Consider the following 72,089-nt stretch of genomic DNA (forward strand, 5'->3'; position numbering starts at 1 on the left):
TGATGATCCTCTAAATTTGTGACACGCCATTTCCTCTCCAGCTTACGAGTTATCTGCTTTAGGCTACGTGTTTGAGAATTATACCACGGAGTCAGGTACTTCTGATTTGAGACCTTAGTTTTCACAGGAGCTACAGTATCCAGAGTCGTACGTAGTGAGGAGGTAAAATTATTAACAAGATAATCGACCTCTGTTGGAGTAGCGTTCAGATAGCTGCTCTGCTCTATGTTGGTACAGGGCATTGAAGATGATAACAGTGGGTGGATTATATTCTTAAACTTAGTTACAGCACTTTCAGAAAGACATCTACTTTGATAAAGTCTACTCTCCACTGCTGTGTAATCAATTATTGTAAATGTAAATGTTATCAGGAAATGATCAGACAGCAGAGGGTTTTCAGGAAACACTGTTAAATGTTCAGTTTCTATGCCATATGTTAAAACAAGATCTAGAGTGTGATTAAAGTGGTGGGTGGGTTCTTTTACATTTTGAGAGAAGCCAATTGAGTCTAATAACAGATTAAATGCCATGTTGAGGCTGTCATTTTTAGCATCTACATGGATGTTAAAATCACTCACAATAATTATTTTATCTGAGCTGAGCACTAAATCAGATAAAAAGTCTGAGAAATCAGACAGAAACTCTGTGTAAGGCCCAGGTGGACGATAGATGGTAACAAGTAAGACTGGTTTCTGAGTTTTACAGCTGGGGTGGACGAGGCTAAGCATCAGGCTTTCAAATGAATTAAAAGTCTGTCTTGGTCTTTCGTTGATTAATAGGCTGGTGTGAAAAATTGCTGCCACACCGCCCCCTCGGCCTGTGCTTCGAGGTTTCTGGTAGTTAGAATGACTCGGGGGTGTTGATTCATTTAAACTAACATAATCATCCTGCTGCAACCAGGTTTCTGTAAGGCAGAGTAAATCGATTTGTTGATCAATTATTAAGTCATGTACTAACAGAGACTTGGAGGAGAGAGATGTCCATCCATCCATCCATCCTCATCCGCTTTATCCGAAGTCGGGTCGCGGGGACAGCAGCCTAAGCAGAGAAGCCCAGACCTCCCTCTCCCCAGCCACCTCCTCCAGCTCATCCGGGTGAACACCAAGGCGTTCCCAGGCCAGCCGAGAGATATAATCTCTCCAGCGCGTCCTGGGTCTGCCCCAGGGCCTCCTCCCGGTGGGACATGCCCGGAACACCTCACCCAGGAGGCATCCTTGTCAGATGCCCGAACCACCTCAACTGGCTCCTTTCGATATGGAGGAGCAGCGGCTCTACTCTGAGCCCCTCCCGGATGGCCGAACTTCTCACCCTATCTCTAAGGGAGAGGCCAGCCACCCTTCGGAGGAAGCTCATTTCTGCCGCTTGTATCCGCGATCTCGTTCTTTCGGTCACTACCCACAGCTCGTGGCCATAGGTGAGGGTCGGGACGTAGATCGACCGGTAAATTGAGAGCTTCGCTTTTACACTCAGCTCCCTCTTCACCACGACGGACCGGTGCAGCGTCCGCATCACTGCAGCCGCAGCACCAATCCGTCTGTCGATCTCCGGCTCCCTTCTCCCATCACTCGCGAACAAGACCCCGAGATACTTAAACTCCTCCACTTGGGGCAGGAACTCATCCCCGACCCGGAGTGGGCATTCCACCCTTTTCCGGCTGAGAACCATGGCCTCAGATTTGGAGGTGCTGATCCTCATTCCCGCTGCTTCACACTCGGCTGCAAACCGTTCCAGTGCGAGCTGGAGGCCCCCACCCGATGAAGCCATCAGAACCACATCATCCGCAAAAAGCAGAGATGAGATTCTGAGGCCACCGAAGTGAAAGCCCTCCGCCACTTGGCTGCGCCTAGAAATCCTGTCCATAAAAATTATGAACAGAATCGGTGATAAAGGGCAGCCCTGGCGGAGCCCATCACCCACCGGAAACGAGTCCGAGAGAGATGTAATATTTAATAATCCACATTTCACTGTTTTACTCTTTGGTTCAGATGTGGATACTGTATTGTTCTTTCTTTGTGATTTTTTGTGTTTAAATTGTTTATTGCTGGTTTTTAGTTTGTTTTTTGTCTGTTTGGGAGCTGACACAGTCTCTATGGAGATGGGTTTTTGGGGGGTAGCAGGAGGAGAGAAGCTGCAGAGGCGTGTAAAACTGCAACTCTGCTTCCTGGTCCCAACTCTGGATAGTCATATTTTGGGGGGTTTAATAAATTGGTCCATATTTCTAGAAATGAGAGCTGCTCCATCCAAAGTGGGATGGATGCCGTCTCTCCTAACAAGACCAGGTTTCCTCCAGAAGGTTTGCCAATTATCTATGAAGCCCACATCGTTTCTGGGACACCACTCAGACAGCCAGCAATTTAAGGAGAACATGCGGCTAAACATGTCACTCCTGGTCTGACTGGGGAGGGGACCAGAGAAAACTACAGAGTCCCACATTGTTTTGGCAAAGTTACACACCGATTCAATATTGATTTTAGTGACCTCCGATTGGTGTAACCGGGTGTCATTACTGCCGACGTGAATTATGATCTTACAGTATTTACGTTTACCCTTAGCCAGCAGTTTTAAATTTCCTTCAATGTCGCCTGCTCTGGCCCCTGGAAGACAATTGACTATGGTTGCCGGTGTCTCTAGCTTCACATGTCTGAGAACAGAATCACCAATTACCAGAGTTTGACCCCCGGCGGGTGTGTCGCCGAGTGGGGAAAAAAGGTTAGACACATGAACAGGTTGGTGGTGTACCTGGGGCTTCTGTTTAAGACTATGCTTCCTCCTCACCGTCACCCAGCCGCCCTCTTTCCCCAGCTGCTTGGGGTCTGCCGGGGAACAGCTAGCGGGGCCTGCGCTATCTTCGGCTGCACCAGCTACAGGGGCCTGGCTAGCTACGGGTGGATGAAGGGTGCGAAGCCGAGTCTCCAATTCAGTAATCCTGGCCTCCAGAGCTGCAAATATGCTACATTTGTTACAGGTATCATTACTGCTAAAGGAGGCCGAGGAGTAACTAAACATCTGACACAATGAGCAGGAAAGTGCAGGAGGGACAGGTGAAGTAGCCATGGTGCTAACGAGTCGGCTACGAGCTAAGCTAAGCTAGCGAAACAGTACAGAGACAGTGAGTGAATACTTTGGCTATAAATTAGGTAGTGAGTACACAGAAAGGGTGATTCAGATGAAGCACGTGAAGATTATACTATGAAGAAGGAATGTATCTAAAAGTTTTTTAATTAAATTGCTAGGCAGAAAAGCTACTCAGAAACACCACTGTGTTTGAGCAGGAACAGGAAGTGATACTCTACCACAAAGCGAGCGAACACCAAGTGACAGCGCCACCAAGAGTCAGGAGGTGTAACAGATTTATATGATAGCATAAGGCAGGAATCACTTCCTGTGTTGTTCAGTGGTGCTTTTTGGTAATCTCAGTCTCTCACTGAGCGTGCTCCTGGGGCTGGCCAGCACGTCATGGAGTGGGTCGGAGGTATTATCCAGCATCTTCATTGTCTTGAAGAACATCTGCCTCTCTGACATGACCTTCAGAGAGTCCAGCTCCATTCCTATGATGTTACTGGCCTTGTGGATCAATCTGTTGAGTCTGTTGGCATCAACCTGCTTCCCCAGCATGCAGGCGCATAGAGTATGACACTGCCCACAACAGAGGCGCAGACAATCCTTAGCATCGTCCGACAGATGTTGAAAGACCTCAGCCGCCTCAGAAGATACATATAGTTCTGGCCCTTCCTGTACAGTGCAGTGGTGTTTTAACCCAGTCCAGTTTATTGTCTATGTGTACTCTGAGGTATTTATAGTCCTCCACTGTCTCCACATCAACTCCCTGGATTGGAACAGGGGTCACTGGATTTATTTCTCAGCATTTCCTTGTTTTTTTGTTGTTATGTATAGCTGTAGATGATTCTGCTCAAACCACATGACAAATGAGTCCAGCCTGGTGACCCATCTTATCACCCTCACTGATGCATCCACCCACAGGAGAGTCGTGCAGTGGCTGAAGTCTGTGGTGTAGAGGGTGAAGAGGAAGGGGGAGAAGACAGTCCTTTGTGGTGCGCCTGTGTTGCTGACCCCCTTGTCAGACACATAGCGTTGAAGATGCACATATTCTGGTCCTCCTGTCAGTTAATCTACAACCCAGGACACGAGAGACGCATCCAACTCCCTCGCTGTCAGCTCCTCACCTGGTAGGGTCGACTGGATGATATTTATTGCACTGGAAAAGTAAAAAAACACAACCCTCACCATGCTCTGGATGTGGTCTGACTATAGGTCGAAGCTCATAGGGGACTAGTCTTTCCAGGATCTTCATGATGTGAGAAGTCAGAGCCACAGGTCTGTAATACACTGGGGGCCACTGGGGCTTTTGTCATTGTCTCCAAACCTGTTTGTGAGTAAAAGTGACAAAATAATAACAAAGTAAACAGTAAATACAAGAGGGCATTTTTAAATGATGATTTCATTTAAAAAGGGGGGAAAGCTAACCTACCTGGCCCTACGTGAAAAAGTAATTGCCCCCCTTGTTAAATCATGAATTTACTGTGATTAATCACATTTCTCAGAATCATTGCCTAACTATTTGGGAGACCTGTCAAATAAAGAAACCACTTAAATTGAACCAGTCTGATAAAGTAAAGTAGGCTAAAAAATCTTTGAAAAATGACAGATGCGCAGTGAGATTTAAAGTACGCAGAGTGAAGGCTGATTGGCATGAAAAAGCCTGGCAGAAAGCTGACTGGACCGGACCACGATGTTACAATCAGCTGGATAGCGTGGGAAAAGGACCTGATGTGATTCTTAGATTAGCCACCAACACTTGGGAGGCAGACAGATGGATGACTACAGATCTTCCTTCTTCAGCTAAAGCATGAGCTTCATTTCTGCTCCTATCCAAACCTGCTCCTTTTCACACAGGAGCAGGTTTGGATAGCTTTTTTACCTTAATAAACTAATTGATCATTTAAGAACTGTATTTTTTAATTTCTTGGGTTGATTTTTGTCTAATATTAAAAATCTATGACTTGAAACATGTAAGTGTGATAAATATGCACCCAAAATAAGAAATGAGAAAGGGGGTGAATACTTTCTCAGAGCACTGTATGTTTGGCTCAGACTGAAGCCAGGTCTTAACACCTGGAGTCTTACACATCTCATGGTTGTCAGCTGGTGGTAATCTGGTTAACACTCCTGGTGTTGATGCTTTTGCAGCTTCAAAGCTCTTACTGGATTTGTCACATGATTTTCTGCTGGGAGCTTGAGGTATTTTAGACTGCTCATCAGGCAGCAGACTTTTGAAAGGAATAACCCCCATTACTCCCCTGAGAGGTCTGGGCCTGGTACAAAGTCAAAACTAAACATCCAAAACAGCAGCTGTAATGAGAGCACTTTAATAGATCATCTCCATCTTGTAGTTTAACCTGAGTTTCTGATTTAGTTTCTTTACCTTTACAAGTCTCCATTAACACAATAGAAAATGAACGGGTGGAGCAGGCCATCTATTAGACACATAAATGTGAAATCTTTCGTCTACTTCCTTTCCTGCCTGTGGCTGCAGGGCTGCTTAAATTGCCATGAAGTGATTGGTTGTGTTATCAGCTGAAGTGGGCTGACGGTGGACCCGAGGCGCTGCAGACCTCTTTGTTTTATTACCATCATTTGATTACCGGTGTCTGAGTGCAGAGTATCTTTGGCATCGTGCTCACAGCTGAAAGCGTCAGTCTGTGTGTGAGTGGAATGATAGTGGTAGGAATCTGACTTGGGAATATCTCAGGCACATAAAACATCACTCAGGTACCGGAGGGGAAGCTGCTATGCTCAAACGGGGAAAAAAATGTGGTTTTCACTTTATCTGGGCTACTCGAGTGCAATGCAGCTGTTCTGACATTTAGGTGGATAGATCCAGTTCTGAAAGGATTCACTTGAGGTGGTTTGGGTTTCTGATGAAACCTCCTTGAGAAAGCCTCCACCCCTTTTAACAGGCAGGTCCTTCAGATCAAGAACACCAGAGGGCTCACACCACCCATCTGGCATGCAAAACTTCAGAGGATCTTTCAAAAGTTGCCAGAGATGTGGATGAAAAGAAAAGTAAAGGTGTCCTCATTGATGTGATTGTTTGAACCACAGCAGAAACTGGCTCATCTTTGGCCCAGCTGCAATGCAACATCTACAAATGGCACTACACGGCCAGTCAAACAGTCAAAAGCATACAAGGGACTGACAAAGAGACAACATAAAAGCAAAAATCTATTGGCTTGGGGCACTTTGTAGCCACACAGGGTAAGCGCCACACCTCACCATTAGCTGCTTCACTTCAGTTGGCTTTGCAGTCACTACTTTAAATATATTCTACTTATTGTCCAATATTGTTTCTTTATTAAATTTATTTATTTTTTCATTTCACCTTCCAATGTTTATATGGCGTGCACACATATGAACACTGCAAGGTCAAAGTTCTGTTTTATGTTATATTAATACATCTTTCTTTGTTTGAGTTACCGGCGGTTCGGCTTCTCCTTCCTGGCTGGCAAAGGGCTGGGAGAGCTGAAGTACCGCTGACAGCCTAATTGGATGAAACCACAAGCTTCATTGCCTGGGGGGGTGTTTCAAGTCTGTTTAATTGTTTTGTATTAGTTGGTTATATGGCAGCAATTTTGTTTTCCACCTTGTCTGTCATTTGGTTTTGCAAAACTGCTATTTAAGTTCCCTCTGTGTCATTTCAGCAGGTCAGTTTGTCTTATGTTTGTTTGAGGTTTCGTTAGTTGTCATCTTGAGTTTACTTTATTGCGTTGACCTCTCAGACCAATGTCTGCCTGTTTAAGTTTTTTTGCTTTGTTAATTATCTTTTATATTTTGGAGTCAATAAAACCCCTTTTTGAATTACACACCTGTGTCGTTTATGCCTTACTGCTTGGTCCCTGACATAGTACTTTCAAAAATCATAAGTAAGACATTTATTTAAATTGTGAGGTTGTTTTATTGTGTTTTTTGTGATGCTGTTTGTTCATTTGGCCCATAAACCTAATGAAAGATGGCTTTCTGATACTGGACTTTGCAAATTGTAGTTGGAAAGACACTGTTACTGTTCCTGCACAATTGAGCATATTGTCACTGATTGCTCTGTATTTTGAGGTGTGCCTCTGATCTCCTTGACCTCCACTCCCATAATGAATTCTGAGGTGAGCACTGGGGGAAAAACAAACACTTGGGAAGTTGGTGAGGTTTTATCCCAACATCATGCTGGAGGTACCTGGCAGAGGTGGAGGAAGAGTGAAACTGTACAAACTATAGAATCGCACAGAGTTAACAATCCCTGACAGAATGTGTCAAGTTGATGCTTACTCTTGACCGCAGTTTCACCTTATTGAGAATATTTCTAATGAAATATTCTAAAAGTAGATTTGATCAGATCACCTCTGCATGCTTGTTTGGTGGGCCAATTTACCTTCAAGCGTCATTTGTGCAAAGAAATTCTAAATACATTCTGTCAGCTCTGACTTAACCTCTGACATAACAATATTCCACAGGGACGAGACCTTTTCAGTTGTGTTTCCATCTAGTTGGGACTGGTGGTATGAGGGCTCCCTTTACTAATCTAGGTTATTAATCATTTTAACAAAGGATTACAGTGGGGTTGATAAACACCTCAGTCTTCTGACTCAGAAAACTGAATGGACACGTTGGGGTAATGGCTCACAATATTCTGCACAAAATAAGCAAATGTAGCTTGTTTTCTCAGCCCAGAGCTAAGTTACTTAAACTTGATTTAAAAATAATAAATGGGATTGCAAAGGAGGGAGTGATGGACACCGAGCAGCATATCAGTCAACATGAAAACAGGCCAGGATTTTAAGGAAACAGGCTGGAATTTTTGATCTGACTTGCTGGTGCTAGCTTAACTGTCTGTCCTGGATATTTCTTTCAACATGTAGGTCATGTGCTTGTAGTGGTGTGCGATACTGCATATTTTGGTATCGATCCATACGGGCCAATATCGCCGATATTGATAACGATACTTTTCAATAAATAACGTGGCTGCTTGACTGAATTGCTAAATCTCAATTAATTTTCATGACCTTAAGTGTTTTTTGTGATGTTTTTTATTATTAAATAGTTAAAACCCAGGAAATGATTAGGACAAAGTGTTACGCCCCTGTCTAGGGGTACAGGAATGTAGCATAAGAGTTAAAAAAGGAAGTGACCCCGCCCTGGTCCCCAAAACCATACACAGAAAAACCAATTTCTTAGTGAACGGTGGTTTATTTGTCTACACTGAAAATGAAGCTCCAGGGTGAACAAAGGCCAAAATAACAAACAAAACAAGGTAAGTCAGGAGAGGAGGTGTTGTCTAAAACACTATGTGAAACAAAAACTAAACAAAAGACTCCCTAACTGAAATAAACAGGAGAAAACAGTACAAGGAAAAATACTAAGGCAGCTCACCCCTTCTGTTTCAGCGCTATTTACAATGTGCTATTTACAAGTGAAAACTAATGTACACACTATATACAAAGCTTAGTAAGCCGCAAGAGTCACAAACACAAATGTCACAGGTTTTGGAAGCCAGAGTCAGGTCTGCTGCTGCTGTCAGTGGCTGCCGCGGCACAGCTGCTGGTGAGGGATTTTGAAAAGAGCCACATGATCAGGGACCAATCAGCCGCCGCCAGCTCTCTAATCGGGAAGGACCTGTGGAGTCTTAAAGACAGAGCACAACAAAAGTACACAGCCAGCCCAGGGCCGTAACACCCCCCCTTCCCAAGACCAAACATCTCCCCTATAGATGTTTGGCACTTAGGAGTGGAGAAAACCACGGGACAGTGCATCTGCCATCACATTTTCAGTTCCTTTTTTGTGATGCATCTCCAAATTAAAATCCTGCACTAACAGTGACCATCTCATGAGCCTCTGGTTAGAATTTTGCATCCTAGTCAAAAACATGAGGGGGTTGTGGTCGGTGTAAACAATGACGGGTGATGAACCTGGGGCCCGTTCTTCGTACCTCGCTTACTACATCCAAGATCAAATGACACATCCAAGATCAAATCATCGCTCCAACTTTGAACTCGCTAATCCGGTTCTCCGAACACACCTGTTGTTGACGATTAGTATAGCTGGATGAAGTAATCTGAGATCACTGGGTGGCTTAAAAGGGGCTACGCATCGATAGTAGAAACATTGATCGGCAACCCTGTGATTGGTCGGCGAAGATGTCGAAGGAGCGCGCTCAGTATTTTTCGGCAGCAGAGCAAGAACTCTTGATTGAGGGATTCCAGGAGTTTCAGAGTTTAATTAAAACGCAAGGGAACACTGCAAAGGCTGCAAAAGCAAGGAGAGAGGGCTGGCAGAAAGTTGCTGACAAATTAAACTCGTAAGTAATTTATTATATTATATTACATTATATCCTCTTTCACATTAGAGCCACAACAGGACCCACTAGAACATGGGAACAAGTAAAAGTGAAATATAAGAATATTCTACAGAATGGTAATATTTATCACTTATATTGCTTTTAGTCTCTTGAAAAGAGACCCTGAAATAATCTGTTTGTTTGTTTATAACAGCAACCACGAAAAGGGCAGAGCAAATAAAGACAGGTGGTGGTCCTGCACCCCCTCGTCACACCCCGGCTTTTTGTACTGTGACATTTATTGACATTGTGGGGTTTTTTGTGTGTAGTTTTACATAACACTCCATCACTTTTACCTGTTCCCATGCAAGGGGTGACTGAAGCATGCACAGTAAGTTGGGATATATATATATATATATATACACATATATATATATATATATATACATATATATATATATATACACATATATATATATATGGAGAGAGAGAGTGTGTGAGAGAGAGAGAGAGTGTTAAGTAAAGTAAAGTAAATAATACCCTCACGGGAAAATCGATATCTCTCTATGAGCACACCGTCGCGCTGAGCTAAAGGATCCTGTCTATCCCGCAATATCCGCTGAATTCTGAAAAACTCTCCTTATCAATCTTGCACCTTCCGCAATGGGTTGCTCGCGTACAAACGGACAGGACATGGCTGCGACAGACTTCCCAAATCCACCTTCGCTTTTATAGCCGTGGTCTCTCATCTTGATTACACGAAGTAATTTACTATTACTACTCTAAAATATAAATTACATCTGAAATAATCAAATACATGAAATAGAATGATTAATAGTACATTTCACTTTTTTAGGAAATGACCTGTATGTATCTGTATGAAATCAATAAAAGAATCAAATACTGCATTATCTTTAGTTACATTGATAATATTTATTTAAGGAAAAACAGTGGAGAAATATCGCTGTTGCTTTCGTATAAATGAAGCGGACATACCTGAGTGGCTGCGATCTAATCCTGTATACATAAAGTGAGCCTGCTCCCGAGCAGGTTTACGCTTACGGATCTGTTGCTATGACAGCAAGTCCCGGATGAGCTTCGGAGAACCGAATGATCCAAGATCACGCGAAATCGTCAACAATCAAATCCAGCTAACTTACTTAGCGAGGTACGAAGAACGGACCCCAGAGCTGACATATACTTCAAAATGTTGTAGTGCAAACAACAGGGAAAGAGCTTCTTTTTCAATAGTACTGTATTTTTGCTGGTGAATGTTTAACTTCTTTGAAAAATAAAAATTTGGGTAAATTTGGGCAGGTGAGATGGACTCACCTGCAGTGGCATCTACAATCACGCCTTGCTGGCTTAAATCCTGTGCTCTGTTCTGTGTTGGTGTTGGTGGTGGTGTGTATGGCTGGCAGCAGGAGAGCTGCAGCTGTTGAATGTACTATTACAGCAATTGTGTGGTGCACGCAAACCAGTAAACAAATTAAAACAAACAAGTACTGTTGAGAAACTATAACACAAAAATTACAATAAAATTCTCAACAACAAAAACAACAACTGGTGAAAGTATAATTAATATGTAAACAACTTAACAACCCCCAAAGCGTCGAAGTGACGTTATGTGACAGCGCAACATCGAAACACAAGGGGGGGCAAAATGTGCCTGCTCTGCGTTGACACAGGAGCAGCGAGTCCAGCGACCTGGCTGTCGATCTCACCAGGGTAGTATCGATCCGATACCGATGCCGACTTTGTATCGATACAATCAATATTTGGATCGATCTGCCGACCACTATGTGCTTGCTATGTCTGCTCTTCCCAACTTCACATACAACTGAACTGTAAAACACAGTGCAGCTGCATAGCTGCAACAAGACCCTAACCTGTGGTGATCAGCCTGCATTAATTCAATTCAGTTCAATTCAATTCAGTTTTATTTACACAGCACCAAATCACAACAACAGTCGCCTCAAGGTGCTTTATACTGTAAGGTAGACCCTACAATAATACATACAGAGAAAATACCAACAATCATATGACCCCCTGTGAGCAAGCACTTTGGCGACAGTGGGAAGGAAAAACTCCCTTTTAACAGGAAGAAACCTCCGGCAGAACCAGGCTCAGGGAGGGGCGGGGCCATCTGCTGTGATTGGTTGGGGTGAGAGAAGGAAGACAGGATAAAGACATGCTGTGGAAGAGAGACAGAGATTAATAACAGATATGATTCAGTGCAGAGAGGTCTGTTAACACATAGTGAGTGAAGAAGAAACACCCAGTGCATCATGGGAATCCCCCAGCAGTCTACACCTACTGCAGCATAACTAAGGGAGGATTCAGGGTCACCTGGTCCAGCCCTAACTATATGCTTTAGCAAAAAGGAAAGTTTTAAGCCTAATCTTAAAAGTAGAGATAGTGTCTGTCTCCTGAATCCAAACTGGAAGCTGGTTCCACAGAAGAGGGGCCTGAAAACTGAAGGCTCTGCCTCCCATTCTACTTTTAAATACTCTAGGAACAGCAAGTAGGCCTGCAGTGTGAGAGCGAAGTGCTCTAATAGGGTGATATGGTACTACAAGGTCATTAAGATAAGATGGGGCCTGATTATTTAAGACCTTGTATGTGAGGAGCAGGATTTTGAATTTAATTCTGGATTTAGAGCAAGCATTTAATATTGGTGTCATCAGGACGCTACAACACAGAGCGAACACCATCCCCACAGACAGCAGCTAGGGAAGCAGAAAAACATCACATCAAGAAGGCCCTGAGTAAATGTGGTTATCCCAGCTGGACATTTATCAAAGCTGGGAAGACACCTAAAGAAAGCTCCAGCTGATCCAGGAGACAAGGACAACTGCTGCCTGTAGTGATCCCGTATGTATCAGGAGTATTGGAACAGCTGAGACGCATTTTTTCTAAACGCCGGGTGTCTGTGGCTTTTAAACCCCAAAACACGCTGCGCCAAAAATTGGTCCACCCCAAGGATCGGGTCCCGACACAAACAGAGTAACATAGTGTACGCTGTTAAGTGCCAGGAGGATTGCCAGGATTTATACATCGGGGAAACCAAACAAACTCTGGTGAAGCAGATGGCACAACAAAGAAGAGCAACCTCATCAGGCCAGGACTCTGCAGTCTATCAGAATCAGAATAACAATCAGAAAGACTTTATTCATCCCCTAGGGGCAATTAAGATACAACGGAGCAGCATGACAATGAAGATAAGGACAGGGCATAAACAGGCAATAAGAGTGAGATAATAAATACACAGAATATACAATACATACACAGTTTTAAAATTACAGTTTTAAAATTAAAGTGACTGAAAGGTGAATAAATAACTGTAAGTGAGTAAAAGTGAGTAAAGTGTCTGCAGTATAAAAAGAGTGTAGAATATGTTATGTTTGTTATTTACACCTACAGGCCAGTGGACACTGTTTCAACGATGAGGATGTACACATCCTAGACAGGGAGGAACACTGGTTTGAGCGTGGAGTCAAGGAGGCCATTTACGTGAAAAGGGAAAGACCATCTCTGAATCAAGGAGGGGGCCTAAGGGTACATCTGTCACCATCTTACAATGCTGTGATTGCAGCCATTCCCCAACTCTCTGTGAATGGGACTCATGGCCATTGATCAGTGGTTGTTGATCAATGGTCATGACAATTTGCATTATTAATGATCAGGGAACTGACCTCACTTGTTCCTTCAGTGGTGCTAGTTTCAGTCATTGTGCAAATGTGCTGTTTATAAGGTTGGAAACCTGCTGTCAGCTGAGACTGAAGAAATCACCTGGATGATGGTGATGTAACGTTTCTCCCACTGAAACGTTCAGATGAACAGAATCAACTTTTTGGGATTTACTTATCTGGATGATTGAGCATGCATCAAGATGTTGTGTTCATCAAGTCTTCTGTTTCCTTGCCTTTGCTGTGTTCATCTGTTTCCCAGTTGTGTCTCTCTCTCCCTCTGTTCCCCATGTTCAGTCAATGTCACAGTCCTGGGTCAGTGACCCAGTGTTTTGTGTATTGTTTTTGTAATTTGTTATTTCTAGTGTTTAATATAAGTTTAGTTCAGTGCCTTAGAGTTTTGGTCTATGGATTTCCTGTTTAATTTTGAAAGTCTGTGTCTTATGTCAGTATTTCCTCTGGTATTTGTTGTCTGTGTTTTCTTCATTTCAGCGTTGCGTCGTACCCTCATTCTGGCCTGTGTGTTTTTGTTTCCAGCCCTCCTAGTTTTTATTCTGTTTCTTGACTTATGCCTGCAATAAATCAGTGGACTTTGACTGTCTGTGAGTGCAGGCAGGAAAAATATGTCTGTGAAGGTTCTCAGTCATCCAGGTCATCGTAGTCAAAGGAGTTTGCAAAGAAAAGTGTCTGGACTTCTTTAAGTTGCTTGAAGACGTTTCACCTCTCATCCAAGAAGCTTCTTCAGTTCTAACATGGTTCATGTGATTAGAGGATCACCAGGGGGTCCTTTGTCCCTCTTTGGGGGGATACTCCCACTGGGTTTAAATCTGGGACTCTCGGCCATTTGACCTTAGAACTGAAGAAGCTTCTTGGATGAGAGGTGAAACGTCTTCAAGCAACTTAAAGAAGTCCAGACGCTTTTCTTTGCAAACTCCTTTGACCAGGAAAAAGGACCCAATGTGCAGACTCGTGGAGGCAAAATTTAAACTCAGTCCATGTCTTAGTGTTTCATGTTTCCTTTTTGTTTATTTATTGATAGTCCCTTGCCCTGTGTTCAGTGTATTCAGTTTTGCTTCCTCTCTGTCTCATTAAGACCCTTTCACATAGGAAGCAGCATGCTCTGTGCTGACCACTAACTAGAGCGAAGGACCCAAAATTGATGTCTGCTACACTCTGCTTGTAGGTCATGTTTTTGCAGCCATTCTACATGCTTCTTATCATTTCAAAACATGTATCTCTCTGACTTTGTGTCCTCTACCACAGTTTGTGTTGTATTATGTTCAAATGTTTAATTAAAAAAAATGTATCGCTCATTCATAAAGAAGAAACCTTTGTCAAAAAGTTCACCAAACTCGGATAAGTACAGAATGTTTTCTTTCATCAGGTGGTTGAACATAGAGCAGCTGTAGCCTTCATTTCTGTTGCTCAGGCAAAGGTACGTCACAGTGGCTGCAGTATGTGTAACAGAGTTTTTAAAAAAGAGCTTAATCCGGCCTTTAAATCTGATCTCATTAGTCGCTTCAGGTCCCAAAGTCAAACGAACACTGCAGCATCACTTAGAGTTAAAAACTGTCTAAATTCTTTCATCTTTAATAAAATAAGATAAGATAAGATAAGATAAGATAACCTTTATTAGTCCCACACGTGGGAAATTTGTTTTGTCACAGCAGGAAGTGGACAGTGCAAAAGTTATGAAGGACAATTAGAATAAAATAAAAAAGAATAAATACAGTACACAACTGTACAGAATAGAATAAAAATAGAATAATATATACAGTAGAATAAATAGAGTAAAATATACAATAGGATAAAAATAGAATACAAATGTTATATACAACAGAGTGAAAAATACAACGGTTGCCAGAAAGATTATTGCACATTGTGTTATTGCACATTTGTGGATGTGTGTGATTGATCAGTTAAATGCTTTGTTGTGGAGTCTGACAGCAGTGGGGAGGAAAGACCTGCGAAATCTCTCCGTCCCACACCGTGGGTGCCGCAGTCTCCCACTGAAGGAGCTGCTCAGTGCTGTCACAGTCTCTTTTTTTTTTATAATTTTTTATTTTTCAATAGACATTTAGAAACAGACCTTCATAACATATACATCACATGGGGATACTTCTTGCATCTGTTGTCTGCCCTTATTGCCGAAATAATATTTTAGTTCATATCCTGTTTATAAGAAGAAAAAAGAAAAAGAAAAAAAAACAAACAAGCAAACAAACAAACAAAAAAAAAACTTACAACCATAACAATAATTGAAAGAAACAGACAGAGAGAAAAAAAAATAAAAATAAAAAAAAAAAAAAAGAAGAGGAAAAAAAATAAAAATAAATATGTACTGATAGGGAGTGATCTTACTCTTACATACTCTCATACTTCATAACTACTGGTTTGTGAAAGTAAAATCTGGCCTATGAGGCGTGACATATTTGACCCATTTTTCCCAATATAATGTAAATTTATCCAATTTATGATTAACAAAAGCTGTTATCTTTTCCATTTTATAAATGTCCATTGTGATGTCCATCCATAGATTTATAGTTGGGCTCTCCGATGATAGCCATTTTCTGGTAATACCCTTTTTACAGGCCACCAGCAAAATATTTACTAAATGTTTATCGCTTTTCGGCCATTCCTGAGGTACGTGTCCAAAAAACATAGTCTTACTCTCAAGGGGTATTTCACATTGGAAAATGTACTGTAGAGCGTTGTGTATTTCTCTCCAATAGTCCCTCAGAACAGAGCAATCCCAAAAAATATGGTAGTGGTTTGCACTTTGATTTCCACAGTTTCTCCAACAGACAGGGGGGTTATTATCATAATGAGACTTCTGGGAGGGTGTTATGCTGTCACAGTCTCATGCATGGGGTGGGAGATGTTGTCCAACAGGGATGATGATCAGCGTTGCTGCTTTACCAGGTTTAACAATTAAGTTTAACATCCAGGCATCCATGAAAACAGAATTTATTACATTTAACGGAGTTAGAAGTTAGCAGGAAGTTAGCGGAAGTTAGCTCACTAGTTTCCACCTAAACATGATATAGCATGTTCTGACTGAGAGATTTCTGAAAAATTCAAACGTACAGCTCTGCTATCACTTCCAACATAAATGAAGACAGAAAACTAAACAGCAGTGACGTTTGTAGGGTTACCACACAGGGAAAGTTTTAGGCATCTATAGATTTGTATGCGTTAAGTTTTTCCTTCATATAGACACTGGGTTTTTCAACAAGGTAGGGATCTCAGTGCAGTGTTCGATACCGTTGTCCACAATATTCTGTCGCGGAGATTAGAGCACGCTGTAGGTATTACAGGTACTGTGCTGCAGTGGTTTGTATCATATCTATCTAAGAGACTCCAATTTGTTCATGTAAATGGAGAGTCCTCTTCATACACTGAGGTTAATTATGGAGTTCCACAGGGTTCAGTGCTAGGACCAATTCTGTTTACATTATACATGCTTCCCTTACCCAGTGTTAAAATTTGGATAAAACTGAGGTTATTGTACTCATGTATTTATGATTTCTAGTGTGGACTATTGTGATTCATTACCAGGCTGTAATGAAATAGAAAAATAGAAATAGAAAATATTTCAGTTGTTCTGAAAAACTGGAGTGAGATTAATGTCACACGATTACTTTTATTGGCTCCCTGTTAAATTCAGAATCAAATTTAAAATCCTTTCTTCACATAAAAGTTCTTGAATAATCTGAAGGTCCTCATATGATCATATCACCCCAAACTTTTCCACAGTTTGTCTTTTGTCCTGTCTCCCTCCCCCAACCCCAACTGGTCGAGGCAGACACCCACCACTCCCTGAGCCTGGTTCTGCTGGAGATTTATTCAAGCTAAACTGGAGTTTTTCCTTCCCACTGTTGCCAAGTGCCTAAGTTCCTTTGGAGCCCTTTGATTGTTGGGGTTTCCTCTGTATCACTACATGCCCTTTACCTTATAATATAAATCACTTTGAGGTGACTATTGTTGTGATTTTGTGTTCTATAAATAAAATTAAATTGGTTTTCATTTTCAAAGGCAGTTGTCTGGTCATTGTTAAAAGACAAGACTAGGGTTTGAAAATAAGGTAAAATTAATGATTAGGCCAGACGCAGTGATTGGTCTAGTTCTCAAATGTATTTGATACATTTATAGGGTTACTCTACCGCTCTACTGTTTTTATTTTTTTGTAATCCAGCTATGTATTTGTACAGATGCAGGGTTAAGGTGCGGGCTGTAAGACAATTTATTGTTGCAGACAATTAATGTAATAATATCTGCCCTCTACTACTCTGTTAATTGTTTTGTGGCCCAGACAGACCATTGCAGCTCCAGATGCTCACTGCTGCACACACAGAAGGGACGAGAAGACGGAGACACTGGTGAGGACTTTTTTATTTCTCACTTCCTGTCACGGTCTGGCAGGCAGACCGTGGGGAATGTTGGAGATAGGACCCAAACGCTGGTCTTAGTGGAATGAGCAGTGCATTTATTTACAGTGAGGTAAATGTACACCACACAATAATTCTCCAGAGTGCTCCCTTGACTCCCGTGACGTGTCTTCCCCTAAGTGCTGATATCCTGTGCTCTCTGCCCCTGTGCCTACGCACACCCCGTGCGTCCTGCAGTCCTGTGTTCCGCTCTCCTCCTGAGGAAAAACAACAGATGCAGCCGTTATGGCACCAACTCCAGCAGGCATACACTAAACAGCTCTTTAAACACTGACATGGAGTCTAACTCAATGATCCCGCGTCGGTGGGAGCTCCAAGACTCTCCTATGTAGCTCCCCCGACGAGCCTTGATCAGCTGCAGGTGTGTCAAGGTCTTCAGGTGTGGCCAATCACCTGCCAGGGCCACACCCACACACACACACACACCTACATGCACATAAGTCTACAAGCAGGGAGAACAGGGACAGCAATACAAAATACATACAATATAATATTAGTCCATAACTGCTCAGGGTCCCTGGGTCGCTCAGACTCAGGACCCTGACACTTCCAGCACAAAAAGATATTTACGAGACAATCACCTTTAACCATGCTACTACCTGTGTTTGTTATCATGCTAGTCTTTTTTTACAAGTGTAGACTCAATTCGTTTTATGCACAAAAAGAGCTGTTCTGAAATAGCATGTTTTTCCACATTTGTTGCATTGTATGATCGCTAAGCCTTCAGGTCTGATAAGTGTGTGGTGTAAAATGCACTTCTAGTGTCAGTAACATTGTCTACATATTTTAGACAACTTCAGTCAACACAGTCTCTGTCTTGGATAGTATCCCTGTGTTATAATCCTTTTGTAAAGCATGTCTTACCACTGAACCCGATTAATCACTCCATAAGCCTTACTACCATGGATTTTCAGTGCATTCTTATGAAGTGGCTTGGCTTAGGAGGAAGAACATGTCATGGACTAATCAGCAGACTGGTAGTTTGAGCTCCTGGCAGCTCCAGTCTGCTGCCAAAATATCTTTGAGCAAGATACTGAACCCTGAGTGAATGTTGTACAGTATGGTGAATAGGGATGGGTACCGGTGTCCAGTGCCATGATGGCACCGGTTCTGACATAAACGGTAGTAACCAGACCGAAAAGCAGCGCACATTTCGGTGCTTTATTTCGTGCTTTTTTTTTTCCTGAGCCAATTCTAGCCAATCATTTTACGTTTCCGAGGATAGTAGGCGGGCCCAGGTACATACGTTCTTTTAGAGCAGAGCTACAGATTAAAAATGCCCAAGGCGAAGCGATCAAAAGTCTGGCTGTACTTCACAGCAAAAGATGCAAACTCAGCAGCCTGCAACAAGTGCTTTAAGCTGATACTGTTATACTGTCAAAGGAGGTAACACCTCAAATCTGATGAAACACCTGGCGACGCATAGCGTTTTTTTTTTTAAAGCCGAGAAATGAACCGTGTTTGATAGCTTGCTGCGAGACCTCACACCGTGCACATCTACTGCGGGTGTGGTGCCTGTTATCGGACCTGGAGTTAGCAACATCCCCCAAAAACCCAAAGAGTAGAGTCCTGGCCCCTAGCCCTGTCAGCGTAGCAGAAATGATGAGGATGATGATGGCAGCAGTAGCCGTTGTTCTCTGCGTGAGTAGCTTCATGTTGTTCGTGTGTAATTAACGTTGAGTACGCTAACCACATTATTACATTAATGCATGTAAGGTGAACTAGCAAACACCATCTTAGTTACATGCGGCTGTCTTCTTGTTTGATGGCAGATGCTCCCTTCACCCTGGCCAAAAAGGCTAAAATGACCAAAGAAAAAGTGGAAAACAGTTAAACATGAGAGGTTTTTGGACAAAGTTTGTGTTTTTTCCATTGTTTAAGCACTGCTTCCAGCCAAGAGTGAGACCATATATGCCCTATAGCTGCAGAAAAGGCTAACATTGTTATCTTTTTACAAAAAAACAGCTGAACATGAGAGGTTTTTGGACCAATTTTGTGTTCTCCATTCTTTAAGCACCGGTTTGAGCACCATTTAAGCACCGGCACCGTTTCAAAAGTACCGGTTTGGCACCGGTATCAGATAAAACCTAAACGATACCCATCCCTAATGGTGAATGAGGCATGTTATAAAAAGCCCTTTGTGAAAGTCTTCTGGACAGCTACCATACCACTGAAACTAATTCTGTCGAGGTTTTTGTGAAAAGTAGAAAGATCAACAAGATCAACATCTCTAACATCCTTTGTCTTTGTTAGTTTTGTTTTCTTTTTTTGGATAGTTTTTTAAGCCTAGCACGTCTTCCTTTTTGTCCTCCACTTGTCCAGTTTCCTCAAACTTGGCACACATGCCAAGATATGCCATGGCTTAGCCTAATAGGTCTGTGGAAATCACATTATTAGTGCAAATATACTATTTTATCTCTTTCAAACTGCATTATCTGTGGTAAACACAGCCCTTGCATTGGGTTAAAGACCTTCAATAAACCCAGAGAATTCCTCTTCAAAACCACTTTTGAAAAAGTGACAGTGCCGGTACCTTGGAGACAAAATACGAAGAAAAGGCTCAAGACTTTTACACAGTACTGTAACTTGTGTGTAACAATTGCTAACAGGAACATTAAGCTAACCTAACAGTTTCAGCTTTTCTTTCTAATTTGTAATTTTCAATAACTGATCAGACATCAGCCACATGCCACTAAACCGTCGTTTATTCACTGCCAAGTTTATGAAACACTGAACATGCTTTCAGTTTGTGGCTATTTATTGATAAAAAAAAATCTTTGGAAAAAGGAAAACAAGAGACAGATGACTCTGGAGGTTTGTATCGTGGATTAGAACTCAGAACAGAAATAAGGGCCATCTCTGCCCTTTCCTGTACATGGTGTCAGCCTGTGCTCTATTATCATTGAGCTTCAGTAGAGCGGAGAAGTCTTTTTGCCTAGGATTGCATTAGAAAGAGACCCAGCTAACAGAACACAATCTGATGGTTGTAGGATTGGAACAAATTACACTGAAGAAGGCATTAAAAACAAGTAGAATAAAAGTCTACTCATTCACCGCTTTCTTATTTTTGTCTCCTCAGATTTTTGAAAAACACAACTTAACTGGAAATAGAAATGTTAAAGCCGTGCATGTGTGTGTGGGCTGACGGCATTAAAACCTAAGGTACACAGTCCAGCTCCTGCATTTACTCCACATTTCCAAAGTGTCAGGAGTTGCTTGGCAACAGGCACAGAGGTGAATTTCAGTGCTAAAATGGTGGCATCTCAAAACCAGAAGAGCAACTTTTCTGTGTGCAATAAGCACTATGCTGTAAAGGCTCTAGAAGACAATGGAAAGAGATAATGATGGAAATACAAGCAGCTGCTGACCACTGAGGTGCTGATGTCATCACGGTTTGTAGTTTTCACAGCAGATTCAACCAAACTACTAATGAGTGACTCAGCTGTTTAACCAAAAAACTAAATGACTGCACTGAAAATCCTCTTACACTGGCATCTTCAGCATTCTGTTCTCTTTTCTGGTTGAAGATGTTTGGGTATTATTGGACTGAAAAGCAGCGTACAGAAGGTAAATCAAAAGTACCATGATACTGTAACTAGTACAACCACACTGTTAGAGTTAAAGTGATAATTTTCTGTATTGCTTTATCAGTCTCACACATAATTCTTGATGAAATCTGACCAACTTTTCTGTACGTTTCTTTTGCAGTTTGTAGGCATTTGTTTGTGCAAGGCTGTCCTGTGCTCTGGATGCTGACCATGATTGTTTTTCGTATGGATGTTTTTTCAGCAAATCTATTGTAGATTTGTTGGTTAGCTTGGGATCCTTGTCCTGTTTCCTGACCTAATTTCAGTCAAGGTTTGGCAGTCAGATGAGGGCCTCATGGGCCAACTCAGTGATTGTGCCTAGGTCCCGAAGCCCGTGTGACTTTCTCCTGGCAACCTTTCCAAGAAATTTGAAAGGCCTTTTTAGTCTTTTCTATTTGTCTTTTTCTAATTGTGTTGTCATGAATTTTAAGATTTAACATGCCAGCTGAGGCCTTTAAAGACTGAGATGTAGCTCTTGCCTTTTTTGCACTTTGCACAGTGTTGCAGGGTGCACTGTCCATGCACAATGTTTGCCACGCACTCTGACTGAATGTCTTAATAGATACATGCTACTAGTCACATGTGATGACACACATCATAACACTAGAATAAAGCGTGCAACAGGCTGACAGGCTACAGGTTGGAGGCATTGTGGAAGCTCTGTGCTGGCTGACTGACTGGACACAGCGTTGTGTGCATGAATGCATTGAAATGTTTTCAGTGAACTGTGAACTGAGCAAATAGAGTTTGCAGCTGAAGAACGTGCTAAACAATTAAGGAATTGTGAACAGGTGCTATGACTAACTGTAGACAACAATACAGCCTGCCAGCGTGGCCACTGCTACCAGTGGTGTTTCTGACTGTGTGAAGGAACAATGAATCAAAACTGATTATGTAAGTTTTAGTCACTACATTTGCAACAAATTTGAACACCACATTGTTTTGAGTCAAATGAAGAGTCTTGGGAAATATCTGTGAGTGTGATCTGGTGTTTCTTATTTTCTTGGTTTTGAAATATGATCTGTCTGTGCTGGTATACAGTAATTTAGTTTGGAAAGTGGTCATCAATAATGAGGGCTATCATTTCACCAAACAATGATCATATCATTATTTATGAATGACTATAAACTTTTAATTTAAGAGAAAAAAACAGGACAATACAAGCGTGACTCAACACAATTTTTCTTTGGCCGTCTCCGTTCAACCTCAACAACCCAACAAAGTGTTGGGTGGCAGCAGTGGACAGAGGCAGGATGTCCATTAACCGTTTTTTATTACAATGATCCTCCAATGTGGTCAGTGTCCTTGGGACATTTTCTCACCCAACACAAAATCTACCCACGTTTACTGTGTCTCAATGCTGCCCAAGAACTGATCTCATCGGTTCATGTTGGTTACAAATTGACCAGGTTTGTGTGAAATAACAAGACTTAATCTCAGGCTATATGACTCCAGCGTAAGTACTGCAAACTCTTAAGATTGTTTTGCAGTACACATAAATGCATCTGTTTGTTTACTTTCTTCTTTCTTGATGGTTAAAGTAGATATTTCTTCAAAGATGTCCAAATTTAAATATGCTGAAAAACTTTGTGTTCAGTTTCTTTTGAATTCTGTGATTTTTTTTTCCAAATCAGGTATTGGACTATTTTATTGAAGGAATTAAAATGCAAAAACCTTCAAATGTGAGGTATTTGAATTCTTTTCAACTCAATGCAACAATGAATGAAAAAAACACTTTAAAAGCATATGTGCCCACACTGAAGTTACTTTATAACTTTAATAAAACACTTTTAACTTGTATCCATGGAGACCATGAAATACTGAATTTGAGTTGTTAACCTTTAGTTAGAGGTGCCAAGATTTTCTCTCACAACAAAAAGAGTCGTCCTTGGAGCTTTGAGTGAAGCTTCACTTATAGAAATCGCTTTCTGCTGAGCTACTGAATGCAGCTCCTTTAATCCTCCACCTGGCAAACATATGAAGAATGTTGAAGCCAGTAGATTGGGATAAGACAAAGGACAAACGTCCGTTCTCATCCTCTGATGGAAATGACAAATTAGGCAGTCAAACATTTGACCTGACCTGCTCATTCAGAGAAAAGACGGCGCCATTTCTCATAATTTGTCATTGAAAAGAAAGAAATGCCATTTATCATCTGACAGTCCACAGATCAGCTTGTTTTTCCTGTCATCCTAATGTCATATCAAAAAAGACATTGGGAAATGCTCATTGTTCCAATGTTTTAGCACAATTATATTAATGACGCATAAAAGTATAACAATGATTATTCACATCAATGTTACTGATGTGTCGGTCAGATCTGAATTTTCCTCTTGCAGTTGAAGCCTATGGCTGAGTGTTTAACCTTCCTCTCTTCTGCCACCCTGATGGGAGTCATTACTGGGGATTGACATATGGGTAAGCTGCGCTTCAGGAGAAAGCCATCTGGCATAATGTTTGCTGGCAAGCCTTCACATTTACAGTACACACGACAGACTTTTTATATCCAGGAAAATGCTCGACTTTTATCACTGTTCATAGCTTTGCACCACACGCACCTGATTTTATGTGTAGCTGTAATGCAGCACATTTGGTATCAGGTTTAAGTTACAGTATGAATTTAGGAACTGAAGAGTAATACATTTGAATTGTAGATCACCAACTGGCCGCAACCAGTCTGACTTGCCCCGCCCCACTGTCACTCTGTACTGGATCCCCATAGGGCTGCGTTCACAGCCCCCTATGGTACACTTGGCGCTGTCACTTGGTGTTCGCTCGCTTTGTGGTAGAGTATCACTTCCTGTTCCTGCTCAAACACAGTGGTGTTTCTGAGTAGCTTTTCTGCTTAGCAATTTAATTTAAATCTTTTGATACATCCCTTTTTCATAGTATAATCTTAACGTGCTTCATCTGAATCACCCTTTCTGTGTACTCACTACCTAATTTATAGCCAAAGTATTCACTCACTGTCTCTTTACTGTTTCGCTAGCTTAGCTTAGCTCGTAGCCGACTCGTTAGCACCATGGCTACTTCACCTGTCCCTCCTGCACTTTCCTGCTCATTGTGTCAGATGTTTAGTTACTCCTCGGCCTCCTTTAGCAGTAATGATACCTGTAATAAATGTAGCATATTTGCAGCTCTGGAGGCCAGGATTACTGAATTGGAGACTCGGCTTCGCACCCTTCATTCACCCGTAGCTAGCCAGGCCCTGTAGCTGGTGCAGCCGAAGATAGCGTAGGCCCCGCTAGCTGTTCCCCGGCAGACCCCAAGCAGCTGGGGAAAGAGGGCGGCTGGGTGACGGTGAGGAGGAAGCATAGTCTTAAACAGAAGCCCCAGGTACACCACCAACCTGTTCATGTGTCTAACCGTTTTTCCCCACTCGGCGACACACCCGCCGGGGGTCAAACTCTGGTAATTGGTGATTCTGTTCTCAGACATGTGAAGCTAGAGACACCGGCAACCATAGTCAATTGTCTTCCAGGGGCCAGAGCAGGCGACATTGAAGGAAATTTAAAACTGCTGGCTAAGGGTAAACGTAAATACAGTAAGATCATAATTCACGTCGGCAGTAATGACACCCGGTTACGCCAATCGGAGGTCACTAAAATCAATATTGAATCGGTGTGTAACTTTGCCAAAACAATGTCGGACTCTGTAGTTTTCTCTGGTCCCCTCCCCAATCAGACCAGGAGTGACATGTTTAGCCGCATGTTCTCCTTAAATTGCTGGCTGTCTGAGTGGTGTCCCAGAAACGATGTGGGCTTCATAGATAATTGGCAAACCTTCTGGAGGAAACCTGGTCTTGTTAGGAGAGACGGCATCCATCCCACTTTGGATGGAGCAGCTCTCATTTCTAGAAATATGGACAAATTTATTAAACCCCCCAAAATATGACTATCCAGAGTTGGGACCAGGAAGCAGAGTTGCAGTCTTACGCGCCTCTCTGCAGCTTCTCTCCTCCTGCTACCCCCCCAAAAACCCATCTCCATTGAGACTGTGTCAGCTCCCAAAAAGACAAAAAACAAACCAAAAACCAGCAATAAACAACTTAAACATAAAAAATCACAAAGAAAGAACAATACAGTTTCCACATCTGAACCAAAGAGTAAAACAGTGAAATGTGGATTATTAAATATTAGGTCTCTCTCCTCCAAGTCTCTGTTAGTACATGACTTAATAATTGATCAACAAATCGATTTACTCTGCCTTACAGAAACCTGGTTGCAGCCGGATGAGTATGTTAGTTTAAATGAATCAACACCCCCGAGTCATTCTAACTACCAGAAATCTCGAAGCACAGGCCGAGGGGGCGGTGTGGCAGCAATTTTTCACACCAGCCTATTAATTAACGAAAGACCAAGACAGACTTTTAATTCATTTGAAAGCCTGATGCTTAACCTTGTCCACCCCAGCTGTAAAACTCAGAAACCAGTCTTACTTGTTATCATCTATCGTCCACCTGGGCCTTACACAGAGTTTCTCTCTGATTTCTCAGACTTTTTATCTGATTTAGTGCTCAGCTCAGATAAAATAATTATTGTGGGTGATTTTAACATCCATGTAGATGCTAAAAATGACAGCCTCAACATGGCATTTAATCTGTTATTAGACTCAATTGGCTTCTCTCAAAATGTAAAAGAACCCACCCACCACTTTAATCACACTCTAGATCTTGTTTTAACATATGGCATAGAAACTGAACATTTAACAGTGTTTCCTGAAAACCCTCTGCTGTCTGATCATTTCCTGATAACATTTACATTTACAATAATTGATTACACAGCAGTGGAGAGTAGACTTTATCAAAGTAGATGTCTTTCTGAAAGTGCTGTAACTAAGTTTAAGAATATAATCCACCCACTGTTATCATCTTCAATGCCCTGTACCAACATAGAGCAGAGCAGCTATCTGAACGCTACTCCAACAGAGGTCGATTATCTTGTTAATAATTTTACCTCCTCACTACGTACGACTCTGGATACTGTAGCTCCTGTGAAAACTAAGGCCTCAAATCCAAAGTCCCTGACTCCGTGGTATAATTCTCAAACACGTAGCCTAAAGCAGATAACTCGTAAGCTGGAGAGGAAATGGCGTGTCACAAATTTAGAGGATCATCATTTAGCCTGGAGAAATAGTTTGCTGCTTTATAAGAAAGCCCTCCGCAAAGCCAGAACATCTTACTATTCGTCACTGATTGAAGAAAATAAGAACAACCCCAGGTTTCTCTTCAGCACTGTAGCCAGGCTGACAAACAGTCAGAGCTCTACTGAGCCAACCATCCCTTTAACGTTAACTAGTAATGACTTCATGAACTTCTTCACAAATAAAATTTTTATCATTAGAGAAAAAATTACCAATAATCATCCCACAGATGTAATATCATCTACAGCTACTCTTAGTACCATCAATGTTAAGTTAGACTCTTTTTCTCCAATTGATCTTTCTGAGTTAACTTCAATAATTAATTCCTCCAAACCATCAACGTGTCTTTTAGACCCCATTCCTACAAAACTGCTCAAAGAAGTCCTGCCATTAATTAATGCTTCAATCTTAAATATGATCAACCTATCTCTAATAATCGGCTATGTACCACAGGCCTTCAAGGTGGCTGTAGTTAAACCTTTACTCAAAAAGTCATCTCTAGACCCAGCTGTCTTAGCTAATTATAGGCCAATCTCCAACCTTCCTTTCATATCAAAAATCCTTGAAAGAGTAGTTGTCAAACAGCTAACTGATCATCTGCAGAGGAATGGCTTATTTGAAGCGTTTCAGTCAGGTTTCAGAGCTCAGCACAGCACAGAAACAGCTTTAGTGAAGGTTACAAATGATCTTCTTATGGCCTCTGACAGTGGACTCATCTCTGTGCTTGTCCTGCTAGACCTCAGTGCTGCATTCGATACTGTTGACCATAATATCCTATTAGAGCGATTAGAACATGCTGTAGGTATTACAGGTACTGCACTGCAGTGGTTTGTATCATATCTATCTAATAGACTCCAATTTGTACATGTAAATGGAGAGTCCTCTTCAGACACTAAGGTCAATTATGGTGTTCCACAGGGTTCAGTGCTAGGACCAATTCTATTTACATTATACATGCTTCCCCTAGGCAACATCATTAGAAGACATAGCATAAATTTTCACTGCTATGCAGATGACACGCAGCTCTATCTATCCATGAAGCCAGGTAACACACACCAATTAGTTAAACTGCAGGAATGTCTTAAAGACATAAAGACCTGGATGGCCGCTAACTTTCTGCTTCTTAATTCAGATAAAACTGAGGTTATTGTACTCGGCCCTGAAAATCTTAGAAATATGGTATCTAAGCAGATTCTTACTCTGGATGGCATTACCTTGGCCTCCAGTAACACTGTGAGAAACCTTGGAGTCATTTTTGACCAGGACATGTCCTTCAACGCACATATTAAACAAATATGTAAGACTGCTTTCTTCCATTTGCGCAACATCTCTAAAATTAGAAATATCCTGTCTCAGAGTGATGCTGAAAAACTAGTTCATGCATTTATTACTTCCAGGCTGGACTACTGTAATTCACTATTATCAGGATGTCCTAAAAACTCGCTGAAAAGCCTTCAGCTAATCCAAAATGCTGCAGCAAGAGTACTGACAGGGACTAGAAAGAGAGAGCATATTTCTCCTGTTTTGGCTTCCCTTCATTGGCTTCCTGTTAAATCCAGAATTGAATTCAAAATCCTGCTCCTCACATACAAGGTCTTAAATAATCAGGCCCCATCTTATCTTAATGACCTTGTAGTACCATATCACCCTATTAGAGCACTTCGCTCTTGCACTGCAGGCCTACTTGTTGTTCCTAGAGTATTTAAAAGTAGAATGGGAGGCAGAGCCTTCAGTTTTCAGGCCCCTCTTCTGTGGAACCAGCTTCCAGTTTGGATTCAGGAGACAGACACTATCTCTACTTTCAAGATTAGGCTTAAAACTTTCCTTTTTGCTAAAGCATATAGTTAGGGCTGGACCAGGTGACCCTGAATCCTCCCTTAGTTATGCTGCAATAGACGTAGGCTGCCGGGGATTCCCATGATGCATTGAGTTTTTCCCTTCCAGTCACCTTTCTCACTCACTATGTGCTAATAGACCTCTCTGCATCGAATCATATCTGTTATTAATCTCTGTCTCTCTTCCACAGCATGTCTTTCATCCTGTTTTCCTTCTTTCACCCCAACCGGTCGCAGCAGATGGCCGCCCCTCCCTGAGCCTGGTTCTGCCGGAGGTTTCTTCCTGTTAAAAGGGAGTTTTTCCTTCCCACTGTCGCCAAAGTGCTTGCTCATAGGGGGTCATATGATTGTTGGGTTTTTCTCTGTATTTATTATTGTGCTATCTACTGTACAATATAAAGCGCCTTGAGGCGACTTTTGTTGTGATTTGGCGCTATATAAATAAAATTGAATTGAATTGAATTGAACTTATGACTACACACCATCTCACCCAACCAACATCATCACAAAGTATGCCGATGACACGACTGTGGCTGGGATCATCTCTGATGGAGGTGAGATGGTGTACAGGATGGAGGTAGAGAACTTGTCCTGCTGGTGTTCAGAAAATAACCTGAATTTGAACGTCCTTAAAATAAAAGGACACATAATGGACTAAAGGAGGCACAGACCGAGTGGACTCTGTGTCCACCTATAGGTTTCTGCGTACCTACATCTCTGCTGAGCTCACCTGGAGCCACAACACCAACCCCCTGCTAAAGAAGGCCCGCACATCACAGGTGACCTGCTGCCCACTGGTCAGTGCCTCAGGTAGATCAGGTGCCTCCAGGCTCCCAAACAGCTTCTTCCCCCGGACCATTCGGACTCCCATCACTCATGCCACTCACACACAGACTCTGTTCAGACCAAGTCTTTTCTTTGCACTACTTCCAAATCTTTTGCATCTTGTTAACATGGACTGCTTATCTGTATGTAAGCAAAGCCTGCTCAAATGTAGCCAAAAGAACTGATTACAAGCTACTACAAGCTGTCTTTTGTGCTTAATTCACAAGATGAAATGAAACACATAACTGATACTTCATGATAGCACTGTAGACAGGAGTTAAAGGTGGGTCAGAGGGATCCAGAATGGCATTTGTGGTACGGAAGTGGCCGTCCTCGTACTTCAGCATCTAGCAAGTGTTACTGAAAAAGACCAAATATAAAGTGAGTAATACAAATTTTTTTAAGTGGCAGGTAGTTTAAGTGCAACGTTCAAACAGTTTAATGAGTAACGGCAGACACACAAACTCTTTTTCTGCAGTTTGTCACACAATGTGTCTACTAGCTAAAAGTATGGCCACTCCAAGATGAGACAACTCACAGTGGAGAGGACTGAAGAAAGACAGCATAAGAAAAGAAACAAAAGAATTCATTTTTAAAGATAAGGACTCAGTGACATTTCATAGACTGGAAATTTAAAGCTACTTGTGCTCACTGCACTGATGTAGACAGTAAAACAGTACGATGATCTGGTGAAGAAAAGGTACCCATGATCAGAGTCACATTAAGAGTAGCAGAGATCTATTTGAATTTAAACGGATGATGATCTCCAGAGTCCCGTATACAAGCTTTATGATATCTAGGAGTTGGAAATTAGCCACGATAGCCTTTGTAACGTCAGCTGCAGGAGCATGCCAGCTGATCACAACATGTACATGAAGAAAATCAACTGAAGTTCACAATCCCGTCCATGAGTGGGAGTGATTGGTTTTCCCATGATCCTCGGCTATATTCACTTTTCTGTTTAGGTGTGGAGATTATTATCCCTTTTTGTGCTTGTATTTTACATCACAGATGGTCAAGCTGAAGAAACTCATTAGAATTTGAATTTAAGCAGAGATCAAATTTGCATTCATAGTTGTATTGATATTATTTAAATAACTTAGTGTAACAGCAGGTGAAGGTTGAGTTAGCAGCTGCCTTTTCCTTTTACACTTATCGTATACTTCAGACTGTAATTGAGTCAGTACTTTCACAGAGTATCTTTACTACTATTAGTACCTGCCTACCAAGTAATTTTGTTTGTTTTGTACAGAAACGTCTGTGCCGAGTATAACCTAGAAGCCAAGAGGTCAAAATCGGAGACGCCCCCAAGGGTGGTGGAGAATGACCAAGCTAAGATCCTGTGGGACTTCCAGATACAGATGGACAAAATGGTGGTGGCTAACCAACCGGACATAGTGGTGTTGGACAAACAGAAGAAGACGGCCGTAGTGATGGATGTAGCGGTCCCGAATGACAGCAACATCAGGCAGAAGGAACACGAGAAGCTGGAGAAATACGAAGGGCTCAGAGAAGAGCTGAAGATGTGGAGGGAATCATATATATATATGTATAGATATATATATATATCTATACATATATATATATATTAGGGGTGCAACAATACTCGTATCAATATTGAACCGTTCAATACAGTGCTTTCGGTTCGGTACGCATATGTATCGAACAATACAAAAGTTTTTATTTATTTTATCAACTTTTCTTCTGACGATTCTGTCTGTGTTGAGAGCTCAATGGATCTGCGTTCGACTACCCCGCCTAGGCTGCACTGTCGAGTGCAGATCCACTGAGCGCAGCGCAAGCTAGCAAGACAGAAGCTAAGCTCGTTGCAACATGGCAACTGCCTCAACACTACCCGAAACTGAACCTCCCCCACCCTCATTCAGATCTGGCCTTTGGAACTATCTTGATTTTCATGTGAAGCATGATCCTGATGGTAAGCGCGTCATGGACAAAAGTAAAACAGTATGTTGGATGTGCCACGCAATGCTCAATTGGTGGGAACTAATGCATTAGCGCAGTTAGCTTGTTAACGTGTTGATGCCGTCCAGCCCCACGCACGGGGCGATCCCCTGTAACTCGTTAACGGAGATTTGCGGCGTTATGGCGTTAAAGTCATTTTAACGAGATTAATGCTGACAGCACTAGTGGGAACACAACGAATATGACACACATTTACGCCGACATCATCCTAGTGCAAAGACAAGTGGAAGCAGACAAAAACAACAAGCACGCATGCTACAGACTTTACCCGAGTCATTTAGACAGCCGTTAGCACATGATTCTCCTTATGGGGACCTGATATGTTTAATATGCTGCTGAGAATATACCCCAGAAGAAGCGTATAGTATAGCTTTTATTTTGGAAAGAGACATTTCTCTGTAATAAACTCTCTTTTCCACAGATGAGTGATTTCTCGATCAGATAGATTTATTTTATTCTATTATTTTGTTGTTTCAGCAACATTAAATTTAAAAACTGTACTTTTGAGTTAAAATATATATTTATAATTTTAATAAATGACAAATTAAAAAGGCATGAACATTTTTTTTGTATCAAAAAAATATCAAACCGTGACACCAAAGTATTGAACCAAACCGTGAATTTTGTGTATCGTTGCACCCCTAATAAAAAAAAACAAACACCCAGCACGCCCCTACGGGTGGTTTATCCTTCAAGCTCGGGTCCTCTACCAGAGGCCTGGGAGCTTGAGGGTCCTGTGCAGTATCTTAGCTGTACCCAGGACTGCGCTTTTCTGGACAGAGATCTCCGATGTTGTTCCCGGGATCTGCTGGAGCCACTCGCCTAGCTTGGAAGTCACCGCACCTAGTGCTCCGATTACCACGGGGACCACCGTTACCTTCACCCTCCACATCCTCTCGAGCTCTTCTCTGAGCCCTTGGTATTTCTCCAGCTTCTCGTGTTCCTTCTTCCTGATATTGCTGTCATTCGGAACTGCTACATCGATCACTACGGCCGTCTTCTCCTGTTTGTCTACCACCACTATGTCCGGTTGGTTAGCCACCACCATTTTGTCCGTCTGTATCTGGAAGTCCCACAGGATCTTAGCTCGGTCATTCTCCATCACCCTTGGGGGCGTCTCCCATTTTGACCTCGGGACTTCCAGGTTATACTCGGCACAGATGTTCCTGTACACTATGCCGGCCACTTGGTTATGGCGTTCCATGTATGCCCTGCCTGCTAGCATCTTGCACCCTGCTGTTATGTGCTGGATTGTCTCTGGGGCATCTTTACACAGCCTGCACCTGGGGTCTTGCCTGGTGTGATAGACCCCAGCCTCTATGGATCTTGTACTCAGAGCTTGTTCCTGTGCTGCCATGATTAGTGCCTCTGTGCTGTCTTTCAGTCCAGCTTTGTCCAGCCACTGGTAGGATTTCTGGATATCAGCCACCTCCTCTATCTGCCGGTGGTACATACCGTGCAGGGGCCTGTCCTTCCATGATGGTTCCTCGTCTCCCTCCTCTTTCTTGGGTTTCTGCTGCCTGAGGTATTCACTGAACACTCGGTCAGTCAGTTGGGGCCATCTTCCCAATGTATTCTTGGATGTTCGTTGTCTCATCCTGGACTGTGGTGCTGACACTCACCAGTCCCCGGCCCCCTTCCTTCCGCTTTGCGTACAGTCTCAGGGTGCTGGACTTGGGGTGAAACCCTCCATGTATGGTCAGGAGCTTTCTTGTCTTGATGTCAGTGGCTTCTAGCTCCTCCTTTGGCCAGCCTATTACCCCAGCAGGGTACCTGATCACGGGCAGGGCGTAGGTGTTGATGGCCCGGATCTTGTTCTTACCGTTCAGCTGACTCCTCAGGACTTGCCTGACCCTCTGCAGGTATTTGGTGGTTGGAGCCTTTCTAGCGGCCTCTTCATGGTTCCCATTCGCCTGCGGGATCCCCAGGTACTCTCAACTGTCCTCTATGTCTGCAATGTTGCCTTCTGGTAGTTCAATCCCCTCAGTTCTGACTCCCTTCCCTCTCTTTGTTACCATCCGACTACACTTCTCCAGCCCAAATGACATCCCGATGTCATTGCTGTATAGCCTGGTAGTGTGGATCAGTGAATCGATGTCTTGTTCACTCTTGGCATACAGCTTGATGTCATCCATGTACAGGAGGTGGCTGACAACTGCTCCGTTCCGTAGTCGGTATCCGTAGCCAGTCTTGTTAATGATCTCACTGAGGGGGTTCAGGCCTATGCAGAACAGCAGTGGGGACAGAGCATCTCCTTGGTAGATCCCGCACTTGATGGTGACTTGTGCTATGGGCTTGGAGTTGGCCTCTAGTGTTGTACGCCACATCCCCATTGAGTTGCTGATGAAGGCTCTTAGGGTCCTGTTGATCTTGTACAATTCTAGGCATTCCAGTATCCAGCTGTGGGGCATTGAGTCATAGGCCTTCTTGTAACAGGTTGGTCAGTCTGGTCTTGCAGTCTCGGCTGACTGTTCTGTCTACCAGTAGCTGGTGTTTTGCGCCTCTCGTATTCTTGCCAATCCCTTTCTGTGCCCCGCTCATGTATTGACCCATGTGCCTGTTCATCTTAGCCGATATGATGCCTGACAGGAGCTTCCATGTAGTACTGAGGCAGGTTATTGGTCGGTAGTTGGATGGGACCGCTCCCTTCTTGGGGTCCTTGGGGATCAGGACCGTCCGACCTTCGGTTAGCCATTCTGGGTGTCTCTCCTTGACTAGCAGCTGGTTCATTTGTCCTGCCAGACGCTCATGGAGTGCAGTCAGCTTCTTCAGTCAGTAGGCGTGAACCATGTCGGGCCCTGGTGCTGTCCAACTCTTCATGCTGGAGACCCTGTCTTGGATATCTGCCACTGTGATGGTTACTGGACCCTGTTCAGGGAGGTCGCAATGTTCTGCCCTCAGATCCGCTAGCCACTGAGCATTGCCGTTATGGGTTGCATCCTTCTCCCATATGCTCTTCCAGTATTGCTCCGTCTCCAGCCTTGGTGGTGCTGTTCTCTTATTGTTCCCTTGCCACTGAGAGTACACCTTTGCTGGTTCTGTGGAGAACAGCTGGTTTATTCTCCTGCCTTCTGTCTCTCTGGTGTACCTCCTCAAGCAGCTGACCAAGGCTGTGAGTCTTTGCTTGGCAGTTTCCAAGGCCTCAGGTATGGACAGCTTGCTGTATTTCTTATGCACCTTCTTTGTCGCACCTTTCTGCAACTCTGTTAGTTGGCTAACCTCCCTCCGTGCTACTTGGATCTTGCCCTCTAGCCTCCTTCTCCATGGAGGGTACTGCCCCTTGTGGCTGTTCAACTTGTAGCCAAGCATCTCACTGATCACTGCTGCCGTAGTGTAGATCAGCTTGTTAGTGCCGGTAATCGTGGTTGTTGATATCGTCCGTAGTGCTGCATTAACATCATCTAGCAGACCTTCTGAGGGTACTTCACGTAATCTTGGTAACCGGCTACGGGGGATCCAGGTTTCAAGCTTGGCCATGATCCTATCTTTCAGGTCAGTTCCTCTCACACTCAACGATCCTTCTCCTATCGCACTTGGGGCTATGTACCCAATCTCGGGTGGGGGTGATGATATCTCCCCCCTGACCTGGCGTCCTGACTCCTCCATGTCGTAGCATTTATGTTGTACCTCGTCGATCTCTAGCTGTGAGAGCAGTCCCTTCTTTCGAATGTTGGAACACTGAGTTACTAGTTGTTTCGCCGTCATTGTGGATGTTGGGTATCGAAGAATCCATAGGTCCCTCATCCTATTCATGTAGCCCCTTCCGCCAGGGTTACTTGAGTAGTAGCATTCCAACAATGCCCTGTTTTCGTCTCTTGCCCACCGATGCCTTCTTGTTCCAGTAGCCCACTTGTCGTCAGGGTGCCCTGGTTCCTCAACACCTGACGCGGACCTTGCTGATCCGGGCGACGTCCGAGCCAGCATGCCTTCATATTTATCTGTCTCGCTCATGTCTGCGATAGGCTCGCTTTAGCTTAGGGGGTCTAGCCTTAGGACCCTTACTGGATACAGACGCCCCAGGCAGGAATCGAACTTGCGATCCTCTGCTCCAAAGGCATGTAGTCTAGGCGTGTAATATATATATATATATATATGTTAAGAGAATATTGTATAATATGATCAGCTATATGAAATGTATCTTTTTATCTTACTGTTGGGGACATGTCTGGGTGACTTTTCACCCAGTAACTTGTTTGCAGCTACTAACCGCTTCCTGTCTTCAGAGAACAGAGAAGTGAAGACTCAGCTCTATTAGAAGAACATGCAAATGTAGTGAAGGGAAAAAACCCGCGGCTCCAAATGATGTTGTTACCTTTGTACACACACACACACACACACACACACACGCACACAAAACATCTTGTATAAATAAAGGACGGGGACAGTTGTGGGGCGCAGATCCTGTGTACATGACTGCCCCTCGCGAGGAAAAACTTCTGCAGTGTTTGTGTGTTTTCTAAACTCAGGAGTCTTGGCTAAAGAAAGAACGGCAGGGTGATTTAAAGAAATCCCCTGTCATTTAAATTGGTCCTTCGAACCTAGAGATGGAAACAGCAGACTCATTTCTGTGACTCCAATAAGGTCTGATTTCTGCATCCTGACGCCGTGGGTAAACCAGCACCGAAGTCTGTCGACAGCCCTCTCCAGGTAGAGGTGAGAGTCCTGGAACGTTGAATTCGGGTCCAGGCCGGTGATTTAGTACTGGTCCACGACGTTGGGATCCAGATGACCTGAACAACCAGCAAAAGACGACTGAGGGTGAGAAAACACTTTTTGGTTTTAAACCGCCGGAAGGGTTTAGAAGAATGCGCAAAATAGGTTAGAAGTAGCCGGAATTACTTCAGGAAATGCGCAAAGGTTGGAAGTAGCCGGAATTACTTCAGGATACGCGTAAAATAGGTTGGAAGTAGCCGGAATTACTTCAAAGAAGCACGTGAAATAGGGTTTACGTTCGCCACAAGGAACTGTGTTTAGAGTGGTTTTAGAAGTGACCGTGAATTACTTCGTGACAAATTAGCGCGCAAATGTCTATCTGTGTGTACGTATATGTGTTTTGGAAGTAAGTTGATTTTGCAGCACAATAAGTTGCTGAACTACTTCCATTGTTTTTTGTTTTTTATTGTTTTCTTTGCTGAGGCTCACGTACTGGTGACAAAGGAGAACGGTTGAGTTTTATCTCGTAAAACTGATACCGCTTCATTTTTTAGAAATGAAGTAGAAGGCCGTACCAGTAAACCACTCTGAAGTCTAGCGTGCCAGTGACGGCCCAGCAAAATCTTTGAGAATGGAGAATAAACAAGCAAAATTAACACCTGATGAGAAATGTTTAGAAAAACAACAAACCAGAGTAGGACTAATCCAAAAGAAAGACAGAGGAATGCTTAGTGGAACAGCAAGAGGTAGAGGTAGACCTATACACACACCAAAAAGTGGCTTTAGCACTGCATGCTGGAGGTGTGGAAAAGAGGGACATTTTGTACGTGACTGTAAGAAACTAAGAAGCAGTTCAGACTAGGAAGGAAATAATAATCCCTCATCAAGTGACAAATTAGAGATCAAAGTAGAAGTTTAAAATGAGTTGGATACAGACCCAATTGAATATATATATAAATACTCTTAGGAATAAAGTGGAATAAAGAAAAGGTTAAATCGAATTAGAGCTTATCTCTACTATATTCAAACTAATAATAGGAAGCATAGCAACCTGTAAATTGGTATTACCAAATGATACAAAATTGGGTAGACAACCATACCCAGAATGAATAGAATGAATGAAAGCAGATAATTCACAGCATACGCAGATGTACCAAAACCGATGAAGACTTCTTTTCCTATTTGTCAGATGAAGATGAAGTGTAACTAATGATGTGGTAACTGAAAACGTGAGAAACAAGTAGTTACTCACTGATGAATTGTACATTTCACTTCGTGATCAACAGGAGGGAATGTTAAGAGAATATTGTATAATATGATCAGCTATATGAAATGTATCTTTTTATCTTACTGTTGGGGACATGTCTGGGTGACTTTTCACCCAGTAACTTGTTTGCAGCTACTAACCGCTTCCTGTCTTCAGAGAACAGAGAAGTGAAGACTCAGCTCTATTAGAAGAACATGCAAATGTAGTGAAGGGAAAAAACCCGCGGCTCCAAATGATGTTGTTACCTTTGTACACACACACACACACACACACACACACACACACACACACACGCACACAAAACATCTTGTATAAATAAAGGACGGGGACAGTTGTGGGGCGCAGATCCTGTGTACATGACTGCCCCTCGCGAGGAAAAACTTCTGCAGTGTTTGTGTGTTTTCTAAACTCAGGAGTCTTGGCTAAAGAAAGAACGGCAGGGTGATTTAAAGAAATCCCCTGTCAATATATATATATATATATATTAAAATTCTTTATACTCAGTTAATTTGGAAGCAGACAGAGGAGAGAGCAGGGAGGGCTGGGAGTGACCAGGCTTCCCTCTACTCTTTAGCTCTGTTTTTTTTTTTTTTTTTTCAAAAAGTGAGACTATTCATCTTCTTTGAAAACCTACTTCCCTTTTTGTTTCTCCACCTCTCAAATAGGTGTCTATTTTAGGACTAGTAGTTTTCATCAACTCAGTGTGTGAGAAACTGAGATCGAGGAAGAGGAGGACAGAAAGAGAGCTGCAGGGTCAATCTCTATGGGCAGCAGTGTTCCTAATTCAGGCAATTTGCTGGGTCTTTCCTCACCATTTGCCCTTCAAACAGCATCCATCCTCTCATAGATCACCATGGCAACAGGACACACTCTTAGGACAAAGCAACAGAGGATATGAAAAGGGTTATGTAAGAGAAATTTAGATGAAAGTGTGTTTGGCATTAAAATTCACTCCTGACAAACATAATTGCGGGTCTCCTAATTAAGGCCAACAGGGAATGATAAATGATTAAACAGCAGTGGCGGATGCAACAGCAGAATAAAACACATAAACCAACGTGGAGCACCTGACAGACTGTGCACCTAATATATTAGTATATGCCTGTGTGTGCTAACTGATAAAAAGTGGCTGTACATTAGTGCTTAACATTTGGACTGCTCTCTCTGAAGCACTTACTGATGATGGCGACATTCATATAAATCGTTCAAAATATGATGTTTTGGATATTTGTTGATAAGTGGGTCAAACTTTATCCCCAAATTGGCCTGGGGAATTGTTTTCTGTCAGCTTTAACAAAAATAAATAAATTCAAGTATAAAAAACAAACATCATTTACAAGGAAACTGATTTTTTTTTAATCATTATTCTAATGCAAAATAATCCACCAGTAGTTACTCAACTAATTAATGACATGTATTTTCAAGTGTCATATAGTTTAAAAAAAAACAAAAAAAACAATTGTCATTTGTCTGTGCAGGTTCTCAGTCATCCAGGTCATCGTAGTCTAAGGAGCTTGGTAAGAAAAGCGTCTGGACTTCTTTAAGTTGCTTGAACACGTTTCACCTCTCATCCAAGAAGCTTCTTCAGTTCTAGGGTCAAATGGTGGAGAGTCCCAGATTTAAGCCCTGTGGGAGTTTCCCCCCAAAGAGGGACAAAAGACCCCCTGATGATCCATGAGCCAAAGCGTGAAAATGGGTGTAGGTCACAATCAGCCAAGGTTTTGGGTGAGCTCTTTGTGAAACCTAGCCCCACCCTATCATGTGATTTCCTGAGGTCAGATGGCCCACGATGTGAGTGGGCATTAAGGCGTCTGGGAAGGGATCTCAAAACTGGATTATAGATGGCAGACAGTTGGTGTCATAAGCCACCGCCTCTGTTGTCAGTTGCATTTTATTTATACAGTAACAGCTGTCTAAAGGAGTTTTTCAAAAGTAAAGACTACACTAAAAAACACAATGAGAAAGCAGGTGATGCATTTACAGCAAATGAATTTGTTGTTGTTTCGTTTTGTTGATGTTAGTGGGTCTAAATAGTTCAGTAGAGTTAGTACTAAATCACTTTGAACACCTGTAGCTGAATCTATTACCACATTAGATCAAAACCACAGACCTGCCAGTAAGCAGAGATGCTTCTGTTGCCAAAAACAAAAATAAAACAAAATTAATTAAAGATTTGTAAGTTTGTTGTCTGCTCCCATGACAGTCATCACCAATGTTCCCTCTAATATTTCATGTGTCTGAGCAAACACACAAACTCCCTGAGCGTCCCTTAGACCACTGTGAGCAACATTTGACGTGTGCACTGTGGTCAGGCCAGCATCTAATCCATCCAAGTTACATGGTTTATTAAAATAATCAAATCACAGCATTTACATTTATGTTAGACTACTTTTAATTAAGTGCTTTAGCCCACTTACAATGAAAATTTTTTAAAAAAAAGTCTTGTTCATGACCTGTGTAGTATGTTAACACTATCCATCCATCCATCCATTCGCTTCCGCTTATCCTTTTCAGGGTCGCGGGGGGCGCTGGAGCCTATCCCAGCTGTCATAGGGTGAGAGGCGGGGTACACCCTGGACAGGTCGCCAGTCTGTCGCAGGGCCACTATTGGAAGTAAAAATAACTTGAACTCCAATTTTGACAACACAACTTTCTTTTTATTTTATAAAGCTCTGACTTATATTATGAGTATGAGTCTGTGGTCTGGGAGAGAGTCCTGTAACTCTCTGTCTGCAAAATCCAGTAAATAATGACCAATGTTGGGCAATTAAGCAGTTGAGCAGCTAAAAGCTCTGCTTCCCATGGTGCTGAGGTGGAAGGAAGGCACAGAAAGCTGGATAGAAGAAGAAGATCAAAGTGAACGGGCAGAAAACGTAGTGTTTAACAGGTCAGAAAGGTAAGGAGGTGCGAGGTTATGAAGGGCCTTGAAGGTGAGCAGAAGAAGTTTGTATATTATCCGGAACTTCACTGGGAGCCAGTGAAGTTCCTGAAGAACAGGGTGATGTGCTGGTAGGAGGGGTTCTGGTGATAATGCGAGCAGCAGAGTTCTGAACCAGTTGAAGCTTATGGAGGGTCTTGATGCATTCTCAATCATCCAGGAAAGTAAATCTAAACAGCCCATTGTTCCTTCAGTGGGCTGGTTTCAGTCATTATGCAAATGTACTATTTATAAGGTTTGGGGAAACCTGCAGTCAGCGGAGACTGAAGAAGTCACTTGGATGAGTGACGAAACGTTTCTCCCACAAAACGCTACGTCCAGATGAACAGATTCAACTTTTGAAGCTTATGGAGGGATTTATGGGGGACACCATGCAAAAGAGAATTGCAGTCGTCAATATGGCAGGTAACAAGACTGTGGACAAGAATGGCCGTAGACTGGGTGGAAAAAGAAGGACGTACTCTGTTAATGTTGCATAGGTGGAAATAGGCAGAACGGGTGAGATAAATATGAATGTGAATCGCATCAGTGGCTGGAGCAGCCAGTCACCGGTCACTTACTGACTCACACTGCAAAACAGAACGAATTGTTAACATATTTATTTCAATTTCAATTCAGGTTAGATTTTTTTTTGTGCGCAGAGACCGTGCCAGCAGTGCACGATTGCACAAGCGCGCAGCTTAGAGGGAACATCGTATGGGATCAGAACGATGCCACCTTGAAATGAAACTGAAAAAAATATTGTCACTGAAATAAATGTACTGAAAAATCTTGTATTGAAAGTGAAAAAAAATTGATAGTGAAAAATGATTAATTGAAACTGTAATTTTTTTGTTTTCGCTTACAATTTTTTTTTCAGCTTCAATCCACTTTTTTCATTTTCAATCCATTTTTCAGTTTCTGCTGGCACTGTTTTGGCGTCCAGAGGCGCACTTGAGGGGGCGGGGATTCCGACCCGCATGTATTTGCATACATTATAGAGGCCAACGCTTGTGCTGACCAAGCTGCCATTTTTCTCTTTTTGCCTCTTTCAATGGCTGCATCAGTTACAATATTTTTTTCAGTTTCATTTAAAGGTGGCTTCGTTCTGATCCCATAATTTTGGACATCACTGTGGATTACAATCTACCATCCACTATATTAGAAGTGATTAAACGATCATTAATCAGTATCATCGACAGTTACAGATTCAAATTAAATTGAACAAAAACGAAAAGTTGCATAAAAATGTAAATATATATGTGTGAGTGAACGATCATTAATAAGTATTATCAACAGTAACAAATATTATTCTGCACATTAAGCAGTTTGGATTATTTTTCCCACGTAGGCTAAAAACTCTGTGAACGTACTCATTTTATAGGCACAGTGCAGTTTTCAGTTACACTTTCCTCATATTAACACACTCATAATGACAGCAATACACTTACATGATGTAGACAGTATAACTGGAGCAAAGTTTATAGTTTCAGTATGTGGGACAGTATGCAGTATGCAAACAGACACACTAAATGTCAGAGCATGCTATAGTTTGTCCAGGAGCAAGGTAAGCCCACAGTGCACACTGATAGATCTGTTATTGGTGCTGGTGCACGATTGGGAGTGCTGGGCTTCTTCACCCTCTATTAATGTCAAGAAAATATGAAGTCAGTCCCTAAAAACTTTGATATCATGAGCTGTGCTGTGTTTGTTATCCAGCAGCACACAAGTACAGAAACTAACATCTTTATGAAATTAATGCTTGTTTGTTTGAATCTGGTTCTGGTTTCTCTGGTTCCACAGGGTATGCCACCATACAACACTAACACTTATTCCTTTGTTCATTTGGTCTAATCATGTGTCTATCACAAGTCAAGGACTCTTCTAAATGTTACCTGCTTTTTATCAAACAGGGATTGAAAGTCATGTCTTTTCACATCCATCCACTGGACATTACAACAAGTACCAGTGCCAATAAAAAAAATAAAAAAAACGGGACAATAAAAGTTTCATTTGATGGCTTCAAAACACAATCTACTTTCTTGATAACATATGTGATATCTGAAATCACTTGGTTAACAGATGCAAAATTCAGATTCTACCTATTCATGCATTCATAACAACAAAGTCTTCTGGTGCCACGATTACATACAATGATGTCATTTAACACAATGTGAATACAAGAGCTGACAATACTTCAGCTTCAGCAAAAAATCCACTTGAGTCTTTGTCATAAAAACCTCTTGCTGACAATTGTTTCCCACTGTTTTGATGCCAATGGCAAATCAGAAATGAAGTACAAGCTTATTGCTGCTGTTTGTGAGTAATTTCAATTCAATTCATTTTTTTATATACTGCCAATTCACAACAACACTTGCCTCAAGGCACTTTTTATTGCAAAGTAAAGACCTTACAATAATGCAGAGAAAATCCCAACAGTCAAACAACCCCCTATGAGCAAGCACTCGGTGACGACGGGAAAGAAAATCTCCCTTCTAGGAAGAAATCTCCGGTAGAACCAGGCTCAGGGAGGGGCGGGGCCATCTCACCGGTTAGGAGTGAGGGGAGGGAGACAAGAAAAAAGACACACAGTGGACGAGAGGCAGAGATTAATAATAACCAATGATTAAATGTGGAGTGTACAAACACACAGTCAGTGAAAAAAAGGTGAGTGAAGTAAAAACAGTCAGTTTATCATGAGCCCCCAGCAGCCTAAACCTATCACAGTGAAACTAAGGGAAGGATGAGGATCACGTGATCCAGCCCTAACTATAACCTTTATCCAAAGGACAAAGTCTACCAAGCATTCAGTTTATCTATGTGACCATTTGGTTCCTTGAACTAATAATATCAGCCTCAAAAATGTAAAATTCAAGTCTAATATATCTGCATTTACCAGAAAAACTTTATCAAGATCATTACTAAGTACAAAAAGCTGTTTTACTCTTTTCCTCAAATTTTAGTTATTATAAGTTCATTTTGTGGTGTGTTTTGTTTGGAGTAGGTGTTGCTTTATAAAATTGTTCTACTAACCTTGTAGAGTACTCATCTCGCTAACTGGAGCAGACTGGAAAGCAGCTTTCATTATCACGACCCACACATGCATGTGGCATCACTGTCTCCATAAACGGAGTCATCAACAAAACAGTTATGCAGCATCTTTTTCTTGATCCCATCTCCTTTCTTTGTACAACAGAGCTCAGACTTCCATGTTTATTGGCTTTGCTCCGTCCACTTATTTACTTCTTTCATCCTGCCTCTGTTCATTCTCAGTTTCGGCTATCCAGTCCAACTCATCGTGACTTGTTCATTCATTCTCCGCCCCCTCCCGTCCTCCTCCTCCATCACCAACAACACTGATTCATCCTCTTCCTTCCTGCTCAAATCTTCATACAGGTGTTGTTGGTTTGACCTTGACAAAACTCATAAAATCATTCATCATAAGTGGAGACCTATCAAAATGTAAATGATGACAGGTAGAGAAGTGGGGGTAGGTGCATCATGTGCCCAATGAGCTGTGCCTCTAGGGGCCAGCCAAATCGATCTGATGAAAGGACTACAAGGGCCTTCGAGAAGGCAATTGGTTGATTGGTCCTATAATGTCTCTCCTATCTTCTCTCTGTGGCTGTGGCTGGCATGGTTACCAGCTCACACTGGGTCACACTGGGAGGATTTAATGAAGATAATGGCTGGTTTTGTAGCTCTGATACTGTTATCAGTCTGTACTTTTCATTTCTCCCATCCTTTGTGGGAAAAAGCAAGCAATCCTGTTTTATTCCACATGTTTCACCCTTTCTGTGGACAACTGACCTTTCTGTCCACATCAGAACCTGAAGCAATCTGTCTGTCAGCAGCACAGACAAACCGAAAGAAGAGAAACCAGACAGCGTTCACCTAGCTGACTGACAGCAGAAACTAAGTGGACAAAAATAGGTTTCATGCAGACTCAAAAGCATCATTTCTAATAAAGTTCCTGATAAGATGTTAGCTTAATGTTTCATGGACTTTGTCCACTTCATTTTCAATTCAATTAAATTATATTTATACAGCGCCAAATCACAACAAAAGTCGCCTCAAGGTGCTTTATATTGTAAGGTAGACCCTAAAATGATACATACAGAGAAAAACCCAACAATCAAATGATCCCTTATGAGCAAGCACTTTGGCGACAGTGGGAAGGAAAAACTCCCTTTTAACAGGAAGAAACCTCCGGCAGAACCAGGCTCAGGGAGGGGCGGGGCCATCTGCTGTGATTGGTTGGGGTGAGAGAAGGAAGACAGGATAAAGACATGCTGTGGAAGAGAGACAGAGATTAATAACAAGTATGATTCAGTGCAGAGAGGTCTATTAACACATAGTGAGTGAAGAAGAAACACCCAGTGCATCATGGGAATCCCCGGCAGCCTACGTCTATTGCAGCATAACTAAGGGAGGATTCAGGGTCACCTGGTCCAGCCCTTATATTCTTTAGCAAAAAGGAAAGTTTGAAGCCTAATCTTGAAAGTAGAGATAGTGTCTGTCTCCTGAATCCAAACTGGAAGCTGGTTCCACAGAAGAGGGGCCTGAAAACTGAAGGCTCTCCCTCCCATTCTACTTTTAAATACTCTAGGAACAACAAGTAGGCCTGCAGTGTGAGAGCGAAGTGCTCTAATAGGGTGATATGGTACTACAAGGTCATTAAGATAAGATGGGACCTGATTATTGTGAGATTATCATATTATCTTATGCCATGTTATACCCCTAATTAAAGAATGTGAAATTATTATGTAGTTTTAGTTTGCATTATTCTCCTGAATTAGAAGAAGGTGATAACTATTACATTTGTTAAACTGATTTGTATGACATTAGACTGCTGATTTATTGTGAATGGATGATATTGTTTTATGGTGCACTATACTGCTGAGTTAAGGAGAGAATATTGTGTGCAGAGAGTCAGGGCCTTTCTGTTCGGATAGCAGAAAAACAAGGAGCCGAGGTCATAACTTAGGCGCCGTTTGAGAGGAAGAATGTGAATGTTTAGGTTTTTACGACTAGGTGGGGGCCACTAAAGGCTATAAGAGCTTGAGTAACCCTCTACCAGTTGGAGATTTGCTGTGACCCTCTGCATGCATGTCTCCCCATCCGGATGGTTTATGCTCATAAAGTGTTGAATTGTATGGAAATAAATAATTGTTGATTGAGCATTTATACACCGAGTATTGTCCTTCCTTCAGCCCAAAGATTAAAAGAATTGGGAGATTTTAACATTATTTAAGACCTTGTATGTGAGGAGCAGGATTTTGAATTCTGGATTTAACAGGAAGCCAAAACAGGAGAAATCTGCTCTCTCTTTCTAGTCCCTGTCAGGACTCTTGCTGCAGCATTTTGGATCAGCTGAAGGCTTTTCAGGGAGTTTTTAGGACATCCTGATAATAAAGAATTACAGTAGTCCAGCCTGGAAGTAATAAATGCATGAACTAGTTTTTCAGCATCACTCTGAGACAGGATATTTCTAACTTTAGAGATGTTGCACAAATGGAAGAAAACAGTCTTACATATTTGTTTAATATGTGCGTTGAAGGACATGTCCTGGTCAAAAATGACTCCAAGGTTCCTCACAGTGTTACTGGAGGCCAAGGTAATGCCATCCAGAGTAAGAATCTGCTTAGATACCATATTTCTAAGATTTTCAGGGCCGAATACAATAACCTCAGTTTGATCTGAATTAAGAAGCAGAAAGTTAGCGGCCATCCAGGTCTTTATGTCTTTAACGGTGCGTTCACTCCGAACGCAATAAACGCGACCAAAATGCGCCAGACGCCCCTAGCTGGTCGCGTGCAAATTCGCACCTCGACGCGTGTCCAACGCGAATTTGTCGCGTGTTAAAATATTCAATTTTGACGCGCGTGAAGCGGAAATGTGGGGGAAAGTAGTGCCACATGGTATGTTTGCAAGATGGCAGCTGTCGATCTAGCATTTGAAGAGAGAGTCTCCCTTCTCTATTTACTGTGGAGAGCAGAGCAGCGGCGTAAAGGACGTCCTCGCCATACCTGGGTCCATCAGATCCTCCAGAAGGGTGAGCAGTTTGGTGAGTTTCACCACTTGCTCCAGGAGCTGCGTCTGGATGACGGCTGCTTTCAGCGGTACCACGGTCTTTCCCTTGCGCAGTTTGAGGAGCTGCTGTCCCGCGTCAGTCCAAGCATTGCCCACCTAGACACCAACTACAGGTGCTCAATCCCACCTGAAGAGCACCTGTCCATCTGCCTGCGCTTAGTAAAAGTGTTTAATACGGTAGTCCTTTACTGATACCTGTGCTAATATATGCTAAATTATCAGTTTATAAACTGATAACATGGATGTGGTATGCTATCGGTGTTTACTGATAGCAAACTGTGGTATGGAGGTATGGTCACTATTTATAATATTTCTAGTGATACTCAAAAGGTCTCATCAAGTCCCGATTTAATTCAATTTATGCTGTTATCAGTGTTAGCAAGGACAGCATGGCTGTGGTGTCATATCAATGTATGCTCTCGATGTTTGCTGATATCAAACTGTGGTATGAGGACCACTGTGGGTTAATCTTTGTAGTGATACTCAGAAGGTCTGTCTTATAGAGTCCTTTTTTTCTTTATTTACACCTGGTTTAATTCTGGTATAGTTGAATATTTGTATATAATCCCCGCAGCTGTCAGACTCTATAACAGGGGTCAGCAGCCTTTCTTAAAACTGAGAGCTAGATGAAATTGTGAACAGTTTGGTTCATCTTTAGTTATATGGTTCTATCTAGCATATTCTATCTTGATAAGCTATGTCTTATCACAGGTTAATTTTTCAAAAATATTAACAATGATTTAAGCAAGGAAAGGGCTACATGTCAACATACAACTCTTTATTTCTATTAATGTCTTACTTCATTCCTACCTGATTGACATGTGTAGGAATTATGAGTGATTGACACACTGTAGGGGTAAAAGTTGCTACCAATCAAATTATGATACAAAACACAACTGACTGTTTTATATTATATCTAATATATATTATGTAATTATCCTTATAATTACAAAATGTTTTATGTAAGATTTATGTTTTGTAATTTAAATCTGACATCACAAAAGTATTTTGGAATTTGAATAATGTATTTTGTAACTGCAGTACACATAATACTAATTTTGAACAATTTTGTCCAGGTTCCTTGCCACCGGGGACTCCTTCAGGACCATCGCGTTCAGTTTCAGAGTTGGTGTGTCCACAGTGTGCCAGATCACCCCCCAGGTAGCGACGGCCATCTGGGACTGTCTAGTGGACGACTTCATGGCTGTGCCTTCACCTGGAGACTGGCGGTCCATCACAGAGGGATTCCAGGAGCGCTGGAACTTCCCTCTCTGCTGTGGAGCTCTGGATGGGAAGCACTTTTTCCATTGTTCTCCTTGCGGTTGTGGATGCAGGGTATCACTTCCGCATCATTGATGTTGGGGGGTACGGGGGGACCAGCAACGGTGGTATTCTGGCCAACTCCACCTTTAGTCAGGCTGTTCAGGCTGGGACTCTCCATCTGCCTCCTGACCAGCCTCTACCTGGTGGAGAATACCATGGAGCCCAGCCCCATGTCTTTGTGGCTGATGAAGCGTTCCCACTGCGGCGGGAGCTCATGAGGCCTTTCCCTGGATGCCTCCTCCCATTAGAGAAGAGAATCTTCAACTCACCTTTCAATCGCCTTTCCAGGGCCTGGCTGATAGTGGAGTGTGCCTTCGGTATCCTCTCCTCATAGTGGAGGTTGTATCGGCGCTCCATGGAGCTCCGTCCTGAAGTTGCAGAGAAGTGTGTGAAGGCGACGTGTGTTCTCCACAATTTTCTGCACTGTTTGGACGAGAGAGGGGCACCTGCTGTGAGGGGTGTGGCACCTGCTGTGTTGGAGCCGTTGCAAGGTAGCAGCAAACAACTCCTCCAGAGAGGCTGTCCTGGTGAGGGAGAAGTTCATGGCCCACTTCTCGGCGGAGGGAGCTGTGACTTGGCAGCCAAAAGAATAGCCTATTTCAAGTCCCAGTGACTTCCCCACAACGGCTCTTTTAAGAGCCACCCACAAACCTCTAAAGAGTGTTCCTGTCTTTTTAAAATTTTCTTAATAAATGGAGCTTGCCTCCAAAATAAACTGACCTCTCTTTATGCTCTTAAATAATTGGTCTTCACTATGTTCCTATATATTAGTATATTTTGTCATTAGTATAATATGAAATAAATTCTACATGTGTCAAGTTGTGTGCCAATATTTGCTGTGTAGTAGAACTGAGACATTAGTCATTACAAGAATTTATTTGAAATAATATTACAATTCTCAAACAGAATAACATTATACATAAATATATAAAATATAACTATTTACAGAGAGACAGGAATAAAAAGGACCCAGCTTAAAGTGGAAGAGCTTCAGGGAGAAGGAGGAGAAAAATAATTCTGCCCTGGAGAGCCTGCTGCCTCATCAGAAAACTACTGATTGCTAGGGTCCAATGTTTCAAAATTTAACACAGCTGTGCTGTTTTCAAAAACTAATTTATAAATTTGAAATTTTACAAATTCTCTCATGTGAGAGAGCATGCTCTCCAGAGCAGGAACAAGGCTAAGGAGGAAATGCTCCATTGGAGACTGGCGTGGCCTCTTCAGGGACTCCAGGATGGCCAGCTCCACCACTGATGGAGCGTCCTGGGACCCGTCCCTCCTCCGCCTCTGAGCCGTCCTCCTCTGTGGGCCTGTAAAACACAGCACAAAACAACACAAAGAAATGAGAAGGCTGCTACTAGATTTTCATTTTCAACATTGAAAAAAAAACAGGATATAATCAGATTGGTTGTAGATATTTAGTAAAGGTGATCACAAGTGAATTCAAGCAAGTAAAAAGCTATCAGTGCTGCTGTACATCTGTTGCTGCAATTACATACCTGTGGGTGCAGCAGCAGGAGCGGAGGGACCAGGGACTGGGGAGCAAGGAGAAGCAACAGGGGATGCTCTGCTGCAGAATCAGTTGGCTCTGTCAACACAATATTAAATGTTAACAGGTTGAAAACAATAGTCATAGAGAAAGTATATACAGTGGTCTCTCATTTACTGCAGCAAGGGTTCTCAGAATAACTAGCCCCTCGCTACACACTTTATACACTTTTTTCACACACACATGAACATTAGTCACAGTTCTCACAAGTTGATTCTCAAAGTGCAAACCTTTGTAGATTTTAAAACGTAAAAGTATTATTATGCCGCATTTTTTCTTCGTCTGGATGCCACTTTTGTGCGCCTTTTTCCGTCCCAGTGCAGGTGTCTATTTCCGAATGAGAATCATAGTTATGAGTGATTTTGTGCTGTTTTATCTATTGGACGTGATGGTTATCAAAACCAAACATGATAAATTTGGCAAGCACAGGAGACACGACACGGAGGAGATTTGTCAATCAGGCTGCAGAATGCAATGCGCATTGTTGAAAGTTGTACTGTGCAATAAAAAACTCTGCGAAAAAGGCAGTGAAGGATGAACAGCGGGACCACTGTGTGCTGTTTATTAATAAACAATAACATATATTCCTATATGACAACATGCATAAATTAACTGCCTACATTATTTCATTGTAAACATACCTTCTGACTGGGACTCCCCTGTGGCCTCTTTGGGCTGTCCCTGATCTTCGGGGGGGATGTTCTCCACGGTCCCCACCATATTGCCGCTAGTCTCCCACGGGGTGAGGAAGGGGTCCAGAAACCCCATGACCGCGAAGAACTTCCATCTCCTCCCCGATCCTACTGCAGACCCACTCCTCTTCTCCTTCTCCATCCTCTTCTCCTTGTTGTATGTGTCCCTGAGATTCTTCCACTTTCTCCTGCAGATGTCCTCTGAATAAACACATTATCTTGTTAGCGGAAAGGTATTTGTACATCAGTGGGAAAATAGCGGGACAGTAGGCTTCAAAAGCCTTGAACTTACCGGGTTGCCCGATCTCTTCACTTATCTTCCTCCAAGCTCGGTCCTTTTTATTCCTGTCTCGGTACAGAAAGGAGCTGGCGTCGTACAGCTCCGGATGGTTTGCTACCACGTTGATGAGCCTTTCCTCCATATTGAATGAAGAATGAAGGGCTTTGGCTGGACCTGCCCCTCTGAACTAGGTCAGAGCATCACATCACAAGGCTCCTGATTGGTTGTCGCAGCGCGACTTGACGCAGGAGTTCAGATTTTTCCAACTCGAGCAGTAGATGCGATACGCGCGAATGCACAAAATGCACCACACAAACTGACGCGCGTATTTTTATTTGCGCGTCAAACGTGTCAGTCGCGCATTCTATTAGCAACGCAAATCTGCTTCTGAATTTTCGCAGGACCCCAATCGCGCTGCATCGCGCTCCTCCATTGACTTTACATGTAAACCTGACGCTCTGGTCGAGTCTATCGCGTTCGGTGTGAACGCAGCGTAAGACATTCCTGCAGTTTAACTAATTGGTGTGTGTTATCTGGCTTCACAGACAGATAGAGTTCGGTGTCATCAGCATAGCAGTGAAAATTTATGCTATGTCTTCTAATGACACTGCCTAAGGGAAGCATGTATAATGTAAACAGAATTGGTCCTAGCACTGAACCCTGTGGAACTCCATAATTAACCTCAGTGTGTGAAGAGGACTCTCCATTAACATGAACAAACCGAGTCTATCAGATAGATATGATACAAACCACTGCAGCGCAGTGCCTGTAATACCTACAGCGTGCTCTATTTGTTTGTTTGTTTGTTTGTGTGTTTTTTTTTAAACTGAAAGTTTTCTATCTGGACAAATCAGGAAAAAAATTATTAATAATTATTTTCAGCAACAACTTTATCTAGTTGATCTTAATAATTTTACTGCTGTAAAATCAGCATTTTGACATATTTAAAATGTAAATCTAATATAATCGGTTTCTTAATGTATTTTCTTTTAAAATACTGTGTTTTATATTGTAATTATAATAATCCATAATTATGTTCATATGCATTTTAGATAGCTTTAGTGAAAACTAAATGGCTTACTTACTTAAAAGCTAAATATGTTCCCTGAAACGGTGGGCAAAGCTACAAACCTCTGACAGCCTTATCAAGTTAGATAGTAGCCAATGACCAGCACTACCTGTATAGTTAATAAAAGCACAGGTAATGTTTGTCGGGCTGTTGCACACAGCACGCTCATTTACATGTACATAATAATCTAAAACCTGTGTGTACTACAGACTACAGTGTACACCTACTTACTGGTTAAATTGTATCAGTCTACACCTCACAATTCATTTGTGTGTTTCCCCTACAGTCCCCCCCGCCCACCACCACCACAATTGCCTGCTTCATTGTAGTTGATATTCAAACTGTGCTGTCCATGTATTATATGAGCATGGATGGCGCAGTGTGTGCATATTTATCATTTGAAAACAAGAAAGAAAAGTAAGAAAAGAATAAAATAAGAAAAATTACGGATACAGCTGCAATCATAGTTTCAGACATTGCCTCTGGATCATTGAACTACTATCAGTTAAGTTAGGGTCCTTTGCCATTTTTCATTGCAGATTATCTGAAGACTGGTCAGCTGACCAGTCTGTTGAGAATCATTCAGAGGCCAATAGTGACTAAATTAAGTTTCATTATTCTTTGCCAGCCTAAGACTTAACTGACGGTTTTCCAGCTTCCCAAAGCTGCACTTTCTGTTCCCCATTTGGCTCATTCAGAGACTCTTTATGGAGCTCCTGATCTAGAGTTTCTTAAGACTGATTATGTTTGTCAGCCAGCTCAGTCTAATTCAGTTTATGTTTCTAAGTTAGCTGCATCAGACATTGTTTTCTGTGCATTTCATGTTAAGACTGTGTAGGCGCCAGACGTCTGCTGTATATTTTTATTTACGATTGAGTTCATGTTTGTTTTATAATTCATAGATTCGTTACATCATCTTTTCAGGATTAATAAATATGAAAATTTATGCTGTGCTTATATAAAGTAATGATATGTCACTGTTTGAGATTGGAACCTAGAAAGGTGTGCCTATCACTTTAAGTATGTAAGTGCAATAGCAGCATGAAACCCTGTGTGAGGGAGAAGGGGACGAGCATGGACAGAGAGGTGAGGAGTCTCACGGTTTTCTGACCGTGTGCACAAGCAGTTCTGGATAACTGCTTATTTTTTGGAACTTTCATGCTTATTTAGGAAGGAGTTCATTGTTACATCTTCAGTTTGTAATAAATAAGCAATCTTCAAATCATAATGCAACTGGAAGCATTTCTTCTGGAAACCAGGAACACGTGTCAGCCATAGACTCCTTTTTTGATCTTGGCATATTGGAAATGACCCTACATCTTTAGTCAGAAAACCCTCTTGCTCCTTTTTTGGGAAAAGGAATACTGAAAAGGATCAGGTTTAGCACTAAAACGGGAGCTCGTTTTAACGAATGGCTGTGCACGGTGGATTGAAGGTAATAGCCTACTTGGAGGAAGAACCACGGTAAGCAGTGAAAACTTTGCTATTGTGGAAATTTGTCATAATGGACGAGGGTGATGAAGAATAGTGTGTGGAAAAAGAGAATCAAAAATGACAGAAAAGGCTGTTGAGGAAAAGCTGCACAGGTTGATCCAGTCTAGAAAGGCTAAGCTAGGCCACCTAACTAGCCAAGCTAATCAGCTCAAAAGGCTAATGGAAGATGATGCTAACATGAATGCTGTTAAGCAGAAATTCCGTTTAGACTACCAAGATTCATTTGGAGAACTGTGGAAGATAAATGATAGTTTGAGACTATTAATGCATGAAAAAGAATTTGAAAAGGACCAAAGTTCTTGGTATGAACCTAATGCTAGTCGTATTCGTGGATTTATGCAACATGTGTAAACGTGGGTTAAAGCAGCTGAGGAGCACACAGAACAAGCTAGATGGTGCAATGCAGACATCCAGCCTTCCGACAGTGTTTCTGTGATGTCCGCTGCTTTAAGCAGTAAAAGCAGGAGGCGCAGGTCAGGCGTTGGGAGCCAAGTGTCCATTGCTTCCTCGGTACGCCTCAAAGCTGAAATGGAGAGAGCCACATTGCCCACACAAGCTACAGCTCTCAAACAAAAACCAAAACTTGAACGACAGGAAGCTGAGTTGAAAGCAAAAAGAGAACAGCTAGATCTGCAAACTGCTATTGCCGCCTCTGATGCTAAATTAAAAGTATTAGGGAATTTTGAAAATGAGCGCTTGACACATGTGAGTCCTGCATACCCAACGACAATTGATTTTGGATTCATACCGTTACCTGTAAGTCAAACTCCAGTCACCAACACAGAAAATGGACATGGGGAATTCATGCCTTTTCAAAGACACAGATGCTGACATAGAGAAGAAGACTAAGAACAGTGAAAGTCAAACGATCTTAAGTGCCTCTGTCTGTGCAGAGTCTGAGGATCGTGGGCCAACTGGGGCCGGTGAAGATGACTTCACACTTACAATAGTTCCTGTCCAGGTCAAAGCCAAACAGGGAAGTGTAGTAGTGCAGACTTACACCTTCTTGGACCCAGGAAGCTCTGCCACATTCTGTACAGAGACATTAATGGATAAGTTGAAGATCACTGGAAGGAAAACTGACATACTACTGAGAACTATGAATGATGAGAAACCTGTCTGTACTCATGTAGTGTCAGGCTTTGAGATCAGTAGTTTATCTGGTGACGACTTTATTGATCTGCCAGATGTCTTCACACAAAGTACAATACCTGTAGGAAAAGAAAACATACCCCTACAGAAGGATCTCGAAAAGTGGCCTTACCTTAAAGAAGTAAAACTGCCTCAAACGGAGACAGACAATGGCTCCATTTCATATTAGTGCAAATGTACCTAAAGCAATGGAGCCATGGGAGGTTGTAAGCAGTGTAGGTAATGGATCATATGCTGTAAGAACCATGCTAGGTTGGACTGTGAATGGACCTTTAAGAGAAACAGGCTGTCATGCAGACAAGAGAAACCCAACCAAGGCTATGGCAAACCGCATATCAGTGAGTCGTTTAGAGAACCTGTGGCTTCAACATTTCATGGTGGATTTTCCAGAGGGAGGAAAACATGATGAAGTGGAAATGTCAAAGGAGGACTATCAGTTTATGGACATGGTCATGGAATCTGCAAAGCTGATGGATGGCCACTACACAATATGTCTACCTCTGAAGAACAGATTGGTCAACATGTCAAATAATCGCTCAGTCGCTGAGCAACGAGCACGTAACTTGAGGCTTAAATTTCTCAGGAATGACTCCTTCTGACGAGAGTACACAGACTTCATGGAAGACCTTAAAAGGGGGTATGCAGTGCAACTGTCAAATGATGAACTGGCGCACAAAGAAGGAAAAGTGTGGTATATACCGCATCACGCCGTGTACCACCCTGTGAAGCAGAAATTAAGAGCTGTGTTCGACTGTGCAGCATCCTATCAGGGCACATCCCTGAGTGATCAACTTCTTCAGGGTCCAGATTTGACCAGCAGTCTGATTGGTGTTGTGATACGATTTAGACAGGAACCTGTTGAAATTATGGCAGACACTGAAGCAATGTTTCACCAGGTGAAGGTGCCCGACAGTGACTCTGACTTACTCAGGTTCCTCTGGTGGACAGGTGGTGACTGCAATCAAGCTTTGACTGAGCACAAGATGACTGTGCATTTGTTTGGGGCCACATCCTCACCCAGTTATGCCAATTTCGCTTTGAGGAAGTGTGCTGAAGACCAGAGTTGGCAGTTTAGAGCTGAAGTTGTTCAAACAGTCTTGCAGAACTTTTACGTTGATGACTGTCTCAAGTGTGTCGCTATGGAGGAGGCAGCTATATCAATATGTCAAGATCTAATGAAAATCTGTGCCAATGGACATGGGGAATTCAGGCCTTTTCAAAGTCACCTTACTGGTACACAGCAGTCTAGAGTGGATTTTGCAGCAGATGAGCAAGCAGTTGAAACACTCTGTACTGTCATGACACGTCAGAATAACATAACAGAGCTGATGGTGAAACAACAAAAAATGATGACGTTGCCACCTTTAGACATCCCTACCTTTAGTGGTGATCCTCTTGATTACAATACATTTGTATTGTCAATCCAAATCTTGACATAGTCAGATTTTGTCAAAAGGAGAAATTCTCAGAAGAGGTTTCAGCTCTACACAAGGGACAAAGTGTGAAGTGCAGTAGCCACTTATACAAACTGAACCCTGCACTACAGGAGGATCTGTTGCGAGTTGGTGGAAGACTGAGTTGGGCAGTTATACCAGAAATCGCTAAGCCTATTATCTTGTCTAGAGACTTTCACATTTCCGATTTAGTCCTCCAACAGATACATGAAGAAGCTGGGCATGGAGGACGCAATCACATGCTCTCTGAATTGGGACAGAAGTTTTGAATCCCAAGCGCCAACACAGCCATTACAAAGATCATCGCAAAGTGTGTGACATGTCGTCGCTTACATGGGAGAGTTGGGAAACAAATGATGGCCGATCTTCCACAACAGCGAGTGTTTCCAGATTCCCTTCACCTGGGTTGGTGTAGACTACTTCAGCCCATTCGAAGTAAGAAGTGGAAGAACCATCTTAAAAAGATACGGTGTTATATTCACTTGTTTAGCGGTTCGTGCAGTGCACATAGAGCTGGCCACATCATTAGACACAGATTCCTGCATAAATGCAATCCGCCACTTCATAGCACGGAGAGGACAAATGAAGGAGATTCGCTCAGATAATGGGACAAATTTTGTTGCTGCCAATCGTGAGCTGAAGGAAGCAGTCACTGAGTGGAACACTTCACTGTTTCAGCATCTATTTCATCACCATGGAATTAAGCGGACATTTAACCCTCCCACTACTTCACATCATGTTGGAGCATGGGAGAGGTTGATAAGATCAATAAGAAAAGTGCTGAATTCTACTGTGAGAGAACAAGTCCTGGAAGAAGAATGCCTTATGTGAGGCAGAGTCGATCATCAACAGCTGACCAATCACCAGGGCATCAAGCGACCCAAACGTTTTGGAGCCTCTAACACCTAATCATCTTTTGTTGTTGAAAACAAAACCATCATTGCCTCCAGGATTGTTTGACCAGAATGACCTCTACTCACGACGCAGATAGAAACAGGTGCAATATATGTCCAATCTATTCTGGAAGAGATGGACTAAAGAATACCTACCTCAACTTCAGGAACGTCAGCGGTGGCCCACAGCATCAAGAAACTTTGTAGAAGGAAATGTCGTTCTTCTTGTGGATGACTGTGCACCACGAAACTCATGGATTATGGGAAAGATCTTCAAAAACGTTTCAGACAGGAAGGGTCTCGTCCGCCTGAAAACTCTGGCCCCAGGGGAATCCTGAGGCAGAATAGCTGTAGTCCCTGTCTCCTGCTAAGCTGCCTTGAGGACCAGTTTCAGTCTCCTGACTTTCTTAATCACCCTGTATGCCTTGAGTTTTTAGAGCCCAAGCCTGCAGTTTCCCCCACAACAGAGCGCAAGCCTACAGATTCCACCGCACTGCCTGCATTTTCCACGTGTTGCCCTGTCCTGCACCGGAGCTAAAGAGTACCCAATTGCCTTTGTTTTCTCCCCATCTTGAGTCCCATACCAGATCATCTTCGCTATCGCTGCCACTGTTCTAAGGGGCTCCCCCTTTATCACAGCCTCTGGTCCAACCATCAGCAGGACTTCACTCAGCGGCTGGCCCCCTGCTCTGCCTCACTGGGACTGGTAATCTGACCAGCCTCCTGAAGGTCTCCATGTCCATCATCAGCCTCCATCCAAGGGCCATCGGCCTCTGTCTAAGCCATCCAAGGGGCTGAGCCATCCATTGTCTCTGTCACTGTCAGCTCCCTGCAACTGGTGGTGGCCTCCTGCTAAGGCCCTGGATGGGTGACGTCAGCTCAGACTACATTCTCCTGAGTTGCTCTGTCTCCAGCAATAGATACAATTCACTGAAGTTCCTCCAGATTTGGCAGTCACCCCATAGGTTCTGAATGGGATTCAAGTTAGAACTTTGTGCAGGCCAGTAAGTAACATGCACTTTGTTCTTCTAGAGAGAGTTCTTCACCAGGAGCAACTAGTGGGTCGCTCAGTCCCCCCCCCCCCCCACACACACACACTTTCAGCAGGCTAGGTGACCAGCCCCCCTCAGCTCTGGCAATGGACCCTCAGGTCTTCACATCTACCCCTGTCTCGCCACCGCCCCAGGCAGGAGCCACTGGAGGGCAGTTGTCCGGAAGGGGGCGTGGGCTCCAGTCTGGCCTCTACTTTAAAGCTGCGACCTGTCCTGTGGACAGCCTCTCATTGGAATATGTAAAGGAGTAGAGAGATAGTCCCACTCAGAGAACCAAGGTTATAAGGTAACCACGAGTTCTTTCCACTCCTTACTTAAACCCTAGAACACTTGAAAACCCGGTGACCATTATATATATATGTATATATTTTTTGTTATACATCTTATGCTTGTTTTAAAGAAGTCGAAACTGATTGTTATTTTTATTTTTTGTCGTGATGCTTTTTCAAGTGGAAATTCAAACCCTTGCTGAAGCTTTTATACTGGTTGTAAATTCGAAGATTTGTGCTATGGCTCAAGAAAAAGGTCAGTTTTTCAGGAGGCTAATAATTATAGGCAATTTTTTTTTTTTTGATTCTGTGCAAAACAACAATTTATGCTTTCTAAATAAAACTAACTTTCTAAACTGTGTTTAGAAATTATATATTGTTACCCCCCGGTGGTCCTCCTTGGGTCCTCGTATTCTGGGGCCTCTGGATGTCTGGGGCCTGGATCTCCTCCATACCTGCTTCATGCCCTGGGGGACGGGGCTATGGCTCCCCACACTCCCTAGCAGATCATTACATTTCCTCATCGCATTCAGCACAACCCCCAAAGGACTGTTTTTCAACCACTGTTTCTAAGCAGAGAGACAAACCTGTTAACAATGGAAAGGTTCCCCAAAAGCTGGCCGTGACTCACTCCAGGGCCTCCCCAGAGGCTGGGTTACGACCCTCAGCTAACTCTGGACCCCTGGAGGCCAAGACGCCAGCTAAGGACTGCAGCCGGCTGTCGCTGCCTGAGCAGGGTGAGTCCTCTGTGCAGCTGCAGTCTTCCTCATGTGTGCCAGAGACCCACGTGCCTGCTGGTTTTGTTTCATGTGTGCCAGAGGCCCCCGTGCCAACTGGTTCTGTAACTGTTTTCTCTGGGGGGTCTGAGGAACCGCTTCAGCCTCCTGCCTCTGCTGGGGGGTCCGATGATCCGCTCCAGCCTCCTGCTTTCGCTGGGGGTCCGCGGAGCCCGTCCAGCCATCACCATCGCCTGCAGCTTCCACTGGGGGGTCCGTGGAGCCCGTCCACCCATCACCATCACCTGCAGCTTCCGCTGGGGGGTCCGAGGAGCCTGTCCAGCCATCACCATCGCCTGCAGCTTCCGCTGGGAGGTCCGTGGAGCCCGTCCAGCCATCACCATCGCCTGCAGCTTCTGCTGGGGGGTCCGTGGAGCCCATCCAGCCATCACCATCACCTGCAGCTTCCGCTGGGGAGTCCGAGGAGCCTGTCCAACCATCACCATCGCCTACAGTTTCTACATCCTCGTCTGGTCCAGCCTCTGTGTCTTCATCCTCGCCTGCAGCAGCACCCTCATCCTCACCTGGTCCGGCCTCTGTGTCTTCATCCTCACCTGGTCCAGCCTCTGTGTCTTCATCCTCGCCTGGTCCAGCCTCTGTGTCTTCATCCTCGCCTGCAGCAGCACCCTCATCCTCACCTGGTCCAGCCTCTGTGTCTTCATCCTCGCCTGGTCCAGCCTCTGTGTCTTCATCCTCACCTGGTCCAGCCTCTGTGTCTTCATCCTCGCCTGCAGCAGCACCCTCATCCTCACCTGGTCCAGCCTCTGTGTCTTCATCCTCGCCTGCAGCAGCACCCTCATCCTCGCCTGGTCCGGCCTCAGCATCAGCTTCAACCTCGCCTGCAGCTTCAGCTTCAGCCTCGTCTGCAGCAGCAGCTTCATCCTCGCCTGCAGCCTCGCCTGGTCCAGCCTCATCCTCACCTACAGCCGCAGCCTCATCCTTGCCTGATACTGCTGCTGCCCTGCCGCCATCAGGTCCGCTACTGGCGTCCCGACATCACCGGCCATCTTCTCGGCCGCTGGCTGGACATTATTGCCATCGTGGACGCCCTAGTGAATGGTGTCGCCGCCACCGCTGCCTTCCGCACGGTCGGCCTCCGGATTTGTGTCGCCACCGCTGCTTTCTGCTCTGTCGGCTTTTGGATTTGTGTCGCCACCATGGCCGGCCTCCGGACTCCTGTTGCCGCCACTGCCTCCCGCGTGGCCGGCCTCCGGACTTCTGTTGCCGCCACCGCCTTCCGCATGGACGGCCTCCTGAACTGTTTACGCGCCGCCACTGCCTTCTTCGTGGCCGGGCCCCTGAACCATCTCATCCTGGCCTTCTGTGCTATCAGCCCCCAGGCCGGCCACCTGAACTATGTTTCGGACTCTGCTCCGCTGTGTGCATTATGGACGTTTTTTGGGGGGACTCTGGGGCCTCTATTTTGGTCCAGTATAGGTTTATGTTCAATTCTGCCCTCACCTTTGTTATTTTCACTGTAAATAAATCTCCACTCGCATCTCCACTGCCGTCTGCATCTTTCCACCACATGACTGCTGCCCCAGCCGTGACAAACATGTAATATTTAGTATCTACTGTTATCTACTGTTAGCTAATTTATTGTGATGGTGTTGTATTCATTATGTTGCTCTGTTTTATTTGTTTTCTCGTCTCTTTTTTCTTATCCCCATACAGGTGATCCAGGTGTTTTGTTTGTTTTTCTTTTTTTTCTTTTTTTCTCTCCTCCGCCCTTTCTCACCATCTCTTCTCCCCTCTATTTTTCTTTCTCTCCCTCTCTTTCTTTCATTTTTTCTCCCTGTCCTATCCCCCAGTCATGTCTGTCCTGTCTGTAACAACCGAAAAATCAAATCAAATAAATACATAATTATAATAAAGGTCAATCAAATGGACCAATATGGCAAGGCCATAATGATCCAATTGGTAACGTAAATCCGCTTGCCATCTTTCTTGGCCTTCAGACGACAATTCTGATGGCTAAAGATCCAAATGCGACAGGCAAAAAAAAAAAATCCCTTTCTTTGTTAAAAATAAAAGCACTTGGGAAAATGTCTTGATGCATTCTCAATCATCCAGGAAAGTAAATCTTGTTGATCAATGGTCATGGTAATTTGCATAATTATGATTAAGGAACTGACCTCACAGCCCATTGTTCCTTCAGTGGGCTGGTTTCAGTCATTATGCAAATGTACTGTTTATAAGGTTTGGGGAAACCTGCAGTCAGCTGAGACTGAAGAAGTCACTTGGATGAGTGACGAAACGTTTCTCCCACAAAACGCTACGTCCAGATGAACAGAATCAACTTTTAGACATTTGGGAAAATATTAACAAAAACGTGGGGGCTAATAATTGTGTCCTCATCTGTGACTGTGACTGTAAAAAGCTAAGTCCACCTAATGATTCAGTCGCTTGGAGAATGTCCTTTAGCAGGTATAACGTGAAGCAATCGTTTTCCGTATGAGCTTATCAGTCTCTCACATCAGCGTGGAGGAATTTTGTCCAACACCTCACAATAGGTCCTGATATATCATTTTAGTCAGGTTGAGGTCTGGACATTAACCTGACCATAGCTACACTTCAGAAATATGCTGCTTAGCATCATTGTCCTGTTGAATGACTGAGTTTCAACCAAGAGGCAGGATGAAAGGAGTCCACTTTGGACTCATCTTTGGACTCATCTGTCCAAATGATCTTTAAGTCTTGTGGCCGTTCCAAACAAGCCCTATTTGTTATATTGTATATTTTTCCAATGTCATGAACATTTAGCAACCTAACCCAGGCCTGTAGAGTCTCAGATGGAAGATCTTGGGTGTTTGTGTTAACAAACAGCTGATTGTCACCTGGCTGCTACTTCTTAACATGAATCAATGAATCAATAAATCGGATTGACCTTATTAGTCTACATTTTCTTTCTATTTAAAATACCAGTACAGTCTATTCCTCAACAGTACACAGTGATGTCTCTGCTCCTACCATGACTGACTAATTCTAAAACTAAACAAGCTACAGAGAACATAATAACAAAGCAACAGAGATTTTTCTGTTTTGCCAACTCACAGGATTGTTAGTGAGCTGCAGCTGGGTAAATTCACCAGCAACAGCTGTAATTATAGTCAGTGAAATTAAGGATCAAAAAATAAACTTTTACACTGCTCATCATGATGAAGCACTTGGTTTATCACATGGCTCATTAATTTGAATCACCGAAAATTATGAGGAATTCACCAGGAAGTAACTGTCATCTTAACACACACTGCTTTGTAATATATATTCAAGTGCTTTGATAAATATGCATGTGGTATTATAAATATCTCATCACTGCTTACCTTCATTGCCTGTATATGAACACACATTAAGAGACACCTTCAATTTTTTGTGCACAGTTTAACAACAATTGTAACCCTCGTGATAAATATCAACATTGTGATGTATGTTGTAGCTGCTATTATCATGAAGAACAATAAACACACACATTTATCCACACCCTCCCTGTCACTGCATAGCCTTTAGTTTTATTGTCTAATCTAGCTCCATTACAGCATGTCTCCTGCTGTGGAAGTCATCTCAAGGTCTTCTTTAAATTTTTCCACTTCATTAATTGTAGCATCCATGTGAAGACCAAGTCAAATCCCCAACAGTTCGTTTCACAACATTTAACAGCCACTGTGTTCCAGTGGCTGATTCTGCTATTATGCCTCTTATGTTTTTTGTCTTTACACCTGGAGTACTGCAGCGGGAGGACAGCAGGACTCCTGTTATGCTGCAGGTCTGGTAAATATAACATGTAATATTCCAAAAAGAATGGAACACAACATTTTTCATAGTAACAAAGCATTTTTATTGCTGTGACAGTTTTATTTACACAGCGCCAAATCACAACAACAGTCGCCTCAAGGTGCTTTATATTGTACAGTAGACCCTACAATAATACATACAGAGAAAAACCCAACAATCATATGACCCCCTATGAGCAAGCACTTTGGCGACAGTGGGAAGGAAAAATTCCCTTTTAACAGGAAGAAACCTCCGGCAGAACCAGGCTCAGGGAGGGGCGGGGCCATCTGCTGTGATTGGTTGGGGTGAGAGAAGGAAGACAGGATAAAGACATGCTGTGGAAGAGAGACAGAGATTAATAACAAATATGATTCAGCAGAGAGGTCTATTAACACATAGTGAGACAAAAGGCAACAAAGACACATTCAAAAGTAATTTAACTGCAGCAGCAGAGCTCTATGCCTAGGAATCGGCAGTTAAATATTCTCTGGTTTCACATTCTTAAATGTGACGTTCTCTGTTAACCGTCGGGGCTGGGGGGCTGGGAGGAGGTGTTGGCCGTCAGATTGGGGTCTGGGATGTGGGGCCTCCCTGCTACTGCAGATAAGGTGGCGGTCTGCTTGACTCCACCCCAGAGAAAAGGGTTACATCTCCTGGGTCTAGGTACGGTTTGCCCCTCTGGGGGCGAGGGTACCTGGACCTGGGATATAGAGTATGTTTGGGGAGTGTGATTGTGTGTACAGTGTCTATTTCTGTCTGTCTCAAAATCGGGTGAGTGCCGAATATTTGCTTATGTGTATATGGGGGTGGGAATGCACGTTTGTGTCTGTGTGCGTCTGTTCATCTGTGTCTATATGTGAGCTTGGGTCTTAGACTTCACCTCTCTGGGAACATCTCAGGCTCTCCAAGGTATGGAGGCCTATCTCACCTCACCACACTCCCTGCCGGTGGCTGATGCCCTCAGACGTCGGTGCGTTGGTGGTTCTTGGTGTCTGGGGCTGGGTGCTCATGTATGTACCGGCTCACTCCTGGTGGCCGCTTGGCGGGGCCTGGCACAGCTGGCTGGTGGCAGAGCCCACGGGCATGTCACTGCAACCCCCTCTGGCCCTTTGCTCCGCGGCTGCTGGGTGATCCCTCATCTGGCGCTCTCCTCCCCTCTTCCCAGGAGGGTGGCACGGTTGCCCCTTTGGTGGTCCTCCTTGGGTCCTCGTACTCTGGGCCCTATGGATGTCTGGGCCCTGGATCTCCTCCTACATACCTGCTTCATGCCCTGGGGGATGGGGTTATGGCTCCCCACAGTCCCTAGCAGATTGTTACATGGAGAAACCTTTTGAATACAAGCATGCTGATCCACATAGTTTTCTTGGCTGCTACCTCAACGCACATTGTGCGCTGTCGATCTTGTGTGATGCACAATAACATTTAATAATTAGTATCTACTGTTAGCTAGTTTATTGTGATGGTGTTGTATTTATTATGTTGCTGTTTTTTTGTTTGTTTTCTCTTCTGTTTTTTTTCTTCTCTCAACAGGTGATCCAGGTGATTTTTTTTTTGTTTTCTTGCTTTTTTCTCTCTCCCCTCTGTTTTTCTTTATAATAAATTATAATAAACTTTATTTATAAAGCACACTTAAAAACCAAGGGTATGCCAAGATGCTTAACAAGTAACATAGAGAATAGAAGGAAGATAATAGAAATAGGACCAAAGCAAGTACTAGGTATGCAAGCAGGTAGCTGTCACTGATACATAGGAAGGCAACAGGTACAGAGCAAACAAGAAATTAAATGAGCATAAAAGTGCATAATATAAAATCATAAAAGAAATATTAACTAGAGGGAAAGGCAAGATTGAATAAGTGGGTTTTTAGTCGTGATTTGAAGAGTGCAGTGGAATCAGATGGGCGGAGGTCGAGAGGAAGGGTATTCCACGGTACTGGGGCAGCCAGAGCAAACACACGGTCACCCCAGGACTTCAGTCGAGATCTGGGTTGCATCAGAAGTAGTTGAGTGGCAGATCTGAGTGTTCTAGCAGGAATATGTGGTTTGAGAAGTTCACTGAGATATCTTGGCGCTAATTTATTAGTAGTTTTCAAAGTCAAAGTCAAAGTCAGTTTTATTTGTCAATTTCTTCAAATGTACTTGCCATACAAAGGAATTGAAATTACGTTTCACACTGTCCCATGCGCAGACATTGACATAGAGTCCAGTCTGTCTTCCTAAACTCGGGAGCGGAGACTTCTGTATCTCTTTCCAGAGGGCAGGAGGCTGAACAGACAGTGCGCGGGGTGGGTTGCATCGTTGACAATTGTGATGGCTTTGCGGGTGAGGCGGGTGGTGTAGATGTCTTGCAGGGAGGGGAGTGGTACACCAACTATCCTCTCAGCTGTTCTCACAATGCGTTGTAGAGCTTTCCTGTTATAACAATAATAATAATAATAATACATTTTATTTGAAAGCGCCTTTCAAAACACTCAAGGCCGCTGTACACAGTAGAGTAAAAAGCAACATAAAAGCAAGGAGTTTACACAATCATAAAACATAAACAAATTTAAAATAGCAGAGTGGAGAGGTTATGTGGGATAAGCTATTTTGAACAAGTGGGTTTTGAGTTGGGACTTAAAGAGAGAGAAGGCAGAGATATTTCTTAAATCAGGAGGTAGGGAATTCCAGAGTCGAGGAGCAGAGTAGCTGGTGACAAGACGGGGGGAGGGGACGGAGAGTGAAAGGGAAGAAGAAGATCTGAGACAACGAGATGGAGCGGTGATGTTAACCAGATCAGAGAGATATGGAGGAGAGAGATGATGAATAGCTTTAAATGCGTACAAGAGTATTTTGAAATTGATACGATACTTGACCGGGAGCCAATGAAGCTGCTGCAGAACAGGAGTGATGTGGTGGATAGAAGGGGTCCTGGTGATGATACGGGCAGCAGAATTCTGGATGCTTTGAAGCTTATGGATGGATTTTTGAGTAAGACCAAAAAGAAGTTATAGTCAGTGCAGCTACCGCCCCACACAGTGATGCAGCTGGAAAGGATGCTTTCAATGGTTCCTCTGTAGAATGTGGTCAGGATGGGTGGTGGAGCACTTGCCCGCTTGAGTTTGCGCAGGAAGTAGAGGCGCTGTTGTGCTTTCTTGGCCAGTGATGCTGTGTTGGTGGTCCAGGAGAGGTCCTCACTGATGTGCACCCCCAGGAACTTGGTGCTGCTCACCCTCTCCACCGCAGCGCCGTCGATGGTCAATGGGGGGTGACAGGTGTGGCCTCTCTGGAAGTTGACAATAACCTCCTTGGTCTTGCTAACATTTAGCAGGAGGTTGTTGTCTCTGCACCACGTGGTCAGGAGCTCAACCTCTTTCCTGTAGTGGGTCTCATCGCCCTTGGTGATGAGCCCCACCAGCGTTGTGTCGTCCGCAAACTTCACAAGGTGGTTGGAGCTGTAGGTTGGTGTGCAGTCATGTGTCAGCAGGGTGAAGAGCAGAGGACTGAGCACACAGCCTTGTGGAGCCCCCGTGCTCAGGGTGATGCTGTTTGAGACCTTGTTGCCCACACACACCGCTTGAGGCCTCTGGCTGAGGAAATCCAGCAGCCAGTTGCAGAGGGAGGTGCTGAGGCCCAGTCTGTCCAGTTTACAGATGAGTTGTTGTGGTATTATGGTGTTGAATGCTGAGCTGAAGTCTATGAACAGCATTCTCACATATGAGTCTTTCTTGTCCAGATGAGTTAGGGCTGGGTGGAGGGCAGAGCAGATTGCATCCTCTGTGGATCGTTTCGCTGTGTATGCGAACTGGTATGGGTCCAAGGTGGGAGGCAGGGTGGATTTGATGTGTGACATGACTAGTCGTTCAAAGCACTTCATAATAATGGGTGTCAGTGCCACGGGGCGGTAGTCGTTGAAACAGGCTGGGGATGGTTTCTTTGGCACAGGTATGATGGTGGCAGTCTTGAAGCATGATGGGACAGTGGCTTGCCTCAGGGAGGTGTTAAAGATGTCTGTGAAGACATCCTTCAGCTCCTCTGCGCAGTCTTTCAGCACCCTACCAGGGATGTTATCTGGACCCGCTGCTTTCTGGGCGTTGATGGTGATGAGTGTCCTCTTCACGCTGGCAGCAGACAGGCAGAGAGGCTGGTCATGTGGAGGTGGTGGTGTTTTCTGTGGGCGTGTGTTGTTCTGTGCTTCAAATCGTGCAAAGAAGCTGTTCAGGTTGTTGAGCAGAGTGGTGTCGCTCTCACAGCTACGCGCTGCAGGCTTGTAGTCTGTAATAGCCTGGATGCCTTGCCATAGGCTTCGTGCGTCCTTGCTATCATTGAAGTGGGAGGTTATCTTGTGTGTGTAGTCCTGTTTCGCTTTCCTGATGCCACGGGACAGGTTGGCTCTCGCTGTTCTCAGGCCTATTTCATCCCCAGCTCTGAAGGCCTTGTCTCTGGCCTTCAGCAGCCTGTGGACATCTCCTGTTAGCCATGGCTTCCGGTTGGCTCGAGTTGTGGTACTTTTCACTTGTGTAACATCATCAATGCATTTGGCGATGTATGAGCTCACCGTGTCTGTGTACTCCTCAATGTCTATGATGTTATTGTAGGTGGCTGCTTCCTTGAATATGTCCCAATCAGTTGACCCAAAGCAGTCTTGAAGAGCAGAGGTGGCCTCCTGTGGCCACACTCTTACCTCTTTCATAACAGGTTTGATGACCTTCACTCTCTGTCTGTATGCTGGCATTAGCATAACAGTGAGGTGATCAGAGGTGCCGATGTGGGGGAGGGGGATGGCTTTGTATGCTCCATTTTCCTGTGTGTAGACCAGGTCCAATATGTTGTCTCCCCTTGTTGGAAAATGTAGATGCTGATGAAACTTTGGGAGAACAGTTTTAAGATCAGCATGATTAAAGTCTCCTGCGAGGGTGATGAAACCGTCTGGGTGTGCTGTTTGTTGCTCACTGATGGCCTGATACAGTTCGTTCAGCACCGCATTTCTATTGCTGTTGTTGCTAGATGGAGGTATATAGGTAGCGACCAACAGGATCGAACTTATCTCCCTGGGCAAATAGAAAGGGCGACACTTCAAGGTCATGAACTCCGCCAGTGATGAGCAGTGTTTGCGTACTACAGTGGCATCACGACACCACTCGTCACGGATGTAAACACAGACCCCGCCACCTCGGGTCTTGCCTCCATCTACGAGGGCCCTGTCGGCTCTGTAGCATGCTAGCTGCTCCAGTTGTATGGCCGAGTCCGGAATGTTATCATTAAGCCATGTCTCAGTGAAAACTAGCACACAACAGTCACTTACTCTGCGATTCGCTGATCTCAGAAGTCGTATGTTATCCATTTTATTGTCCAGAGATCGTACGTTGGCCAAGAGGATCGATGGTATGGCTGGGCGAGTTGGCTTAGCCTCGAGCCTGACTCGGACACCTCCGCGCTTGCCCCGCTTCCTTGTCCTAGCGCACCGCCTTCGACGCCTCCTTGCCCGGGGAGGGGTAGCAGGCGAGTCCGGTGAGTTGCTAGGCCAGCTAGCAGGCTGTCGCAGAAGTCCTATCTCCCTTAGCATCTCAACATTAGTGTTCAAAACTTGGCAAATCTTGCTTCTCCGAATGTGTAAGAGAGCCTGATTACTGTACACATATTCCAACGTGGACTGACGAGAAACACTTGCAGAAAGACACTTACTTGACGAACAAAACACCGCATTTTCAGGAGAGCATGAGGTCGCTGCGTCTACACGCGCCGCCATCTTGGATGAAATGTGAGGAGTAATGTGAGGAGTAATATTTTAAATTGAATACGGTACTTTATGGGCAGCCAATGCAAGCTAGCTAGAACAGGAGTAATAGGGCAAAATTTCCTGGTACCAGTCAAGAGGTGGGCTGCTGCAATTTGGACTGCTTGCAGTCTAAGAAGAAGAGAGGGGGAAGACCGTAGTACAAGGAGTTACAATAATCCAACCTGGAGGTCACAAAAGCGTGAATAAGCTTCTCCAGGTCCTCATGTGGAACATAATGCCTAGCCTTAGAGATAAGGCGCAGTTGGTGGAAGCTAGATCTCACTACAGCAGACACCTGCTTATCGAGTTTGAGCGAGCTATCCAGCAGTACACCCAAGTTACTGACATAGTCACAGGAAGAGCTAGCAAAGGAACCCAGGGCAGCACCGAGTTGGGCACGAGAGATTTTACTGTTGAACACCACAATCTCAGTCTTCTTATCATTTAAAACAAGAGAATTACTCAGGAACCATTCTTTGACCTCCCGCATGCATTCTTGAAAGTAGTGTAGGGACACAGCAAGGTCGTCAGTAAGTTCAAAATAGATCTGTAGGTCATCGGCGTAACAGTGGAAGGCGATATTGTATTTTTCAAAGATTGCGCCTAGAGGGAGCAAATACAATGAGAAGAGAAGAGGGCCTAAAACTGATCCTTGAGGCACCCCACAACAGACCGGAGCGGAGGAAGAGGAGAAGGTGCCTAAGTTAACTGAAAAGGATCTATCAGCGAGATATGATTTAAACCAGTCGAGGGCAGTGCCTCTAATACCCACAGTGTGCTCAAGTCTTAGTAATAAAATGTTATGATCGACCATAGAGACCATAGAGCGTCCAGTATCAGTGACTACAAGAATATCATTAAGAATCCTAACCAACGCTGTTTCAGTGCTATGTAATGGCTTAAAGGCAGATTGAAATTTCTCAGCAATATTGTTCGTGTCCAAGTACGCCTGGAGCTGGGAGAGAACTAGTCTCTCCAGAATCTTGGACAAGAACGAAAGCTTAGAGATCGGTCTGTATTTTGACAGGTCATAACAGTCAGAGTTTCTTTTTTTAAGAATCGGGCGGACTACAGCATGCTTAAAAGCCAAAGGAACACAGCCTGAGAGCAAGGAAAAGTTCATAAGAAATAGGATACTAAGTCCAATTACATCAAAACAGTCCTTAGCTATGCGAGATGGAAGAATGTCAAGCACAGTATTGGTGTTATTCATCTGAACAACTAGCCGCTTAAGAGACAAAAGCGACACAGGCTCAAACTGATGAAAAGTTGAGATGCACTCAGGAATGGGGAGAGGATATAAAACAGGGGGAAGGGGGGACTTAAGAGATGCGATCTTATCTAAAAGGTGAGTTTGAAATCGCTCACAAAGAGCCTGAGAATAAATTAAAGGCATGTCCGGGGAAGGGTTAACCACAGAGTTAAAAATTTTAAATAAGGTACGGGGGTTATGGTCATTGGCCAGGATGATTTTGGACAAGAAAGACGCTTTGGCCGTTTTAGCAGCACTTTGGAATTTTAAGCGGCTAGTCCGTAGCATGTCGTGAGAAACCTGAAGTTTATCTTTTTTTCACCTTCTCTCAGCGCGCCGACACACGCGACGTAAAGCGCGCGTAGTGTCACTAAGCCAAAACCGAGAGTAGGTTCTAGGTAGGGATGGGTATCGTTTAGGTTTTATCCGATACCGGTGCCAAACCGGTACTTTTGAAACGGTGCTGGTGCTTAAATGGTGCTCAAACCAGTGCTTAAAGAATGGAGAACACAAACTTTGTCCAAAAACCTCTCATGTTCAGCTGTTTTTTTGTAAAAAGATAACAATGTTAGCCTTTTCTGCAGCTATAGGGCATATATGGTCTCACTCTTGGCTGGAAGCAGTGCTTAAACAATGGAAAAAACACAAACTTTGTCAAAAAACCTCTCATGTTTAGCTGTTTTTTTGTAAAAAGATAACAATGTTAGCCTTTTCTGCAGCTATAGGGCATATATGGTATCACTCTTAGCTGGAAGCAGTGCTTAAACAATGGAAAAAACACAAACTTTGTCCAAAAACCTCTCATGTTTAACTGTTTCCCACTTTTTCTTTGGTCATTTTAGCCTTTTTGGCCAGGGTGAAGGGAGTATCTGCCATCAAACAAGAAGACAGCCGCATGTAACTACGACAGTGTTTGCTAGTTCACCTTACATGCATTAATGTAATAATGTGGTTAGCGTACTCAACGTTAATTACACACGAACAACATGAAGCTACTCACGCAGAGGAGAACGGCTGCTGCTGCCATCATCATCCTCATCATTTCTGCTACACTGACAGGGCTAGGGGCCAGGACTCTACTCTTCGGGTTTTTGGGGGAATGTTGCTAACTCCAGGTCCGATAACAGTAGACGTGCACGGTGTGAGGTCTCACAGCAAGCTATCAAACAAGGCGCATTTCTCAGCTTTAAAAAAAAAACGCTATGCGTCGCCAGGTGTTTTATCAGATTTGAGGTGTTACCTCCTTTGACAGTATCACAGTATCAGCTTAAAGCACTTGTTGCAGGCTGCTGAGTTTGCATCTTTTGCTGTGAAGTACAGCCAGACTTTTGATCGCTTCGCCTTGGGCATTTTTAATCTATAGCTCTGCTCTAAAAGAATGTACGTACCTGGCCCCGCCTACTATCCTCGGAAACGTAAAATGATTGGCTAGAATTGGCTCAGGAAAAAAAAAGCACGAAATAAAGCACCGAAATTTGCGCTGCTTTTCGGTCTGGTTACTACCGTTTATGTCAGAACCGGTGTCATCATGGCACCAGACACCGGTACCCATCCCTAGTTCTAGGGCGCTTCATTTTAATGGGGGCAACAGTATCAAGGATTGAAGAAAGTAGCGATAACAAGGTATTAGCACAGTCATCAACCGAGCGAAAAGAACAACAGTCGAAAGTCACAGATGCAGAATCCAAGAAAGACATAGAGAAGTCTGACACTGCTTCAGCATTAATTACATGTAGCGGGCGAAGGGGAGCCGCAGGATGTAGTTCATTAGTGCATAAGCCAGTATCAAATATAACTGGGAAATGATCCGAGATCCAAGCGTCACTTATATCCTTGATACAAATGTCCAGACCATGTGAGAGAACCAAGTCCAAAGTATGTCCTTTAACATGCGCTGGGTCATTAACCCACTGAGCCAGGTTAAAAGAGTCCATTAAAGCAAGGAAGTCTTTAGCAAATGGGTCAAATTTTTAAAGACCGAGGCTACGCCACCACCCCTACCAGTAAGCCTTGGTGAGCTAAAAGCGACACAGTCCGATGGAAGAAGTTTGGTAAAAGAGATAAACTCACCAGGACGAATCCAGGTTTCAGTCAGGAATAAAGCATCAATCCCATTAGTGGAGAGGAAGTCATTTAAGAGAAAAGTCTTATTGACCAGCGACCTGACATTAAGCAATGCCATCCGTATCCTAGGGGCTAAGTCGCCACGGGTGGTGAGTCGTGGGACACTTAGGTTGCTTCGGCAAACGCCGCGTCGGAGCGATGTTATCCAAACCCGAGCAGGAAAACATGCCACAGGAATGGCAGGGTAGACTTTGTGGTCAGCCGAGCAGATCCAACGGTGGGTGAGCAACTTAGCATCAGAGCGCTCCTGGGAGGGAGGGAAAGAAGATAAAATATCCAGGCTGGCATGTGGGTAGCCTGTGGCTCTGGCTTTAAAGTAGACCCTGAGGCGAACGCAACGGCTGCTCCTTCTACCACGTTTCCTATAGCGTTTCTTGTGTAGATTCGGAATAGGTAGGTGGAGGAAGCCGGTCGGAGGGTCCGGTTGGGGCGCGGTGGCGTCACCCAGGCTCCAGCAAGGATCAGCCCGAGAGGAATGAGAGACTCTTAGATTTAAAAGTGTTTGCCTGTTGTATGTAATCAGAGCACAGCCATTAGATGAGCATACAACTAAAAGGATAAAAAAATATACAATGCCAAGGTCCATAAAGAGCATAGAGGGGGTAAAAAACATTCCCCCATCATTCATTCTTTCTTTCTCCCTGTCCTATCCCCCAGTCATGTCTGTCCCGTCTGTAACAACTGAACATAAAATAAAATAAATACATAGCCTCTTGTGTCCTTGTCTAGTCTCATGTTTTTTGTATTACTTTTCCCTGAAACCCTCTCTCACAGTCTGTTCTCTAAAACCTAAAAGAGGAATTATGGATTTGATCAACTGGTCCCTGAATGCAATTGACACCCTTTTCTCAACGAGAAGTCTGGGCTTGGGTGAGCCTGAGTGCTGAAGATATCTACCTATTCGGAACCATGATAACAGGGTTCTTGCTGATCGGAGCTGGCTTGGCCCTGGCTTATCAAAGAATTAAGAAAGCGGAACCGGCTGTTCAAACCCGCACAAGGCTGCCCGCTGGGATTGAAACGATGGGACGAGGCGTGAGTTTCTCAAAATGGGCTCATTGAGTGCAGCACAGATAAGATCTTGGAGAAGCTTACGGCTGCCATGAATACTCAGAACAAGACCTCTGATTGCAAACTGGATTACATCTTGGAGGGGCTCGCTCGGAATAACACCTCTGAGCGCAAATTGGATCACATCTTGGAGAAGCTCACTGCGGTCGTGAGTCCTCAGAATCGGCTCTTTGAGCACAAGAATGACAACATCACGGAGCGTAAGTTTGATAACATCATGGAGAAGCTCATGGCTCTCCAACGGGAGATTGAGAGACCAGTATCGGACTGTTAAGAACAGCTTTGAAATTCACATGAGTTGTTCGCACTAAAGTAAAAAACACCATCAC

At 43.5% G+C, this 72,089-nt stretch overlaps 1 long non-coding RNA gene across 1 annotated transcript; it reads left to right on the forward strand.

The window, feature by feature from the left end:
* Positions 1 to 34,943: 34,943 nt before the first annotated feature.
* On the forward strand, positions 34,944 to 36,643 carry LOC112842579 (uncharacterized). The gene is made up of 2 exons (XR_003214406.1): positions 34,944 to 35,709; positions 35,752 to 36,643. It is a non-coding gene; the product is annotated as an uncharacterized LOC112842579 (long non-coding RNA).
* Positions 36,644 to 72,089: the final 35,446 nt, after the last annotated feature.

Source organism: Oreochromis niloticus, linkage group LG17 (assembly GCF_001858045.2).
Source record: "Oreochromis niloticus isolate F11D_XX linkage group LG17, O_niloticus_UMD_NMBU, whole genome shotgun sequence".
Classification (NCBI taxonomy): domain Eukaryota; kingdom Metazoa; phylum Chordata; class Actinopteri; order Cichliformes; family Cichlidae; genus Oreochromis; species Oreochromis niloticus.